Here is a 70,548-nt window from a genome sequence, read left to right as displayed (position 1 = left end):
TCTGGCAGCTCGGTCTTTGTAGCAGTTTTGATGCAAATTTTTCTTAATCTGAGAGAGTGGAAGCCACTGGAGAATGTATTACCTGCATAGGTCAGGAGGACAGGAGTTGGAGAAACAGAAATCAGTGTGGTTTGTTTTTACAGAGTTGGAGGCTGGGCTAGCATAGTGACCATCGAGTTGTAAGTCCAGAAAGAAGAATACCTACCTCACTATAGAGAATTCTAGTCTCAAAACAGCACTGTCTTGACAATTTAAACTGTTCAGATCCTTGCTGTAATCCAGGTTTCTCTGTTGCAGCTGACACCTGGATTCATCAGATCCTGCAATGAGCTTGTTCAGCTTGCAACACCTGCAGAAATTGAATTCCACAAAAGAACAGAAGAGTTTCCTGCTGGTGTACCAGCTCACCAGTGGGTCTGTGTATGAGTGATGGGGAGTGGGTGGTACTGCATGCCACTGTAGGATTGCGTGGAGCTGGAGAGTAAAACTGTTGGCAGCAACAGGATTTAAGTCAAAATTGTCTTAGAACCACAACCTTATGTGAGTGCTTTCTCCAACATAGGAATTTATAAAGAGGTGCTCATTTCTTCCCCTTTCTTGCTTAGGTCTTCCAAGGTTCATAGTGTGCTGTTAAACCTTTTCCTTTCAGAGTTTTTAATCTTTTAAAGTTGTCAGAGTCTAGGAATGAATGTAAATTGCAATTTGGTAACTTAGAACAGATCAAGAGTGGCATTTGGTAATGAAATTCCGTGACTGTGTTCCTGTAAAATGGAGGAACTTGAAGAAAAATGTAATCTGCTAATATTTAAAGGCAATTCTTCAAATAATCTGTGGAAGATATAAATGAATTAAGGAGATTTATCATACCTGAAATGGTTGTTTCTCTCCTCTGCCATTGACTTGTTTGTGATGAGAAGTATAGCCCCTTAATGATTTTTATTTCTTTGTAAATTGGACGGGTGATTATTTCAGAAAAGACAAGAGAGCTTTAGAACTTGTAGTGTAAATGAAATGTTTATAAAGATACTTACCAGCTTGTAGGGATTGGCAGGCACAGAATTACCCTTACAGTCTAGAGATTAGTGGTAAATTGGCTGATCTCTTAAATGTGTTGCCTTCAAAGGTCAAAACAAGCTGACAGTGGGGTGTCTGTGAGTACAGTACTACCACTGCATGATGTTTTTATTTGAGTGGACTGGTTGGAAGGACTGTGTAATAATGAGGAACATTTTCTTTCAAGAAGAAAGTTATAGATTGTATGGAGTGTATTAATTAGGGAGCATATTAAGTATCTTAATTAGTTAACATGTTTTTGTGACTAGGTGGAAGCTTCTGCATCCAGATCACATGCAAAATAATACTGTGGTGTTATATCTGTATTTTCACTACATTATGGGCATGGAGCATGTGTACAGCTACTGCAGTGTAGTTTTAACCCTCTAAAACCAGAAAGAGGAGACAAGCTCAGCGAGCTTGCTTACAGAGGTGCGGGAAAAATGGAATTCTTCCTTCTCTACTTTTGGTTTGTGTATGGTTTTATGTTAATGTCTGTCAAAACTAAGAAATTTTGGGTTATAGCTTTTGCTCTAGAATGACTTTTAGGGGACTGAAGGTGTTTGTGTAGGAAAACACTGTACTCATGACACTTGAAACTGTTTTATACTATATGTCTAAGTAAAAGTTTTTCCTCTCACACATTAAAAAACCCCCATAAAACCACAGACTCTCTCAGTTGATCAGAATTGATATTATATCTGCAAGCTTTAGAGACAGTTTTATTGCAATTTTTTTCCCAAAAATACCACAGCTAAATTCCTTCTTTTAAGAAGAATGCAGTTGTTTCCAAAATCAGTGCTTCCAGTTCATAAATTTAATGCAGTTTTGACTAGGAAGGCATTAGAGTGCAGTGACAGGTCAAAACAATAAATTGAGGGGAAATCTTTCCAGTCTTCAGAATTCAGGCTTGGCTAAATATGTTTAGGAAAAATTGGAAAAGAGAGGAAGTTGGATAGAATTTATTAAAAGTTTCTGAGAGTGTAGGCATTCTAGGTATCTTTTCTGTTATGGAAGACAGATATGAAGGATCTGTGTCTTCATTACAAATTGAAAACTTGTGTTGGATGCTTCTCCACTTTGCTTCAGCACTTTGCTTTAGTAAATAATACCTTCTTACATCTCCTGGTGTAAGAAGGTATTGTTTGGTAGCAGAGAGATGAGGTGCATTATGTTAGGCATTTTAAATGTTTTTAGTATGTTTTGATATTACAGGAAAAAAAATTAGCTTCATCTCAGATGGAAGGAGACCATATTATGGGTTGCTTGAAATCTTCCTTGGGATTTCTCTCTGCTTTTGGAAAGACCTTTCCAATCACCCTTTTATTTTTCAGATGTGTCCTTAACTTTTTTCCTTCACCTGATATTCAGAATGAGCAGAAACAGCACATGTAAAACATGGGAAGGAATGATTGAGTGTTAAGAGTGGAGTTAGTTTACAGTAAGGCTCACATATATTTAGCAATATGCGTAAACAAATATATATGCAAAATTTGTATGCAAAATATGTAGTTTACATACATTTAGCAATTTTAGGTTAATGGTTGGACTTGATTTTAGATGTTCTTTACAGCCTTAATGATTTTATGATTCTGTTCTTGTTCTGAAACACTGAATTAGGATGAGATTGTTTAGTGTTTATAACTTTCTGCATTTGAGTTGGGGAGGGGATTCCAGAACTTGTTATTTCTAAGGCTCTCAGTGTTGGTAGGCTCTGGATAGATGATACAGGACAGATACCTGCCACAAGTGGGTGTTCTCCCAGTTGAGGATGCTTTAGACTTTTGAAACATCGTCAGTTATGCTTAATTGGCCCAGGAATGTCCTGAGATCACCTTGTGGAACTATTGTACAAAAATCCTAATGAAATACAAGAGGCTCCACCTAAACTACATATAAACTAAAATATCATGTCTGGATTATAAACAGATGTCTCCTTTTGAAGTGTGGTCTGTGCTGAGCAGTGGGTTTAGGTAAAGGTTTCATCATAAGACCTTGCTAAATATACAGCTCCTGGTTTCCAAAATGCTTTTTTTTTTTTCAGAATACAGTGGCATAGTACTGTTCTAGAGAGATCAGTTTTGTTTCTGCTCAGTGTGATTTCCTTGGCACTGCTGAGCTATGGAAGTGTATCTTGATGGGAAGGCCTTTCTGGTTAAGTTTTTGTAGAGAAGGAAGGTCAGGTCATATTGAACACATAGTGTTGAATGTTAGCACTTGTTAATTTGGTTTGCAAAATAGTGAGCAGGAGAGGAAGGGAGAGAATATAAACTTAAAACACCCAGCATGGAACTATTGTAGAAATCTGTTTCTGTGGATACTAGGGTAAAAAATAGCTTGGTAATACTAGATACCAAAGAGGCTTTTACATTGGAGTGAAATTTTGGAGGAATTGTGACAACTTAATGTTCAGACTAATAAACTGTGTCTGTCCGGTGATAAGTGATATAGAGAAAATTCCTGTGAGACTTCAAAGGGGAAGTTCAGTTTGGTGTTAATAAACTGGTGGTTCTCTGAAATTTCAGTGCTTAGCTGCCTTTCAGAGGTTAAGTTCTGGTTCAAATAAAATTGCATTTAAAAAGTGATCTAGTTTTATCTAGCATACAGCTGCCACAAGCAGCCACTTCTCAGAAGAGGAATTTAACTTCAGTGACTGCCTCTTTCTTTGGCAAAAACCCCAGGAATTGCCAATTGCACCAAAAGACTTATATATTTCAATGAAGTTATGTTTTTCAAACAAGAGTTGAAAAAATTTGGAAAAATAAAATGTTTATCACCCAATTTCTGGGAATTTTATATTGTTTATAGTTAGGTTATAACATAGATATATAAAGTTAAATCAATATAGCAGTAGGCTTTTGAGGTATAGAGTAGTATTTCATTAATGTTAATTCTACTTCTGTTAATTATTCCTAAATTCTGACACAGTCTTGGCAGAATGTATGTTTGAAGTATTCTGAGTTTTGAAAATTTTAGAGATTTAGTTGTGGTTGAGTTTAGTGAGGAAATGTGTAACTTGTTATCGCAGTAATCTGCTATTAAAGTTTGGGATATCTCCCTTCTGAGCTTTAAGCTTGCTTTAATATTGCAATTAGGGTGAAACACATTTAATTCCCTGCAAGTAAACTGTAAGTAATTATTAAACACTTTATAATGATTTAATGCAAATATTATGCAGTGTCTTGTGGGTGACAGATATTGGGAGGACAAATGAACCAGAAATAGGAATGCACTGATTTGAGGGCAGGGGTGAGTCCAGGCTTGTAGAAAAATCCAGTGATGTCTGTGAGAACAACTGATGAATTGTGAAGAGCAAGTAACAGGACGTAATATCATCAAAATAGGAGGAAAGGTTTGTGTGATAGAAGGCTTGCCTGTTTCTCCCAGCTGACTGAGTTGAATTCATTATAGCCTGCTTGCTGAGTGATTGTTCATTTGGGAAACGTTAGCAACTCCATGGATGGGTGGATGAATAAATTTGTGTAACAAAGTTCTGAGAGCTGGAGATTTTCAGGGTAGCATACAGATCTCTGAGGAAAAATCTGGGTAATGTATCTGGAAGTTCCCAGACCTTGCTAGCTCCTGTTGGGAATGTAGTGGGAGTTGGTATATGTTTTGTGCTAGTGACATTCTTCAGATTTTGTTTTTTGTAATGCAGCATGCATGATGACCAACCATTAATCCACTTATATGCTGGTATGCCTGTTAGAAGAAGTACTCCACATACTGTAGCTGTCTGAATACTGAAACATTTTTTTTCCTGCTTCGTTTTACTTCCATATTTAAGAAAGCTGGTGTTTACTGGGGGTTTTGCTAAAGACAGAAGTAATCACTGAAGTTAAAATGGCAGCCTGTGGCAGCTGAGGCCATACAGTGAGGATTCTTTGCATAGTTACCCATGTTGTACATGGAATAATTAACTTTGTTGTCACATTTGGGCACTTCTCATAGCCACACAATTCTCAGACAAATTCTGTGAAATTATACGTTTGGAAGTCAGTTTGAAAGAAGTGACTAGAATGTTTTATGTTGCTGCATTCATGGAAGCACTGCATAGGGAGCTTTGGCAAACCCGCATTTTGTGCATCATTCCTGCTCTTTTAATCTGTTTGGTCAGAAATGGATTTGAAAGGTCGTGAGCATTCATGGGTAGCAAGGCAGTGTACCAGCTGTCTCCAGGCACAGTGAAAAGCTTGGTCTTTTATAAATTTATTTACTATTACTAAAGTTTAATCTTTTGTTAAAAGTGCCTGATGTTTGCTAAATCAAGATATATAAAGCATCTGAAATTATTTTTGATGTCCTTGCAATCTTCAAGTTCTTAGATTTACCTTCGGAAACTACGTTCTCTCTGTGAACACATTTGCATTGTTTCAGCTAAAAGTACAATTGTTTGTAACATGCAAACTGGACATGAGATACTGCTTTACAGTAGTTACTAATCTGCTGATGAATGATTCTTGTAGAGATTGAAAGGGATTTGTGTAGGCTACAAAAGGAATATAATGAGTTTCAAAAATGTTAGCAATTTAAAATACTGCTTGGATGTGAATTAAAATGTTCAGAAGTCACACAGTTACTTGAAATCTTGATCCTTTTTAGCCATCCAAAATGCCATCATTGTGTTTTCTTTCCCAGGGCATGTTTGTCCTCCCTAAAATTGCTTTAAATCAGGTTTCTGAGAGACAGCTGTCATCCCGAGTGTCTTACTATGCGAATAGGCTCTGCCATGCTGTAGGTTACTGCCTCAGCAGCTTCATAAGGGTGTAGACTTATATCTTCTGATCTCACAGGTAACAGCAGTAGTCATCTCTGCCTCTTTCTTCTGTCTTTAGTACAGTTTAATGCTGTGTCTGTTTTCTGTGGTATTCACAGGTTCATGTGATGACTTCTACCTTTTGGGTCGAAATAACCCTTTTTAGCAGAGACCAGCTGCTTTGCATTTTAAGCTTGCCTGCTGTTCTTTGGGAGTGAAAAGCAGGAGGACTGGTTGGGCCAACTGATGAATAATCATGCATTTACCCACTCAGCTGTTTTTGAGAGAAACTTGAGGCTCTGACTTTGGGGGATATAGTGTAACTGGTCAAGTTTATTCTCAGGTGATTACAGTTCACATTGCAAAAATTTCTTTTGTACTTTGTCTGAATACTGTGATGATTGGTGTATAATGTTATAGGTGTACCATTATCCATTTTGGAGAATATTGTCTTGCAGAGGAAGAGCAAAGACAGGTGGAACTGAGTGAAAGAATAGGTCTTATTCAAGAGCAGGGTTTACATCTGTTTTTATTGTGTGATATTTCAACTCAGGAGTCTTTCCATCATAGAGCCAAAGAATACCCAAATATTTTACGATAACCTAAAAAATTGTTCCTCAGGCACTGGTAAAATGGTTGTTATATGATAAGAAAGTTCATAGTATTGGATAAGCTTGAAATCTCCCTTTCCTTGCTTATAGTATTGGTACTTCAAAGGACCGTATAGCTGTCTCTTTGCTGTGTCTGCAATGTCATGGGCATCCACTGAAAAAGTCAACAAATGGATCAACTTGTTATTTGTCAAGGTATTTCTGTATGATCTTAGTGTCTGCCTTTTGTGTGTTTGTGAGGTCAGTTCATTGTCCACAGGCAACAGTGAGTCTGGCCTGCTATTACTGTTTTGAGATCAGGATGGCTCTATAACTGCAAAGAAAAGAGGGTTCATATTAGCTGTGTGCAGTTGTGTGCCACACTGTGAAAAAGGTCACTTGGTTTGTTAAGCCTGGAGAAGAGGAGGCTGAGGGAAGACCTTGAGTGGTCTGTAGCTTCCTCACGAGGGGAAGCAGAGGGGCAGAAACCGATCTCTTCTATGTGGTGACCACTGACAGGACTCGAGGGAATGGCCTGGAGCTGAATCAGGGGAGGTTTAGGTTGGATATCAGGAGAGGTTCTTACACAGAGAGTGGTTGGGGACTGAACAGGCCCTCCAGGAAAGTCATCACTGCACCAAGCCTGACAGAGTTCAAAAAGTGTTTGGAGAATGCTCACAAGCACAGGGTGTGGTTATTGGGGCTGTTCTGTGCAGTGCTAGGAGTTGGGCATGATGACCCTTGTCGGTCCCTTTCATCTTAGCAAAACCTATGATTTAAAAAAAAAAATTACCTCTTAACAACTAAGACTACATCTCTGTAGTCTTATTTTCCCTTATTCCTCTTTGCATTCATGAATCTTTATTTTTAAAAAAAAAAATCCATACATATTAATATCTTCTGTGTTACTGCTTTCGGCACATCATAGTGAATAAATATTATTTTATCAGCCCACTTGGCAATAATGACCATTAACCTGATTGTTAGCTGGTGGGTCTCAGATGGAATGCTGCATGCATGCTTGTTTCAAAATGGCAGAATCTGCCTCTCCTTTTTACTGTAATAAAGCTGCTTCTGTTTGCAGCACTGTGTTGCTGGGAAACTGCAGCTAATTTTTATGGCGCATGTCAGTAGTAGTGATTCAAATTATACATTTCATTGAGTAGCTCTTCTTTTTGTTTGCAAACTGCCTTCTATAAGGGGTGAGAAATTTTTTTCTGGGGAGAACAGTATTCAGACCAGAGAATATGACTCAATCTGAAACAAAAACTCAGAGTATTGATAACATCACTGTACTTCCAAAATCACTTTGGGGGGGATGGTGGCCTGGCTAAATTTACACTAGTCTGATAGTCAAGTCTAACACAGGTATTCAGGAGAGTTCCAGGTGAGAGAAACACATCTCCTCAAACTGCTGTTTTTCTTTTTCAGACTCCATGGTGCAAAACTTCAGCGTGTGGCGTGACTTTAAAGCAAAACAACAAAATAGACTGAGAGATTATGAATTGGAAAACTGTGTCGTTTTGGTTCACAACACAGATAACGGTGGCAATTCTGGGGCTGTGTAGAAAATGCAGTCCTTTTTAAAATGATTGTTGCACAGCTTGCATGTGGATCAGGACATGCATGCAATTACATTGGTAAAATGTGGGTGTAATTGGGCATGCACCTAAATGGAAGAATACATGTGTAAGGTGGAATCTGAATAATAAGTAAAAAGTATTCTGCTTGCTGAATCTGTACTTCTTTTCTGGCTAAAGGAGATGGTAGTCCATTTTGTGCTGTTCACGGTCTGCTTAGGTTTGTAGCAGTGTCTTGTTTTTAATCTTGCTTGAGATGCCTCTCTAAAATGGGGGGTGTGTGTGTGTCTGAAGCCTGCTTGCTTAAACACGCGAGTCATGTCAGCTGCAATGCGGCAGTGCTTGGTGCTAATGAGGTGAGCAGCCAGAGCACCCGTCTGCTTATGTTTGCTCATCTCTGTGCAATTATGGCTGTGGGGATTGGAAAAAGGGATTTGTATTGGATGTGGCTCTGTTTTGGCCTTTCCAGAGTGTGGTTCTGTGTTCTCCTGAGGACTGGGCAGCACATTTCAACTTCCATTTTGGGAGTTAGGTGGTTGCTTCATTGTATTTAATGCAAGGTCTAAAATACATCCTGATTGGAAGAAGAAAAGGAAAAAGGGAAGTACAGAGAGGGGAACACCCCTCCCCCTGCCCCTTCTTCTCTTCTCCCTTCCTCCCAATTCCCCTCCAATTAATTCTAATGCACCTTGAAATGAAATCTATAGCCTGGCAATTGGTGCCTTAATGTAGAGTAGATACAAGTCTGTATGTGTAATGTAGCATCTTTGGAATACAGTAATCAGGTAATAAAATTTGGTTAGATCTCACTAGTTACAGGTGGCTTTTGGTAGGCACAACATGCAGATGCACTGTGATTTCTCAGCTCACTTTTTTTGTTGTTGTGTTTTCTTTTGTTTTGTTTTTTAACCCTTAAGGTGCTGACAGCAGTGTGAACTGAGTATTTTTTGCTGAAGTAATAAAGTTTTGCTTTCAACATAAGGCAGATAAAGTGAATATCAAACCTTGTTTGTCTTTTCCCATCCTCAGATGCCAGACTGTCTCCATCGAGCTTGATGCCTTTCTGTCCAATCCTGTTGTATTCAGATTCCTGCAGCTTGTCTTTCAGTGTTTCTTTTTCAGAGAATTACTATAAAACTATAGGTTATGATTAAGTAATATATTGATCTTGGTGGCAAAGTTGGCTTTCCTTCTAGTTCCTGCCTTTGTCACAGGCTGTTCCCTGTTAGCTGATAAAGCTTTTTCTGAGTACTTAATTTAATTGTTGAAATGACTTGTTAAAAGTACTGCTGGTTTTTTGCATTTTTTTAAGGCTCGTATCTAGTCTCTGTTACTTTGGCAGCATGTTGTGTAACCTGGTACCACAAAGAGAGGGATCAATACAGCTGGGACTGGGAAAGGTATGAACTGCATCCTGTAGGCAAGAACCAGCAGTGGGAGGCAGGAACTTCCTGAGCTGTTGATACAGCTGATGTAAGTGTAGTGTTCAGCTTATACCCATAGAAAGGACAGAGTGTCAACCTATAAACAAATGTCCTTCACCCTGGGAAGGAGCCCAAGACTGTGTGCCCTAATTACATCTGGTTTTTGCTTGGTCCTAGTTTTAAGTGAGTTAAGAGAGACATGAATGAAAGCACAACTGATGAGATGCGTGCTAGGGAGAGTTGTGCTGTTTTAACACTCATTGTTGAAGTCTGGTATCTCTGTGATCACTGATACTGCAGTATTTCTGTGCCTGTTTACCTTTACCTGGAGACCTTATGACTTAAGATTGGGATGTTTTTCCTCTCTTCCTTCTTTAGGTCTCCGGGTGAAAGGGGAGCTCATTACTGCTTACCCGCAAGTGGTGGTTGTGCGTGTGCCAACACCTTGGGTCCAGAGTGACAGCGACATCACAGTCCTTCGCCACCTAGAGAAGATGGGCTGCCGATTGATGAATCGCCCTCAAGCCATCCTCAACTGTGTCAACAAGTTCTGGACATTTCAGGAACTTGCTGGCCATGGTGTGCCTCTTCCAGACACTTTTTCATATGGTAAGGCTGTTGGATCAAAAAGGTAGCATAGTTGCCTGGACAACTTAGGCTTTTGCAATGCAAAAGATCCAAGTTTTGGAAATCCATAGCAATTTAGTAGCCAGTTCCACAGCTGGAAGTGTTCAGTAACCAGAAAGGAAGTTAAAGTCATGACAGCCAGATTCTGGTTTTGTCTTGGTTATTACCTTTTGATGCTTTGAAAAGAGTACTTGAACTGTACTTCAGCCTTCCAAGCAACTGACTTTGGCTATTAGTGCTATAATACTTTCTGTTCTTTTCCAGTTGCACAAAACAACAGGCAAGAGCTTGTACATAAGTACTACAGAAAACTAGACTTTGGTACAACCTGAAAGTAGATTAAACTCCTGTATGAATAACAGTGTCCGCAAATACATTAGTTTTTGTGAAAGGACAAGAGTAGCAAAGAATATGAGCCCTTTTAACAATAGTTTGGGCTTTGTTTCCCATCAAAACAGTTAATTATTGTTTATTGTGCCTGCCTTTGGAATCTCTGGTATCTCTGGTTCCTGACAGAGTGCTAGATTAGAGGAACCATTAGCCTGAGCTACCCTCATCCTATTTCTGCTTTTAATTACAATCTATTAAAGAACTGCAGACACCTCTCAACCTTCTGTTCCTTCTGGGAATACCAGTGCTTTCCTCTGCTTTGTGTGATTGCATCAATAGGCTTTTGAAATGGGAACTTGACAAAATGAGAAAAAAAATTGACATGGCTTTCTATCAATTACTGTGAATTACTGTTTCCATCAATTACCATGAAAACACATTTGAGAACAAACTTACCCTTTCTTTATACATGTGGTGGCTCTAAATTGTTGAGAAAGGAGTGAGTTTTTAATTTTTGTGGGGAAGGGGAGACAATGAATGATGCTTAAAAATGGAAGAACATACCTGTTTGATCATAACTCCCACTTCTGTTAGTGCCTGCCTCTGGAATTTGACAGAAGCATGACTTTCTTTTTTTCTTTTTTCTTTCTGTTTTATTAAACCACAAATATCAAGTTATCAGTGAGAGCTGACTTTGCCAAGTAAAGCAGGTTGTGCTGAATGACATGTTACTCCATGACATGTGTTCAACTCCATGGCAGGGTCTTGATGGCTGCTGCTGGCTTTACGACTTTGTGTCTTGTCTTGATTTCTCCGCTTTACTGCACAATGTGTTAGAGGAGGCTTGTCCCTTTGTCTGCTGAATTTACTCTTTATTTCTTTATTTCTTGTGGTCAACCTTCTTTAAATTGAACTCAAGTAACCTTGAAGTATCAACCATAATTGTGTGAATGGCCATTAGAAGCTACTTTCTAAGGTCCTTACAGATGCAACAAGATTAAAAGGTTGAAGTACTACTTCAGGATATAGGGAGAATGAGATACAGGAGACTTAAGTGTTCAGAAGGGAGGAGGTGGACTGACAAGGTCTGGGTTGTTGCTGCTCTGTGGATTATGCCTTGTCATTGTGTTCTGTGTTGCTTTCTTGGTTAATAGTTTGGATGGAACTGTTACTAGTGTTATGTGTCCTGTTTTCCTGTTAGACATTTGAAAAGATGGGAGTTGATAAAGTAAAAGGGATAAACTGGAACAAGGTGGTAGAATTGGGGCATTCAGATTTGGAAGATTAGATTGAGTCTTTTGGGATTGTGATCAAGAGGCCTTTGACAGCTTGTGTCTTCAATTCCAAGGAAGTAGGTCTTAGTATCCCACATGTAATAAACAGCTTCAAAGTCTGATCATGCTCCATGACCAAGGTCTTCCTAAGTGATAATTTTTTCTGCATTATCTAAGCTGTAAGGGTGGGAGGAATGTATGGCAATTACATCCCAAATTTGGCCACAACAGACTGGTGGCACATAATGTTGTTGGTTTTCTTTTTGCCAGGTGGTCATGAGAATTTTTCCAAAATGATTGATGAGGCGGAAGTGCTGGAGTTCCCTATGGTGGTGAAGAACACGCGGGGTCATCGAGGTGGGTGTGAGGTCAGGGGTGAGAGCAAGGAGTATTCTGAGCAGCACTCCAAGATTTTGTCTCATCAAGGAATGATAGCTAAGAAGATCTGTTAGATGTTGGACTTCTTACCAATACATCTAAATTCTACCACCCTTGAATGCTGAATGTTGAATAGTGCAGCACTGGGAAACAGTTTTAGTAGAACCCAGTCTTGCAAGGGCAGGATGGAAAGCATTCAAAATTATGGTGCATTGGTGACTTCTATGAGGAAAGCTTTGAACTGGAATAATGGGAGGTCTGGCCTTTGTGAAGTCGAAAGAAGCCTGCATGGATTTTAGGGATGTTTTTAAATAGGCCTAAGAAATGAAATCTCAGTTCATTCAATGACTTTTTTCCTTCTTGACTGTCTATAATTAGGGTTCTGATTTAAATAAAATCTTCCATATTGTTTGTAAAACTGGATCTCTATTTTTCAGAAAAATACCTCTGACAGTGTCAGTGGTATTACCACAGTTTCAAATTAAATTGCTCTGGTATTAGTCTTTTGTTTTAAGTGTTGAATATAAAACAAACATCAACTTAATTTAGTGTTAGATAGTGGTTACTAAAGGAAACCATGTTTAAATCAATTTCAGAGGTTATTTGCACAGGAAGTTGCTCTGTTTTTAATATACTTTAAAACAAATTTAATAAATACTAGATCTAAAAAGAGACTAAAAATGAAGTTAAAGTACAAAACCAGGAATTACTTCAAGCAAAATCATAACTAGGAGACACCATTTCTTTCTTTTTTTCTGTCTATCAGTTTGCCCTCACTCTGCTGCTCTGATGCTTCTCTTGTGCTGGCATGAGTGCTTCTGTAGCCATATAGTAAATGGGTTCAGGAACTGATGTTGAATGGATCTAGATGGGTTATTTTGACTCAGATTAATTCCTTACATGACTTAGCACTTACTTGCACAAATGCTGGTGTTGATGTAATGGAAGAGAGCAAAACGCTGGGGCAGAGGAAGATCTGACCAGCTGCTGTTGGCAGCAATACCTGTTAGTGTGGTTTTAAAGTGAGGGTGGAGCTCTAAAGCCAAGGTGGAGTTTGATGTTGCAGGAAGGTGAACTTGACAGTGGAATATCTGAGACAGTGGGTTTGACTTAACACTGCTTCTTGTGAAGATCTACTAAATAATTTTAGAGTTTCAGCTATTGATTTTCTTCTCCCTTTTTTAGCCAGGATTCCTGTAAATTTGTTTACAAGTTTTGCTTTAAAGCACTTTAAATTCCAGGTATTTTAAAGCAAATTTATGCAAAGTACATATATTTTCACACTAAGAGAGTTGGGGAAACTTTTTCAAATTAATTGAAGAGCACCCATTTGCAAATTATATTTAAAATAAATAGGCAAACATGGTCATTGGTACTGGCTTATGAATAAAAGTCATACTCTTCTAGGCCAATTTTCTGCACAGGTTGCTGCTCCAGCAAATGGGCCAATCCTGGTTTTGCCAAGATGTCATGCTGCTGCATAATTCACAAGAGCTAAGCAGTTCCTCTCCAAGGCATCATTCTTCCTATTCCATTTCAGGAATACAGTAGGATTATTAATTGCCCTTAGATAAAGTTTGGAGTGGGAGAAAGGCCATGGAGGTTTTTTTCTTTTGTGAATTTTAAGCTTACATTCTCATGTCTCTGTCATGAGAAATTCCATGTTCCTCAAACAGTGTCCTGTATTATGGAGATTTTAAATCCTATCTAAACAGAGGCTGCTCTAGTTGGGCATAAGAGCACTTGGTGGAATGCTACTGCTGCATTTCTGTTCTCTTACTTAAGGAAGGCAGTTTATCAGTTTATGTTTGTACTCTGTTAAACACTGTAGCAGAATTGAATGACAGTTCTGCTACAAGAGAAAGTGTGCAGCTTTATTGCAAAACATAAATCTAGTATGACATAGAGCCCTTAAGGAAGGGGAAAAGAAGTTGGGAAATGTAGATAAAGATGGAAAGGGATGCAGTCTTGTGAGACTGGAAATTGGATAGAAAGTAGTAGAGTCTGTTTTAGGGATGGCTTTAACCAGTATGAATATAACTGGAAAAGAACTAAGAAGTCTGGTGTGCTCTAAAAATGAAAGGGAATGAAATTACTGATTTTGGTTAAAAAATCCAGGTCCTAGAGATGTTTGCTTGCAGAAAAGCTAGTGATTTGTCAAAGAGGTTTTTTTTCAGTTGTAGGATAATCCATTCATTTTATGTTTCGTGGAATCTTCTGGTAAATTATCTTGGATACTGGGGAGTGGAATGTTTTCCTCTGAATGGAGTTCTTCAATTGCAAACTTCATTCTGGACTTGTGAGCCCTTTTGAGTATTGGGAAGAGCAGCTCTCAGGAACTTCCTAACAGAGAAGGAAGTGGGTGATTCTGCAGGGACACTAGGGACTTCAGAGTTCTTAGATGCCCAGTGTTTAACAGTTTCATGTTGTTGGTTCCCGTGTGTCAAAGCTGTAGGCTGTGGGTCCTGTCCTCTTGGATGAACAGAATTGTTACTAATTACATGTTGGCTGCTCTTTAAGTATTTCTTCCTTTTTTTTCTCTCACTAAGGACTTGTACCAAAAGAAGTTGAAACTGCAAGACTACCTCCTTAATCTAAAGCTTTTTTCTTTTTCCTTGCTTCTTTTTCTTTTTTTTTAAACTCACGTCTCCTTAGCTCTGTCAGTACTTTAACACTTAAAAGCACTGAATCAGTGGAACTCTGTTGTCCATGGAAGAATTGGTAGCGGATGATGTATAACCCAGAGATGGGGCCTCTGAGAATGGGCACTGTGCTGGTCAGAGGTTTTACTTTCATGTGCTGAATCATTGATGCAGCTCAGATGACTAAGTGCTTTCAACATCCCGATGTTCTTTCCTCCATACAGGTAAAGCTGTGTTCCTGGCACGAGACAAGCACCATTTGGCAGACCTAAGCCATTTGATCCGTCACGATGCCCCTTACTTATTTCAAAAATACGTTAAGGAGTCCCATGGCAAGGATGTGCGCGTCATCGTAGTGGGAGGCCGTGTGGTGGGCACCATGCTCCGCTGCTCGACAGATGGGAGGATGCAGAGTAACTGCTCACTTGGTAGGAAAAGCATTGCTCATAGTTTTGATCAGGATATTTCAACCCAGTTGAAAAACCATGAAACTGACTGAAATAAGCTGCAGTTGTTATTTTGTGTTAATTTTGCTTGCTGCTGGGGGTTTAAAGGGGAAACACAAGAAAAAGGATTAAGTAAGAACCACGTTGAGCAAACACAGAAGGAGAGATGATTTTTACTCAAAGTATTTGGTAGATGGGATGATGACAAGCAGGGGAAAGTTCTGGAACACAAATGGAGCAACTTGATGTGGTAATGGCAGTTTGATGCTAATGTCATATTATCAGTTGTTTCATCCTGCTGAGAGGAACAGAAAATGAAGGAAGACAGAAACAACACTTAAGGGGGGTGGAGGAGTCAGTCAGTTGGCAAGAGAGTAGAAGAATATGTTAAGTGAGGAAAGTGTTGAAGGCAATAAGCAATTGGATTGCACTGTGCATCTTCTGTGCTACCTTAAGTCTGTCAGATTCCTCCCTGTTACCTCTTCCCCCAGAGTCCATATCTGGGAGAAAGAGGAGGTTACTGCATTGATTGTAGCATACTCAGAACTAAGATTCTGCAGAGCTTTGGGTGTTGGGCATGGGGGTTTCTGAGGGTAAAACGAGGAAGGATGTTTGAGGCTGCCTGGCTGAAACTGTACAGAACCTGAGCAGGGATGGGACAAAGTGTGTTCATGTGTAGTGCAGTTCTGGTTAGTCAAAATGTCTAAGAGATTTTAGTTACTGCTTCATGCATAGGAAGCATAGCCTGAAAGGTTTTTCTAAATATTTGGGTTTTTTTGTTTTTTTTCTTATTGTTTGGTTTAGTTTTAAATTTAAGTATTGTGATAGATGAAGCTTGAGTCAGTTAATACCTAGGTGATGGACTGTGAACTTGACCAGCTGAAGTTCAGACACAAATGTTCCCTAATTCTTGCTTTAGAGACCGTTATCTGTGATAGCAAGTTGAGAGGGATGATAATGTCTTAATCCCTATTCCCCTCAATTATATCTACAGTTAGAGTTGTAGTCTTAGCAATAGCTCTAGGTTTAATTTTGCTGAAATATTTCTTGTGATCACTTACAAATATGTAAGGAAAACCTCTGTCTTAGAAGGAACAAGGGTGGTTTGTTAGTTCATTTTTTTCATATCCTGGGATCATAAAAATGTGTATTTTTTCCTGACAAAAAAGTCATCGCTTAACTGTTTTTAAACAAATCATAATCTTGACCTGCCAAAGGCAGGTCAGAATCTTTAAAAATCCTGGTGTGGAATCAAGTTCATTAGTAGTCACAGTGGGAAAGAGGTCACTTTCTAAGTCATCGGCAGTGTGCTTGCAGGCTCACTTTGAAGCTTCCCAGCCGAAAAGCACCGCCCAATTGAGAAGGATGTCAGTCACCTGTGACCTGCGTGCAGACAGCAAGTGTTTTTCACTTTTTCCAGGTGGTGTAGGAATGATGTGCACGCTGAGCGAACAAGGCAAGCAGTTGGCAGTCCAAGTGTCAAACATCCTGGGGATGGATGTGTGCGGCATTGACCTGCTGATGAAGGACGACGGCTCATTCTACGTCTGCGAGGCCAATGCAAATGTAGGTTTCATTGCCTTTGACAAGGCTTGTAATTTAGATGTAGCTGGTATCATAGCGGACTATGCCGCTTCCCTGCTGGCCCCCGGCCGCTTGACGCGGCGCATGTCCTTGCTCTCCGTGGTGTCCACGGCCAGCGAGACTAGCGAGCCAGAGCTGGGCCCTCCAGCTGGGGCCGCTGTCGACAACATGAGTGCTAGCTCCAGCTCTGTCGACAGCGACCCTGAGACCACGGAGAGAGAGTTGCTCACCAAGCTCCCGGGGGCTCTCTTCAACATGAACCAGCTATTAGCCAATGAGATCAAGCTCCTTGTGGAGTGATGCCACATGTAAATAGGTGACCAACAGAACTCTCTCTTGTAAATTTTTTTTTTTAAACCAACTTGCAATGCTGTTTATCAGAGATGCTGAGAGGAATGAGGAAAGGGGGGTGGGTGTGTCAGTCAAGAGAGCAAAAGTAAAAGTCACACGTGCTGTGATTGCTGTCCCTACTTATTTGCGGAACATTAAATTGTCTTCATTCTTCACCAGTTTTACTGTGGAGATGCTCAGTCCATAACCAAGCGGCAATTTTATTTGGATGCTGCTTTGGTCCCCAGATGTATTGCAGTTCCTGTGTTTTCACGGGCAAGCATTGAAGTGTGATTCACACTTGAAGATTTTCAGAAAGTTGCCTGGCAGCTCTCTAGAAACTTTTGAGAATTACCGCACCAGTTAAGTCTCTTCTACCTCTGTAAGGCTTGATCCTGTAAATTTCTGAGTGCCTCAAATTCTTTATGTGTGTTGAAGGTGTTAAATACCAAGTATTTCAAAATTCCTGGACACCTACTGTTCCTACTCTTGTAGATGGGAGCTGTAAGTTCAGGATTCTTTTAAAGTCATCACTTTCTGACCTTGCAGGATACAGCCTTTCAAATGATGAGGCTGAGAGAAGTGTCAGTTGACTTAATGTGAACTTTCTGTAAAAATCTGTAAATTGTGCCATCTTGGTATTAAGTAGCAGCTTTGTGTCTAAATTTCTTTATAAAGCTTTTAAAGGAGGATGCTTCTGTTTTTCTCATTTCAAATATTGATTTTGGAAGGTATATAGGGGAATTGGTCATATTCTATTTGTGGGCAGAAGTGGCATGTTTTTAGCTATTTTTTGCATGGTTGGAGGAGATAAACAGCACTGTAATGTTTGGTATACAAAATGATGTTTAATCTAATGTGAAAAAGAATTACACTAGTTTAAAGCAAACGTGCATCGACTTGTATTTGTTAGTGTTTTAGTCTTTCTGAGAGAGATCTGCAATGTTAATGTTCCTTTTTCTTTAATACATGCTAGTCCAACACTCCCTTCTCTATGCCTGCATCTTTAACAGTGGCCAAAGTGAAAACACCGCAGACTGTTTGTTAAGAAAACACTGAGTTATAGCCTGTACATTGGTGGGGGGGGTTGTTGTTTGTTTTCATTTTTTGCTTTTTTTTTTGGAGGGAGAAATGTGGTAAGGTGTGGAGGAGGGAAGAGCTGGTTAAAAGTGATTAGTCATCCAGAGGAACTTTAGAATAAAGCTGCAGTTCATACAATACTTACCAGGCTTACTTTTTCCCCACTGGACATAAAAAAACCAATGCTGGCATAAATCCAAAGAGCATAACTGGGGAGAAATATTCAGTTCTTAGTTTTGGAAAACATGTGGCAGATCTGAAAAAGAAAAAAAAAAAAAAAAGAAGGAAAAAGGAGAAAAAAAGAAAAAAAAGAGAGCTCAGCCAGAGTTAAAAAAAGAAAAAAAAATAACCTAGGTCCACAAACAATTAAGGGATTAATCCTGGACCCTTACATGTGTGTGGTGTGAGTGCACACACTTGTGTGTGTTTGTGTGTGCACAATTGTTTTGCTTTATTTTTTTGAGGGTGTAGGCTGTTTAGCTCCTAATTTTTTTCCAGACTTCCTGATTTTCCTTAATCCTTCTGGCTGTGCATTTTATCATTAGCCTTGAGCTGGTTTGGAAAACAGATAACCAAAACAGATACTGAGTCCATTTTTCAGTCCCTGTCTTCCTCCTCCTTTTCCTCTTCCTTCTCCCTTTTCATTCCCCTCTTATTCTCGGGGTTCATAAAGCCCTGGAACTATATATATATATAAATATATATATAAAGATAAGCCTCTTTTTTAAAAACGAAAAGTAAAACGTTTACAATTGAAAAATCATCTTGTGAAAACAGGTTTGTTTGGAGGGGGGTTGTGTGTGTGCAATGCTGCTGTTTTCTGGATACTTTAATGGAGCATGTCCCATGTACCCTCTGAGGTTCTGCACTGCCCACCTCTGTGGCCCTTCCTCACCTCTCTGCTGCTCTGCTGTTTTACCTTCACTTGGACCTTAAACACAACTCACGGACACTATGCAGAGAGTCTTCAAGAGGCAATAAACAGAACAGTATTAACCTACTTTATGGAGGTTTGATCATGCTTCTTTGTACAGTTTGGTTTTTTTATTTTAAAAGGAATGTAATAAAATGGCTTTTTTTTTTTTTTTTTAGAATTAAATATTATTATTAAAATCAAGTGAAAGGTTGACTGTTGGTGTTAAGCAGGAGGGTGGACCAACTGGTCCAGCAAAAAAAGGATCTTCAGCAGTAAAGGTATTTTCAAATCCTTACTGAGTCTTCAAGTGCACAGGTTATACCTGAAGAATATAAAGGTCTTCAACTTCCATGAACAGTTACAGAATGACAGAACATGAAGTAATCTAATTCTCTAGTCACTGAGCAGTAAACTGTCTCTTCCAAGAGCTCTACTTCCCTTGCTTGTTTATCTGAGAGGAATTTGGGGTGGAGGGTGGCTCTTTTAATTTTTTTTCTTTTTCTTTTTTTTTTTTTTTCTTTTTTTGGTGTGTGTTTTTTGTTTTGCTTTGTTTTGTTTTCCTTTTTTTGTCTCTTCCTTTTTACTGGTAGGTGCCTGCACTCCTTGAGAGGTTGGTAGGATCAACCCTTCCCTTTCTAGCTGTGACATACATTGAGCACTGTGGAATAACAGCAGGGAGTAAACATGCTAGTTGGTATACTGGGGCCTTTGTGTTTCTATCACAGGAAACATCTTTTAGAGGAAAGAGCTGTTAACTGAATATTCTGGATTGTTTTTTTGAGTCCCCATAGTATCTTGTAGCTCACAGGAACCTTGCATTTCTAGCACCCTTTCAGAATGTCTAGGTTACACCTCACAGTTGTAAAATTTGTGAAGTAAACATAAGATTTTAAGAAGACCAAGCGGGTTGAGAGATTTGCAGTTTGACTCCCTTCTGATAAGTTGCTTCTCTGGTTGGTGCTTCCATTACTAGTTTGGAGATAAGTCTATGCATAGTGGTCACAGAAGGAGACAGGATTTGAAATATCATGTACACGTGTTTGGACGTTGCATATCGATGCTATGTGAAAACCTTGCTCGAGGGTTCATTTATACAAATGGGCACACTTGTCTCATGTTTTCACTTCCCACTTACCCTGTGCTCCTGAAATAGTGAAACACAAAGAATGGCCTGGGGATGCAAGGGGGGTCTCTTGTTTTTACTTAAAGGAAAAAACACCAACAAAGCTAGCCCGTGGTAACCAGGCAGTGTTTCCCATTGAAGGTGAACTTCACAGATGTCAGCTTTATACACATTATTTTCTTCAGTTCCGTGTGCTGAAAATCACATGCTAAACTTCCATACAGTTGCACAAACACTACCTCCATCTGTGGGTTTGGAAGCATGTACTGAAAAAATGGTCAACATAGTGGTGGATTACAGTAGTGCCAATACAGCTGATGATGATACAACTATTTTTGTATATTTTAGTGTTTGAAAGAGCCAGTTAGAAACTCTTGTTTGCAAGAATAAGTTTCTTAACTACATCTGATGAAATTTTGTTCTTTGTAACACTGGAGATTTTCTTCTGTTCAACTTACTGTGTTTGTAATTGATGTCTTGCTGTCAATGTATGGATTGTATCTTAATCCTTGTATTTAATACTTTAATGTGTTTTATAAAATCTTTTTTTTTGTAATGTTACAACACCTTATCTGTAAAACAGTGTCAATGCTTGATGTTTACATTGACTGTTACATTTTTTGTTCTGAGCTGATGGTCAATCTCGAAGCCTTTTCTCCCACTTCATGTGCTATCTTTGCCGTGTGATATTTACTCAGGAAATAACCTCTGGAACAACTGGGTATGTCAGACGCAAAGGAGATACTTCTTCAGATGTTATACCAGACTACAAAATCCAACAAATGAAACCAGTGACGCTTGCTAAATTCCCTCATTGCAAAAATCTGTCTGTTAATTACATAAGGGACCACAAGGGCTTAGAGAGACTTTGAAAACAGATTGTACAGTATCTTTCTCATGGCTCACTCTTTTTGAGAAGGTTTATGGGCTTTATGGCTGGTGTGAGACACACGACCCACTCCTGTTCTCTCTATGGAATAGTAGGTGCTCGGACAGGTAACTTCTGTTGCTACTGTCTTTTTTAATTTTAATTTTTTCACTGTTCTAGGAATTGTTTTAAACTGAATACTGCAGGATTTATAACCAGGTGTTTGCTGCCTTTTCCTTTGTTTTATTTCTTTAAATCTTTCTTAACCTTTGAGGGTGACTTTTGGAGTATTCTGATGGTGGATCTGCTGTTGGAAGTCTCCAAGCCTCTCATGTTTCTAATTTGAGTTGAAAAGCTTTTGTTTTGTTTATTTGTTTAAAACAATGACACAATTTAGCTGCGCGGATTTTGGGTGGGATTTGTTGTTGCACTGTTTTGGGTGACTTATTCTCCCTTTTTCTACAGAAATGTGTTCTAACAGTTCACACTTTGTTACTGTTCTTTGCAAAACTTTTCAGGAGCCAAAAAAGTCAAACAATCCAGAGAAAACCCCTTCTCCCCTTTCCGATGGCAAGAGTGAGAACTTATGAAAAGTCCTTGCGAATGTTCCTTCCTAAACTTTTCCCCCCAGTAATGCAAGCCGGTAAAATGGTAAACGCAGCAGTTTGGTGACATCCAAAACCGACCTGTTGTCAGGTAAATTGACACTTTTTCTGCTCTTACTCTAACCTTCATAAGTTTGCTAACTTGTCTGCCTTACTTTCTTCCCATCAGTTCATTTTGGTGATACTTGTTGAATGATTTCTTTAACAGGATTTAGAGAAAACCCTGCTTTACTTCCTTATTTCCCCTCCTTATACTTGTTGACTTTTAAGAAAACTGTCATTGTGACTTGCTTTACTCAGGTGAGAAAAGAGTGAGTCCCTCATGCAAATGTATGAGGGATACTTTTGTAGTACATTAATTCCACTTCCTCTTCATCAGTTCTAGATAGTTTGTCTTCAAGTGTACTATTTTAGCTTAGATATTAGAAAGATACATTGCTTTCCATTTGCTAAGTGAACATAAAATATAACTGCAGAAGTAAGTAGTTGATAGGAACAAAAAACTAGTACTAAGAATGTTAATTCTATTAAAATTCAATAGAACAGGATGCTGTAAAGAGGACAGATGGACGAATATGTGTGTTGCAGAAAAAGATTTGAGCTGATGTGGAGGATGGGGTGACACATTTTATCTTGCCCTTACTGCTATATCAAAGCACTTGTATATTTTGTCCTTCTCTGGTAACTCTCTCCTTTAATCTCAAACAATGTAAAAGTACCGGTTATTTAATATTTTTTACTTAATTTAAGGGGGAGAATCTTGTATTTTGCTCAGAAGTAAAATATCAGACAATTGCAATACCATTCCAAGTTGAAGAATGTTAGCCTACAGATAGGCTTCCAAGTTTCCTGATGCAGTATTATATTTCCCATGACATCTGTAAAGAATTAGCACTTGTTTCAGATTATTTTTCTGTGTACATTAATTACTCCTCTATACCATCATAAAATAGTCTATTTTTCATAGTCTCAGTTTATATTTTCCTGAAAGAAAGCAAACTTACCAGCAATATAATAAATTGCAACTTCAAATTAAGGTGGGAGGGAATAATTTTAGAGCCAAATTTTGCTCTCAATTACACTGAGATAAACCTGGAATCACTCTGTGGAAGTCAGTGGAGTGATACCCGATTTCAATGGTATAATTGAGTGTATAATTTGTGTCTTTAATTTTACTTGCAAGGTAATTTTACAAACCTGTTATACTTATGTTTCCAATGCTTTTTCCTTTCAGACACACCCACTTCTTGCGTCTCAGCATTGGGCAGGCCTATTCCTTTATTTGTGTATATTTTTGTGCATCAGCTGCTATAGGACACGGGTGTAACACTTTCAGGCATGTGGTTGGGTGTCTTTTTGGGGTTTGTAATAATGTCTAAAAATAAGAATTTCTTTTCCTCAGATTTATTAGTTAATTCATGTTGGATCACAGTTTTGCATCTCTAACCTGATTTTATGATACATACTATTTTTGAAAGAAATACAGTACTAGTTCTTTGCAGAGTCTGCAATTGATCTTTGGTGGGGAGAGTTGACCAAAATGTACTGCATTCTGCAATAGTTGAAGTTTTAATATTTAACGTAGCTTGAAAGGTGGTTTTACAGATCATGCTCCTTCCTCTTTATGGAATGGCTTTCAAAGCCTTGTATTGATCTTGGTTGTGCCCAGTGCTGTGCCTAGGAAATGTAGAACTTGAATAGGCCATGACTTCTTAGACAAGGGATGATGATTATGTGCATGCTGAACAAGAACTTCTTCTATATGCCCTTCTGCTGCAACAGAATAATAAAACTGGTAGGTGGCAGCAGCAGCAGCAGCAGAAGACACTCATGACTGTGACCTGAAAAACCTCCAGTACTGGGAGAAATGGATTGCAAAATACTAACTGGAGTAAGGGGAATGGAGAAGAGAGGCAGAGTCCCTGAACTGTCCCTTTGAATGGTGAGTCTGATTTACAGAATTCTGACCATCAAAAGACTGCCTGTAATACAAGAGGCACATTGATCTCTCTCAGTTTTTGGTTACCTGGTGTCCTAATTCTCATCTTTGATTCAACATTCCAGTTTCCCCTCTGCCTTTATAAGGCACAGTACTTGCCATAAAAAACTAAATTTTGCCAAAATTGCCACATATTTAGAGTACTGGAAAGCAAGGCTGAAAGGAATTTGTCTAGCCCAGTCATTTTCTGCTCCACAGAAGACTGATCATATTTGTGCCATTGGTGAGATGTTTATTGTAACCTAGTTTAAAAACCAAGGAATACATGAGGAAGATTTAGCAATCCTATGGAATTTTTTTTATGAAGGTGAAAAACATCCCTGCTGTCAGCCAGTGATCAGCCTCATAGGCTGAGAGCCCAACTGCTTCTTTTTTGCTACTTAAGAGCAGCATATATATATTTATTTATACACACACACACACACACACACACACACACACACACACACACACACATACACATAGACACACACACACATATATGCCTTAGAAATGCCTTGATCATAAAGAACAGTGTTTTTTATGGAGATTTCCTAAATCTCAAGGTAGCAAAAAAAGGTTCGGATCACCAACAGTTAAAATTCTTTTTGGAAGTGGGAAATACAAATTATATAATGTTTCTGAATTAGTGGCTAAGAGTTGGTAGGTTCAGCCACCTCTTCAGTTCTGAATGGCTCTAAAACTTCTTTGATTGTACATTCCTATCATAAAAAACATTTTTGAGAATGCACCCAATAAATTGTTTTTACAAGTTATATATGTGTATTACTAAATACATTGTAAAACTTACATAAAACCAAGAAGTTAAAAAAGGATGAGATAAAGATTAAATGAAGACTATTTTTGAAACATTTACTTGACTGTAGTTATTAATGGTGAAAAAACCATTTTCACCCTGCAGCCTTACAGATTGTCTTGCAAAGCTCCCTGGGGAGCGTGGGCTCCTCTTTGGAGACCACTGTTGTAGACACCATAAATACTTACTGTTGCAGATGTCACCAGGATGTTCCACTGTAACAAAACCTCCACGCTAAGTAATTCTCCTACTAGAGATTAAAATGCTGACTCTCTAGTAGGATGACTGCACCTTCTGAACAGAAAATAAGAGGAGAGAACAACACTGGAAGCACTGACAAACTGCTTGACATAGGAGAAGTTTGAATCTGTATCAGCTGAAAATATAGAGAAACATGTCTAAGTGGATTGGGAAAAAGGAATTGTATCAGAATATTTACTAATAAGCAGAATACAGCAGTAGCTTTTGTATTTTTATAAATGTTTCTACTTCATTTACAGCTAAGTGTTAGTTGATAAATTCCAAATTCTGTTTTCTCTTGCTGCCTAGGGTAGTCACACTAAAATCAGGAACAAGACTTACATACAAGAACTAAGCTGGATCTGAATTTTGATATCCAGGCAACTAAATAGTCTCCAGTACACATCAGGTACCACTTAGGACTGTGGTCAACTGGTGTTCTTATCTCATTATTTTCTTAATTATCATTTAGCCTTTGAAAGTATTCTGTGGAGCATAGGCTGGAAATCCCAGAACTGAGTTTTTACAGAGTGAAACCAGATTGCATGTGCAAAGTGGAAAATATTTTGGATAGAGAATTGATTAGAATCTAGTAAAATATAATAATGAGCAAAGTCTGTATGTGAGATGAAGCTTGTAGAGAAAGGGTTTTAAATCTAGTCAGGCTGGATATGTGATGAAGAGAAATAGTTCCTTGTAGTAGAGGCAATGAGTCTGAAGCCTATGTCAGTCTGTCACCAGAGATAGAAGTGAGGCCTGAAATCAGCTTTTGCTCATCTTGAGCATTTCCAGCTGTTGCTGTAAGGACGAATCTCACCAGACTTTCTGTACATAACATATGCTAGGCATACTGGTCTTTGGGAACTGGATCTTGGGGAGATGAGCTGAAAGTTCCATTGATGCACAAACTAATTGTAGCACCTGCCTACTTGAATGGGTGGTCATGTGGGTTAAAGACATTACTACAGTGAGTTTACATGACAGTAACATTTGGGACGAAGGGTGTTTCTCTGGCCCTGGACAGGGACTTGTTTGACCCAATACGCCTGTAACTGCTGCTTCTCAGCATAGTAGGAGATAGAGGCACATAAATGTATGTGAGCTTTTTTTAATGAGCAGAAAGCAAGATGACTTAGTCAACTGGTCAGGAAATAATTTTTTGTTTTGTTTTTTGGTTGTAAACAGGAAGGCATTTAGAACACTTTCAGATACTCTGTGGTTCTCCATGTAGCTGTCAGTACAAAAGAGTTTTGGTTTTGTTTGTTTTCTTTTAGATGTGACATACCAAAGCATCCTGTTTTCTGCAGCTTTGATGTGGTAGAGATTTGAAGAAGACAGATTATTTTCCATTTTTGTTATTGACTTTCATAGGCAGGCAAGGAGTGATATTTGCGAAAGGAGGGAATGGATAGGTTCCTCATGCAGACTGAATAGTAGGTGATGAATTTGGCTGATAAAAAAGTTAACATTCACATTGCACCCATGCAAGGCATTTTCAAGGTATTTCTGCATCCTTTGTTCCCTTTAGAAACAGTACAAGTGTTACTAGAATATACAGAGTCTGCATAGTAATATGTCAGTGTATTAAGCTCTGAAAAGTCTGTGCATGAGTGGCTTATAAAAGATTTATGTGAATTTCTTCATGTCTGCTTTTTTATTTGGAGGCAGGTTGCTGTATGTAGCTATGTACAGTGTTCTGTCTTAGGGTAATAGATATTTTTTGCTTATTTGGAAGGAGGGAAGTGTGTTTGGGCAGCTAAATCTATAATACTGTTATCCATTTCTATAGGAAACAGAACATCTAAGAAAAAGCATTTTTGTGTTAGAAAAATTACAATATAATTGAGGTTTTTAATACAAGAATGAAAAAGAAATGTTACATTAGAGGTCATTGGAATTTTTTTCAATAATGTGTTCTAATAGCAAGAAACTAATTTCACAGAATCACAGTATCAGTTAGGTTGGAACAGACAACTGAGACCATCAAGTCCCAGCCTTTGAACAAACACCATCTTGTCAGGTAGACCATGGCACTAAGTGCCACATCCAGTCTTTTCAAACACTTCCAGGAATGGTTACTCCACTGCTTCAGTGGTTCCAATGCTTGACAACCCTTCTGTGAACAAATTCCTCCTCATGTCCAACGTGAACCTCATTCACTGTTATAATATATAAAACTAAATAAAAAATTAATTAATTTATCACATTTGTACATTTCCAGGCTATGTGCTAATTTCCAGAATTTATTAGGGCAATCCCTCTTGTACACATTAGCATTTGTTTTTAGAGAGGGAGGGAAGATCCATATTACATAAGCCAGTAACGCAGTCCTTGTTAACTCTTTGTCCAGTCATGCATTTCTTCTATACAGATTTCCTGGAAACAGTGACACTGCTGAGCTTCCTTGATGCTTAGTTTATCTTTGTTGCAAAATAGTTACATTTTGGGGAGAAAGAAACTGAGTTTCCTCTCCTGGCTTCTACTGTGCTAAGCACTGCCTGGTCTTTATTCTTTGTGTTCTTTCTGTTCAGTGGTATTGTGCACTAAGCCTGAAACTTGCATTTTTTGAGTTTTAGGAGGAAACTTGGTGTGCTTGTGTATATATTTCTCCATGCATCTAACAAACACAAGGCGACAGAAACGACACAAATGCTACGGTTACCCTGCCCACCGAGCTTTACATTGTATGGGAGGGGTAGTGCAGTTGTAATGTTATGTAGGAGTGCTTGTCCGTGCCTAGGTAGAAATGGTTGTTTACTGGATGGCAAATGCTGAAGCTTTCTCAGTGGGAGAACTGGGCAGGAAAAGTCTGCAGTTTGACTTTGCTAAACTTTTACACAATTTTTCCTCCACATGAAATATTTCCACAGGAATCTAATGCTTGTGAAAGATGCTGGATCACCAGGTGCAGAGATTGAACTCTACCCACTGGAAAGGTAACAGGAACTAGATTTTATCTTCAGAACACAATCTTCACTGCATCTCACTCCTTGACCTGGAAAGGCCTTTTCCAAGGTCAGAAGAGGAGTTTGGTACCCATGGCTTAGTCCTTTGTGTGTCTGTGATGCAGCTACCAGGGAGGCCACATAGGTGCTGGATACAGAGATTTTTTTTTTTGTGATGTCTGCTTGCATTTCTGATGTTCATATTTTGGACCAAAGACTAACTTCTTCAATGATTTATTTCTTTAGGTTTTTCTTCAGCGACAGGAGGTCTTCCCTTGCATCTCATGGGAACACTTAGCGTTTTGATAATGCCTCCTTCACAATGAAGGGAAGAAAGGATGGATCAGCAGGGATGTGCAATGGAGTGATGTCCACACATGGCATTAACGGTCATGATCCCTGTCCTCACTTGGAGAATTGAATAAAAGAGTTGAATTGTAATTCATGAGAGTGTGAGATTCTTTTTGGTACTTTTTGCACCATCTCCCCTTTCTTGAAGGGCTTAACTTCAGAAATTTGTTGATATTGTATCAAAGCTGCAGATAAGCCAGAAGAGTAAAACCTAACCTCACTTTATTAACCTTTTCTTTAACTCCAGGAATTTCATTCCTAAGAGTTCTAAATGCTTTATATTTACATGAATAATTTTCCCAAATGCCTTAGAAACTTTAGCCTTAGGTTTTATAAGTCATGTTCCAAATTCAACTAAGTCACTGAGGATACAAGTCTCTCCTGAATTGTAAAAGTGAAGTCACCACACTGATCAAGCTATACTTCATGGTCACTTTGGTGACTGCTAGAGAAAAAGAGAAGCAACTTGGTTAACCTACCAGAGATAATATATGTGCCTTTAGATTTTGAAGCTGTAGTGGCAGGGCTTGTTACAGACATGGGCATATACATTCTTACTATCTATAGTTTCTGAAGACAGCTAATCTTTAAACTCATGGGTTATAGATCTTGCACATGGCTCTCTTGGTTTGTTGTTAATGAAGCACTGTAAAGAATTAGGTGCATACTGATGGCATTTTCATAATGTGCATATTTGAAATTTGTACAAAATTTACAAAAGTGAAGCAAAAAAGCGGGAAGCAAGATGCTGAGTTGGTACCTTACCAGTTAACACCTCTTATCCTTAACATTCTTCCCATTCGTTTCATGGATATTCATTTCATGCCAATTTTAATTCCTGTTTTCTGTGTGCTTGTTCTAGTAATTTACATGTGAATGTAACCTAGGAATGTGGCTGGTAGCCTGTTTGCAGCTACGCCTTTGCTCCAGTAGCTGCAGTTTATGGTTGGCTTTTTTGCAAATCTGTCACACTGTTCCTCTGGCATCTCTCTGAGCACGTGGAATGGCTGCTCCCACATAGTGGCCATTTCATCTCTTGTTGTTCAGTGCCTGTTCATGTGCTGATGCATATGCTGATGCTTCCTTAAGTGCTTTCCTGCCTTAATGTTTCATGTTTAAAAAGTAGAACAGCTGAGAACTTTCTAAATTCCTTCTTAGTTTCATATATCTAAGTTGCTTCCAGGCCCTGTCTGTATTTCAGTTCTCTTATTTTTTTGTGGGTGTTCAGCAGTGTTCTCTGTTCTGCTGCCTCAAGTTTTCTCCTCCTGCCTTGAGAGTCTTTTTTTTTTCTTTCTTTTTTCCCCTGGGCTTTTTTCTGCTCTTAACTGCTCCCATATATTCTTATCCTTGTCCCAAGCACACACACATACAGTAGCCTAAGAATATTTCTTATTCAGTGTCTATCACAGATAGCCATTCTTTGTATTACTCTAAAAGTGTGCTTTCCTTTTTTCAGAGTGAGAAATGCTCTGTTACTACACATTTCCTTTTGGTATTTTACAGCCCTAAAGGTGTTAGAAGTAAAATAGAAATTAGAAGAAGTTTATCACTGTGCAATGTCTTAAGAGTGAGTGAGAGCAAACTGCAATACTGAGGAGATAGTTCCTGGCTTTTGCATCTGTTTGTCTGTCTTTGTTGAGAGGGATTGGTCCTGCAATCTGTCTCTTCATATACCTCACTTAAAAGCTCAAATTCAAGAGCTGGGGTCAAGAATCTGTTGGTGTTATGTAAAGTTTTGCTTTCCTTTGTTTTTCCTATCTTACTTTGAATTTAAATACTGGGTATCAACAATTAAGTAGTAATTGGATTTTCATGATACGATATTTTGATATGACTTGTACAGTATAGTGAAAACACAGTAATTATAGCTCTGTAGTGATAATACTGACCTGTACTGTGATGATCAAGTTATAAACAGTTCCTTTTGCATGACTGCATTTGCTATTAATTGGAATTGCGCTGTTGTGCCAGCTACAGAAATGGAGTACTTGGAAAACTCTGCTTTGCTTAGTGTGATGAGATCTTGGGGTGGGGTATATTTGTATTGAGGCCAGACTTGGAGAGAGGTTGTAATTTTGTTTACCATTAGATATGGAAAATCTCTGTAACTTGTCTGGCCTACATTCCCAGTTGTGCATGATGTAAACAGACAGCTATGTCTTGACCACTGTCTTCTTTATTTTTCTGGGTCATTTTCCTTATCACCTTGGTTGCTTCTCCAATCCACTCTTTCCCCGTCTAGACAACTTGGTTTACCAGTGTGCATTTATGTCTAGGTGCTCTGCAAAATCTAGGTTTGGAATCAGACATTGCATCATCATCTCTGTGACTCTCTCATCCCATGTTGTCATCACTTCAGTATTTTTCCAGACGCAGTGCTTTGGAGGCTGCTCTGCTGCAGTGGTAATGTTGAGAAGGGAGAACATGCAGTGCAACAAGCAGGGTGGAATTCTTGGGATAAAAGCTGCCACTGTGTGCTTCTTTCCCCTGCACTGCCCTCGTTAATTTAGCTGGTGGTGCACAAGCCAGTCTGATAAGCACAGGCTTACAAGATCACCCCTACACTACTTCCTGGCTTGGGCACTTCAACCTAGACATGGGCCAGTCAGGGAGATCAGTGATCACCAGGTCACTGCTGCTGGGCTTTTCTGTGCCTTGCATGTGCCTGGTGTTGAGATTTGGGCAAGCTCCTTGGGCTCCTGAATGTTTTCTCTGATCTACTTTGGATCTACTATCCCAGTTGGTGGAAGGGAGTTGAGTAAGTTGTCCAAACTCATGTTAAACATGTTAGGAAGTTTCTGTCAGAGAGGGGTACACCTCCATATTTTTCTCAGTGTTTTAATAAAATGAATTATTTGTATTTTTTATAACAACACTTGTGAAGATTTCTAATGAAGGCAAAAGTCTTCTGGTTCTGCTCATCTTTTCCTTTCTAGAGAGCATATATAGCAGCTGCCAGAGCTGTCTCTAGGGAAGAACTCGCTACTTCTTCCTACAGCCCTCGAGATTCAGGAGAAAAATATAAGGGTATAGTGATGTTCTTCCAAGGGAAAAGATTGGGATACTGCTCTCTAGCATTCCTGATAACCATCCATGTTCAGCAGCTTAGCAGTAACAACAATTGTCTCTAACGGTATGAAATAGGAAGCAGGCAAGGAAGCGACAGTGTCCCTTACAGTTGTATTGTCACTAATGGACCAGAAGTCACATTTCTGTGGGGATTGAAGCAGGGTGAAGAAATTGGGCTTTTGGAAAAATAAAAAACAACCTCCACAGTTTTCTAGTCCCTTCTTTCCAGACTTGTGGACAGTGCTGTGTTACAGGGAAGATCTTCCTAATCTTCCTTGTAACACCCCTTTGCACAGCTTTCTGTGGGCCTATATGCAAGGTAAGACTGAGGGAAGAAGTACTCTCAAAATCATTCAAAGTGCTCTCTGCAGCCTGAATACTTTTGTGGCTTGGATTGGGGATCTCTTGTCTTAGCCCAGTTGCAGTAACAGCTCATGTATTTTGAAAACAGCTGAATTTGTGAGCAGTGAATGGAAATGAAGAATTGCAGCCCAGTTATGAGACTTCACTCTGGAACAAGCAATCCCTGAAACAGGAGAGGAGGCCCAGTAGAGGGAAGGAAAGAAAGTGTTTTCAGTATCTAAATTTCCAGATTTAGTTAGGGGGGTTGTGTGTAACTTTCTGCTATAACACTTCTGGTTCTGATACCGTCAGTTGTCATGTGGAGTCACTTTGAGTGGGAGATGTTAAAGGAGTACAGCCTTGGTTAGATGCAGGTGACTGGTGTAGAAGAGAAAGGATAAGAGGGGTTCCTGTTCTTCCCATTACTCTACTGAGATACCCTTTTTTATTGTGATTTGTTAGGAGGCTTTTTTTGCTTTAATTTCCAAGGTTGACAGTTTTTAACTGTTGCAGATTTCTCTCCTGCAACCAATTTAAGGTCTTGAGACTGGCCATTGTTTAACAGATAGCTGTGTATCTGTTACCTTGCCTGAAAGGATGGGGTTGGGGCACAGAATTGCATTTTTCTGCTCAGTTTTGTGGGCTGTGGTTAATGTCCCTTTGTGCAAGGCAGTTTTGCATCACTGGTGTGGAGCCCCTGCTGGTTTTTACACCGCCTGAGTCAGCTGTGTTTCCTTGGAAGTTTAGTTGCTCATTGAGATGAAGCTGGCATTGAGCATGTGTTACTATAGACTGTACCAAAGATGAGCCTGCTCTGGAAGGTAAATAGCCAAAGCAGATGACAAAGGTGACAGAACACAGGAAAAGAGCATGTCAGTATCTACAAGTTGTAACTCATCTGTGGAGCAGTGACAGCTCCCCATTATACCGTAGAGTCCATTGGATGGAAAGATGAAAAATGACCAAGATTTTGTCTGTTGGCTGGCCACTATTCTGTGCATGCATCCTGTTTTTCACCTTCCTATAGGGAATTGCCGCCAGAGTCACACCACATTTGCAGGTAGAAATGTTTGTTCTTGAGCAACTGTGCACTGACAGGAAGGGCAGCAGGGACCCACCTGCTCAGGCTTAGGTGCAGTTTTCTTTGTCACAAGGGGAGCACTTGCAACATGCAGCTGGAGATGCCAGCAACAAAATCAAGGATGCAGCAAGGAATTTAGCATTGAGGACACTGTGCAGACCCATTTTCAAACATGTTTTTAAGGCATCCAAGTGTTGCAAAATTACTGGTCATAGCCATCAACTTTTGATTAAATTTCCGTCTCTTTCCTTTAGCCCACATGATTGGTGTTTAATGTCACTGCATGTAGTATCCCTTGGAGCAGAGCACACTGTGGCACATTGTTTTGTTGGTGTAGAGTTATCATAATGTGTTGGTTTGGTTGCCCGGAGGAGTTCAGCATCTTTTAATTACATGTTTTTAGAAGTGTCCTTTAACAGATGTAACCCTTAGGAGCTGGAACAGTGAGTGAGAAGCAAGCTGGTTCAGAGGGATTTGGAAGCAGCTGTTGTGAGCCCAGAATAGTGAAGCGCTCTCAGAGAGGCGAAACTCACGTTCATGTGCAATCCTCTTCTTGGAAGCTTTTTCTACCATTCCTGTCTTCCCCATTGGTTTTGGAGACCCTCCCAGATACACGTCCTCAGAGCAGCAAGGCTCCCCTGTCACTGAACTTCTGATAAAACCTCTCCTAACCCTGTGCTTGTCTTTTGCATGGAGAGGGTGTGGGCCAGCAGCGTTTGTTTTTCTCACTGATGGGTCAGAAGAGCTGCCAGTCGTGTCTGTTTCCAGATGTGGTTTTGTCACAGGTCCCTACCAATGACTGGTGCTTGAATGACATCTTCCAAGGTGAAAGAGGTGAATTCCAACATCCGTAAATAATTTCTAACTTTGTTGGATTTGGATCTTATTTTGCCAAGTGCACTTTGGGCCCATTAATTTAACGCAGAGTAGGGAACACAAACATGGAAAAAATCAAGCCTAAGACGTCTGAATCACATATTAACAGATATATCTTAAAGCAGAGATCTCTTTTGCTTATTTTTGTTGGTGTACATACTAAATATAGGAAAAAAGATGGCATATCCTACTCCATCACAATGGTCTAAATTATCCCTGGCTAAATCAGTCCATTTCAGTGGATGTGATGGGTGGAAAACATCTCCCAAGAGGGCGAGTTAGTTTTCTTGAGGCTGTGTTTCCCTCTGCTGGTTTGGAGTTAATACTGCTGATGTTTTTTTCCTCAAAACCAACCTTCTGAAGCTACTGCTTTCTCATAATCCCAAGAAACATTTAAACTTTTCCCATATGAAGATTTTATTCCTTATATCCAATCTAAATCTACCCTCTTTCAGTTTAAAACTTTGACCCTTGTCCTGTTCCAGTGTCCTACCACCCTCACAGTAAATAATTTCTTCCTAATATCTGATCTAAACCTAGTCTCTTTCAGTTTAAAGCCATTCCCCCTCATGAGATCAGTGCATGCTATCACTTGTGTAAAGTCCCTTTCCAGCTCTCTTGTAGCACCACTAGGTGCTGGAGAGGGCTCTAAGGTCTCTCTGGAGCCTTCTCCAGGCTGAACAATCCAAACTCTCCAGGCCTGTCTTCACAGCAGAGGCTCTCAAGTCCCCTGATCAGCTTTGTGGCCTTCTCTGGACTCTGAACAACAGGTTCTTGTGCTGGGGGTACCAGAGATGGATGCAGCACTCCAGGTGGGGTTTCATAAGAGTAGAGTAGAAGGGGAGAATCTACTCCCTCAACCTGCTGCCCACACTGCTTTTGGTGCAGCCCAGAATACAGTTGGCTCTCTGAAAAAAAAAAAAAACCACCCACAAAAAAACACCCCTGTTTGTAAGAGCCTGGACTATCAGACAACATTAAGCAAGCGCAGGGAATGAAACTATTTAAGTTAGAGAGCTAACGTGTTTTGAGATCTGAATGTCATAGATCCAGTAAATTCACTGGCTATGCATTTCTGCAGGGAGGGAAAGCTGTTGGCAGATCATCTAAGCAAGACAGCCTGTGTATTCCACAAATGATCTCTGCAGGTGCATTTTGATGCTAAAGCACCTATAGTACCCGGGAGGTAGACACTTAGCTCCTCCAAGTGGGCTTCCTTCTGACCAAAGACAAAGATTGTCTTCCTTTTGTTCTTAACAGAATAGCTCAATATCAATAGCAGGTACTTCAGAGATTTCCTTAGCTGTTACACAGCACCTCTCAGCATAAGTGGGGTTCAGGGAAAGAGTAGAGAAGACAGTGCTCAAGGGTATCAAGTTCAGTTTAACCCTGAGAGCTCTGGGTTTTATGTTCTCTGTCCACACAATCACCAGATGTCATTACTGCTACTCAAAATGATAGTGTGCTGCAGAATTTAGAATTACTGTTCCATCAAGATTGATATTTCTCTGCTCATACTGTGGAGTATTTCTGAGGGACATCTATGAAAACAAGGTTGTTTAATAGATACCTAGACAATGCTACAGCAAAGCTCTTCTGTGCCAGAACTGTTAAGTGGAAATATTTTTCCAAGCTGAAAAAAAAGTGCTTTAGACAATCTCCACATTCAGTTGCTCCAGAGTGTTTGTCATTGTTAGAACTTACTTTACAGTAGGAGAGAGTTGCATTCAATAGCAATATCTGCGTGCTACTTATCAGAGCAATAAAAATCCAGTGTCTCAGACCAAGCCAGGAAGATTTCATCCCTGTAGCACTTCAGGTCTTTCAACCTTTCACAAAACCGTTGTTTGAACTGCTATTTTCTCCTTCAGTCTATTGTTTATAACAAAGATGACTTTTTAGTGGCTATTACTTCAGTTTGCAAAGACAAACTGTATGTCAAAAACAAAATTTCCAAAGTATTCTATTCAGAACCATGAAACATAATCCCACATTTATCTAAAAATTGGTGCCAGACTTTTATGATGATCAAGACATAGGAATGCCTTTGCTTTTACGTTTGTTTTGTGTAGTTGAGTTTTTTTTCCAATGAGCCTAACGATTCTGAAATGAAGCAAAACTGTCACACCATTGTGAATTTGCATTCTAAGGCCAAAGACTCAAACAAAATGAGATCCCTTTAGCTGGTTCTTTGATTATACCTTCTTTTGACAGCACAGAAAATTTGGATCAAAGGCCAGCATACAACCTCCAGTTGGAATAGATTATGCTATAAAGAAGCAAAATCTTCCACTGCATGGTCCCCTGAGCAGTTTGCAGAGCTGCTGCAAGCATTACCTACTAGTTGTAGGGAGGATAGCACTCAGGTGAACTCCCAGCTCACTGCACTGCCAAGACCAGGCTCTAGCTCATTACCGTAAGTGGGATCCACAAAAAAAAAAGGTTTGTTTTTGAATTCCAAGACTTACTGATCTATTACTGGTTTTCAGCAAGTAAAAATCCCATGAGACATCTTGTACTTTGCCTGTGACTTTAATATTCTATAAAAATAAGAAATTAAGTAAAGACAGAAGGGGTTATTCTACTCCTTACTGCTTGGGAGTGAGACATAAAAGTATGTTTGGTACACATTATCCTTGATGCAGAAATATTTCTAAGCTGCTGTGTGTGCAGCTCCTGTGTATCTGCTGGTGCTTGAGAAGTTGTAGCTGAACATGAAGTGGTTAAGCACAATTATTTCCCTGTTCCCACTGGTTTCTAGGCTGAGAGCTCCTTGTCCCTCACCTTTGAATGGTTTTCTCTTTCTTGGCTTCTGGCTGTATATATAAACTTCGCAGTAATTTATTTCCCTGCTTTCCCCGTAGTCTCAGTCCTGCTGGTTCTGATGCCTAGAGAGTTCTGTAGCCAAGTCTGGCAGTTCACAGTCACTGCTTGCAGGCTGTCCTGCAGTCATCCACCCCTTTTGTGAGCCTTTGGGTGCTGCTTTTGACACTTCTGCAGCTGAGCATCATTTACCTTTCACTCACTGAATGATAATGCAGAGAAGGAAGTGAAGGTTTTGAGCAGACAAGGCCAACACCTTGTCTCAACACAGGCATTTGCTTCTTCCTGTTGAAGCTACATCTGTCCTCACTTTTGGAGTGCTAAAAAGGAATTTGCCAAGTTGCTGTGTGGGGATGGTACATGTGGTGGGTTAGTCAGCACTAGCAGAGGGGCTTCAGCAACCTCTTAAATTCCAGCACGTCTGAATGAGCCTGTGCTTGTTTCCAAGCTGCAGTTCCAACGTGAACCAGGTACAACAAAGGACCACCAGGAAATTTTGACGATGAAATTCAACGTTACAGTTCCCTATCTTCATACTTGGGAAAGCATGCACTTTGTGGCAGAAGTTTCCAAAGTATTTGGTGCAAGGAAAATGCAGCCCTGGAGAATGTGAACCAGGACCAGTAACTGCAGCTGAAACCAGCTGGCTACAGTGGAGAGAAGGACACATAATGAGGGCTACAGTTTTGCTTAGAGCTAACCTTGATTCTCAAGTAATTTGTGACCTGTGTAAGAAACAGGTTTTGTATGGTCTACATGTGTAAACACACCCTATGGCTATTGCACATGTGGAATGAACCTCAAGTTTGCTCAGAAGTAAAAGTTGCAGCCACAATCATGGAATCTCCTCAGGTAATCCCCTCTGAAACAGAAACTGCTCAGCTCTTGTGTAAAGCGGGCATGTTTGCCTGCAAGGCACAACTATATTAGTGACATTCCTTTACTCAGGAAAGCAGATGTTTCCTAGGGAGCAAACAGTTCCTGGTTATCCACATTTCAGAATTTGAGTGGAGCCAGCTCTGGGCAGAAATCCCAAGTGCCAGGTATTTTGCTTAGGCCATAGATGAGGATTAAGAGGATTCTAAAAGCCCAGTAAAGATTTCTATAGGAAAATGCTCCCTTGATTTTTATTATCTGATGTTGTTGTCTGACTTCAGAAACATCTTTTGTTCTTGTTAATTGATTCAACATCTCATTATTTGTCTGCAGCTGATCTCATTTTGCTTTGAGGCAGAGAAGTGCTTTGCCTTCAGAGTTGTCTGTCTTCCAAGTCTGTTGTGTCTGCAATTTCTGAGCATGCCTTTGTAGTTTCTAAGTCCCAACTGAAATTAAACTGTAAAATTATCAATAGTTAGTTCCAGGCAAAGTCTTGAATGAAAAGCAATGAACTTAGGTTCTCTGAATTAAGGAAAACTACTCAAGAAATTACCTGTCCTGAATTACCTGAATATGCAGCTTTTAGACATCACAGGGGAAGACAGTGATGCCAGTACAAGTAGCATGACAGCAATGAAACTCCATCTTGTACCTATGACTGATGGCAGGTAAGTGGATATGAATGCTCTCTTGGAAGGGCTTGGTGTCCTTTTTTTCCTCTCCCTTTAGGGTGTCTTACTTTGTGGAGACAAGGTGTTAAATGCAAATAACCAATAATTTAAGCACTTTCCAGTCTGTCCTATGGCCATTACAGTGGCTGTGAACAGAGTTTCAGAGCAAAGACCACCTGGAGGTGCTGGGGACTGGACATCTAAGACAAGATGGTCACAGTTCCCTGCATGTGCTGGAAAAGCCCTGGGAAACTGATATCAAATTCCCAGAGTTTATTTGCAGTCATTGTGGGAATCATGCCTTAAAATATGAGGTTAAGTGCTCAAGTGGAGGTTTCTTGGAATCCCAGTTTGTCAGAAACTTTATTCCACGTGTTGCCTGCCGGTTTGTCTCCTAAGGAGATCTGGAGGCAGAGAAGGCAAAGGATAAAACCTTAGATAATGAGAAAAGGCAGATCAGGGAAAAAGATGTGGAAAGAACAGAGTGTATAGGGTACTCTGTAAGCAAAACATCCCAACTATTGCTCCTGGCATGTGGTCTTGGGGACCTGCCATAAAACACATGGATTTGAGTGGATCACACTTTGACTCAAATGTTTTCAAAAAAACGCCAGGATAGGGTCTCCTTCTCAAATAACAAGGGGGCAGTTTTCTTAATGGCTTTTATTGCTCTTACCAGTATTGCTGAGAAGCCCTGTTGCTAAATAGATTTCTTGACATTGAACCTGAATTTGCCATCATCCTTCAGCTTTACCTATTCTGCCTGTACAGCTTTACTCTAAACATTTTTCTGCTGCCTTGATCTTTACAACTTTCATATAGTTTCTAAATTGTGATTCTGCTTCCCTGTCTTGAAATTCATGTGCTTTTTATGAAGGTAAAATCATGTCAAGGCAAACAAAATACAAATATACAAATAGCTAAAATCTTTGCCTTCCTCTCTCTGGCCTTTCTGACTTTTATCTGTGTTTTTCACTGTCCTGCCTCACTTTAAATGGGAAATCCCCGAGCAGCTCTGCCAGAGCTGCTTGCATGTAAAAATAGGTGAAATATAAGTTATTATTATTATTAATAATAATAAGTATTAATATTATAAATTAATTATAGTGAAATGTGGCTTCATGGAAACTCTAATGTCTTAAGGGCCTGAATGCCATGTCCCTGTACATAAGTTGAAACAAAAGAGATGATTTAGACTGGACAGACATTCTTGGTATTTTACAAAATGCCTGGAAACACGTGGAAACACAGTATGGAATTAGGGTGCCAGTGAGAAGAGTAGAACCATTTTCAGAGTATCCAGTTTTGTTTAGCTGAGAGAATCAGGTAGGTGGAGTTAAAAAGTGAAGAGAAAGTCTCATGTAGCTATTTGCAAGCTTTTTTTTTTTTTTTTTTAACCCCAGCATCCAACAGCTGGTGGGGACTGTGTCTGTCAGCCTTGCAATGGGGTTAAGAACTTTATTGAACTCTTCCCATGGTTCTTGGGATACTTCCCAGAAATCACTCTACCTATATGCAAAGACAGGAAAATGCAGAATATGCTGCTGTGGGCTTGTCAATACATTGAAATATACGTTATTTCTGAAACTTGTGTTCTTTGGTTCATTAGCATTGGCCAAAGTGTGTTGAAAGAGGAGCTTCCCTGTTATTAACTCCAACAACATCTTGATTTCTAAGTATTTCTGACTGGAAAATTGCGGTAGTGGTAGTTCAAGGTTACAGTGCAGTGCAAATATGCAAGACTTAAGAAAAGCCACAAAGGAAATCATAGGTCTGGGCATATGTGTACATTCAGCATGCAAAAAGAGGGACATAAGCAACTTTTGTTGGAATCCTGGAGCTTCCAGGCTTCTGTAACACCTACTAGAAGGCATATGAATAGAAAATAACCTGCATGCATCAATAAAACAGAATTTTACAATCTGAATCTCAGCAAGCAGTAGACCCTCCAAAATTTAAATCTGTAGATAATCTTCAGAAAAGGCTCATTCTGAGCAGTGAAGAATTGTTTCCATTGTTCTCTCTCAACTTTTTCCAGCCTCCCCTTTGAACAGCCTCATTCCGTAACTGCTTTCCTATGGCTAAACGAGCTCTTCATCCAGCTGCTAAACTGTTTACTCTTTTCTTCCCCTCTTGCTGTCTTCGTGGGAGTGATTAGCATCTGGAAAGGTTTCAGTCTCTCTCACCAGCCCAATTTGGGGGCCTAACAGTGAAAAAAACTCAGACTGTGCCCTGGCTTCTCCAGGATCAAACTGGCATACTTGAAAAGCGGGAGCTGTAAGGCCAGATCAAATTGACTCCTGGTGACAAATCCGATTTCCCTAAAATCAAGGTATCTGGGAGAGATCCCAGGACATTGTGTTGTGTGTGTCTTGTAACCAAGTTTTCTAGGTGAGGCCATCAGTACCTTTGAGCTGTCTGCTCAGTCTCACACAGATGAGCTATCAAACCCCGTATCTGTGATCTTCTGCCACTTCAGGCTCACTGGGAATAGCAGTCACAGAACAGAAGCTGTTCTACTGTGCTGGTGAGTTTTAGACAGAGCTTGGGCTGCTGAGGGCACCTACCTGGTAATATTCAGGAATTTTTCCTACCTCAAGTACTTTACAGCTTTGGCTGGATGTTGGATGAAAGGTTTGATGGCAAAAGCAGAGCAAAGGCATAGGGAATACCATGGGAAGAGGAAGGGAAGGAGGCTGGCAGCTTGGTTTAAGTGTTCATGTATTATTCTTCACTTAGGGGGCTGAGGATAGGGTAGGTTCCCAGTGGGTGTAGGGAGTTGGATGTAATGTGATATGGGAACCACAAAGAGCAGTTATGAGATTTTTTTTTTTCCCCCATGGGTGGTGCAACTAAAAGGACTAAAGGAGGGAGAAGCTGGACATTTTTGTGATTTAGTATAACTTTTTGGGCAGGACTGTAGTAGGGGCTTTGAAAAGCCATCAGCAGTTTTGTGCTGAGAACCTTTTGATAGAACTATTTGAGTAGATACAATTTTCTTTCTCCAGTTTCACCCTCTCTTTTCTGTTCTTTGTAAGGCAGAAATAGAGGAGAGGGATAGTGAAAGCCTCCTCCCCTGGTTCCACTTGCCACAGGTTTTTCCCTGCAAGGAATAGCTAATCTCTGCCATAGTGTCACAGAAAGCCTAAAGAATTAGTTCAGATGTACATGCTTAAAGATGGCCAAGATCAATCTCACTCTCAGTAAGTCATGCTCTGTCTGCATAGCTGGGTGTCTGTATTTCTTTTTCTCTGTTTTCTTTTCAGGAGGTGTTTGCACATAGGAATCATGTGTATGAGCTGGGGACATACTATCAGAGGGGCTATTTACACCTGCAGCCATGGTGCAGCACCCCAGGAGACACCTCAAAGCCAGAGGCATGCCTTGGCTGCTGGTCTGTGCTGGAATAGGAGGTCTGGGTGGATTGTTATGCTGGCCCTGTGGATCACTTCTTTGCGAGAAAGGGAACTTGTGAGGGGAGGGGGACTTGTGCATGAGGCAGTGGTGCCCAAAGCCAAGATGCTCTAGGCAATGGCAAAAGTGGTCTTGACTGCAGCTTTTGTGCTCTGTGCTTAGCTCAGACTGCCCTGGAGGTGGTTGTTGAATACAGTCAGCTGTCTTCCTACTCCACAGCATCTCTCCACCCCTTCATGCTGTTGGCTCTCCTTGTCTTCCAGGCATAGTAACTAGCTATGACCTTTGCAGTCATTTCTTAGATATTCCCAGGTGCATTTCTCTGCTGCTTCGCTTCTTGCTGTCTGATCTCATTGTATTTTTCATGGCATTAATAGAGGATGAAGGAATGGGAAAGACTTTCAGAGAGGGGAGTTTTCAACGGGACATGCACGACACTTCTTTTGCAGGTAGTGGGAATGACAGGCTTGTTGTGGATCTTCAGAAACTCCTTGACCTCCAGGAGGATGTTGGAGGTATGGAAAGTTGCTTCTGAAGTGAAGGGCACTGCATCCTTTGGAATGCAGGAACATCTCTGAATTAGATGGCATAACAGAGGAAAGCATGTCTTGGTGGGCTGGGGAAGGACTCTAGGAGGGAATAGTGTTAGATCTGGCTAATTAGATTCTGACTTCCTCCTGTCTTTGTCCTAGCTCTGAAGTTCTCTCTCTCTCCATCCTGCTTTCCTCTTCTTACTCTGTTCCCAGCCCCTCACATAGACAGCAGGCCTCAGTGCTGGGAAAGGAGCTGGAGTCACAACTGCAGTGTTTCCGAGGTCAGCTGATGCCAATTGAAATGCTATAAATTATTTGATTAAATACATTTCAATGAACAAATAAGAAGCTTTTATTTAATCAATTTCGTCTTCTTTTGAGCTGGCAACCAGTACACACTGAGCAAATATTGCCAGCGTTGCCTTTTAAACCTAGTTTTGCTACCCAAAAGCGTGCGCTGTGGCTGTGCATGTTTGATCAGCCCTGCTAGGTTAATGTTTTAGAGTATTCACTTTTTGTAGTTTTTCATGACAAGAATATAATGAGATAAATATAATTTTTTTTCATTCCACAATTCATTTCTGTACAGCGTAATGGAATCTAGACTTCAATTACTGCACAAATCCCTCAGCACCTAAAATTTGTCATTAAATAAAGCTACCTTAGATGTTTTGGATTCACTGAAAGTAAGCTTACCTAAATATATTTGACATTTACATGGATTCAATTTAAACAAGGCAAGATTTATCTCTCAAAAAATAATTAACTGATTGATTTTTTTCCCCCTCTCTTTTTCTGGTCAATGTGTTCCTCAGTGTTTCAGAATTCATAGAGCTTAGCTCCTCACAATTAGTTCCTATTTGCAGATACAGAGGGCAAGAGCAATTTCCATGTTTTTGCAGTTCCCAAAGGCTTTTTCAGTTTGAATAAGCTAGTCAGTACTTTGAACCAGGTGAATAAACAGGAAAAAAAGGAAATATTCTGTGGAGGCATGGACAGACCTCTCTTGTTAAAAACTGGCTGAACACTTTTGTAAAGTGTTTTCTGGACATTCACCACTGACTTTTACTTACTCAATAGTCCGCCTTTAAGACATGGTAGTAAATGTGTAGGGCTTTATTAACTTTTTTACTGTAATTAATTAATTAATTACTTGACTGTATTCTAAAACAAAACAGTGTCTCACCACCCTCGTGGTAAATAATTTATTCCTTATATCCAAATGAAATCTACCCTCTTTCTGTCTAAAATTTTGCTCCTTGTGCTGTCACTCCAGGCCCTGCTAAAAAGTCTCTCTCCACTTTTCTTACAAACTCCAGTTAGGAACTGGGAGGCTGCTCTAAGGTCTCTCTGGAGCCTTCTCTTCTCCAGGCTGAACAACCATAACTCTCTCAGCCTGTCTCCATAGGAGAGGAGCTCTAGCCCTCTGATCATCTTGGTGGCCTCCTCTGGGCTTGCACCAGGAGGTGAATGCCATTCTTGAACTAATGTTCCCAGAACTGGATGGAGCACTCCAGGTGGGGTGTCACTCGAGCAGGGTAGTGAATAATGCACGTGAACATGGAAAACTGGTTCTAAGGTCTGAATCTGAGCCTGTAAAATTGCATGCTTTTTTGTTTTTTCTTTGGTCCTGTAGACCTTTATCCTGGGGTCTGGTTTCTTCTCTGCAATGTCTCAGGTCAGTTTGCTAGAACTATTGCCATAGAAGATGGGTTTTGTTAGGTTTTTCCACTGAGAAGTTCCTTGGTTGTAATCAAAGTTGCCAGTTAACTAAGAAAGTAAGTTACTTGGTCAAAATTAAGAATCTAGCCTAAGACCCAACAAATGTTCCCACAAATACATTACAGGTAGTTAAATCTTCACCACAGTTTTTCAAGGTAGAACTTGCTTTATGTAGGACTCCAAACTTTACCACTAGGATCCAGTTTGGGTTTTGATTCTTTGTAAGACTAGAGATGATTCCTAAGCCACTGTGTTAAGATCTGGAAATTGTTGTGGGTTTGGCTGAGACAGTTGATCAATTTGTAAATACTGGGCTTATCTACTTGATGACCAGATTTGAATTAACAAGTCAGGATGTTGTGGTTAAGAGAAGTCATTCTGCCTGGAGTTCTGCTGGGATTTCTTTCCTGTTTGGTGGGGTGAGTAAGAGAGGTGAAGCAAGAGCCAGGGGTTTGGTACTGGGCCAAGAAGGATCAGAAGGGAATAGACTCTTTCAGTTGCATGTGTGGATTGTCTGAGTGCTAGCTGGTGTGCTAGTTACTGTTCCCTTTTGTGAGAAGAATGCAAAGTTGCAGGGTTCACATTCAACTCTTGAAGAGATCCATGCCTTGCCTGTGGTTTGAGCACATTCTTATGACAGTTTCCAAAATTCCTTGGGCATCATTTTGAAATTTCCCCAAACTGAATTCCAACTAAAGAAATTGAAGCCTACAGTCTAAAAGCTGGGCAAAAAATAAAATAAAAAAAAATTAGTAAGATTTGAAGCTCATTGAATGATCTTCCTGTAGGGGCCAAGCATTGAGAGAGGCACAGAACAGTTTAAACTATGTTGCCTTCAAACTTTCTGACCCAGTCAGTTCCTGCTCCTTTTGCTATGTTTGTCCAGGTGTGTTCTCAGTTCCTTGCTTGATTTTGGTGCAATGGACAAATCTGCTGTCAAGGCAGCAGAAAGAGGGTGCAGCAGCCTACTTTGCCATTGTGGAGAGATTCTTTAAAGGGATTCCATTATGTTATGGATGCTAGTCAGGTTGCAGAAACACTAAAGCCTGATAGATTTTTATGAACCTTACACAAACTATGAAATATCCTTAATGCAAAAGTTTACTTTATTTTCAGAACACAAGGATAGCAAATCTCATTGTCTTTGAAAATGCTACACAGCTGTTGTGGAAATGAGCTTGTGTGTGTTTAAGAGGTGAGTTGGAAATGTCAGTGATTAGGATCATGGAGTTTGAGATTGGAAAGGAAAGAAGGCAACAGAAGAAAAGGCCTGTATGATGTTGGTGATAAGTATCTAGAGCAGGTTGAAGAGTGGTTCAGTTGCTTTGATGAATTACTCTGCACTACAGGCTCTCCCACAAATGCAATTCTTGAAAGAAAGTGAAGACTTCCTCCTCTCCTGTCAAAGTGCTCTGCAGACAGCAATACTTCTCTGGTACTCTTCTCATGCAGTTCATTGAGACCACTGCCTTTTTATTTTCTTCAAAGATATTAAAACACAGGAGTGATTTCCAAGGTCATTTTCTTCATTCTGAACCATGGAGAATGTTATCCATTTATTGTGTGTATGACCTTTACTCCTCCTCCTTTTCAGTTTTTGATTCAGGTTTTAACTGTGGAGAGGTGTCTATATGGTTTTGCATTGCCAGCATGGACTGTGTCCTTTGCTCCAGCTGAAGTGTGTTTTCTAGAGGAGTAGATCCCTTACTCCCCATGGGAATCTTGGCTCAACACTTCTATCACAAAGGCCTTCTTGGAGTCCATTTGGAGAAAAAAAATGAACTAGAAAGGCGGCTTTTCTTTCTCTGTTGCAGAGACTTTGTCTGGGTTTGTGACACCTGTGTCAGTCACTGCCTTCGATGCAGATCCTTCAAATGTACGTTCATGTGACCAAAAGCCAGGTTTGCCAAAGCTAAACAAGGAATAGAGAGCACACCTGGGCAAACATGGTAGGAGGGCATGGTGGGACAGGGTCAGAGAGATCTCCCCAGCGCTGGCCCTAGTGGGTGCAGCTCCTGCCAGAAATCTGCCAGCATCTGGACCTCTTTGGCTGTGATTTGTGATAGATCTGACTCATACCTTTTGCAGGAAAATCTGATTTTAGACAAAAAATTTGTAAGTTTGCCTGGCAGACTCTTTTCAGTAATGCTAAGCAATAGGAAAAGAGGAATGGGCACAAACTGATGCTCTGGAAGTTCCACCTGAATATGAGGAAAGAACTTTGCTGTGTGGGTGACTGAGCACTGGAGATTGCCCAAACAGGCTGTGGATTCTCCCTCACTGGAGATATATGAAAACTGACCAGATGAAATCTGGTGCAATGTGCTCTGGGAGGAATCAGCTTCAGCAGGGAGTTTGGACCAGATGACCCGCTGTGGTCCCTTCCAACCTGACCCATTCTGTGATTCTGTGACTGTCATTCTCAGTAATGTGATCTCTTTCTTTGAGAAAGACACAAAGAGACAAGAATGGGGAGAATGTGTTCATCAAAATAAAAAGTGTCTAGTCTCCCTTGCTTAGGAGCCTAACAGTGATTTAGACCAACTCAGAGTTGACTTTATCAGGCTCTGGCCAGTTATCTCAATCAACTGAACAGTGAAATGTCCACTTGAGACAAAGGCAATACTAGCTAGCAGTAACATCCTGTACATAATGTGCAGCCCTCATGATGCATTTCAGTCTTCCCAAATCCATCTGGGAACAGACTATGGAGAGCCTTGAGAACAGGGCTCCTGAGTTAGCTGAACATTTCTGTGCATCCTGCTCTTTTTGCCAGCTGAAGAGATCTCAGCTGCCTGCTTGAATAACATCATGTTGGAATGTAGGTACGGAAAGCTTAGGCTGTATTGGCACTATTAAACAGCACTGGGAAATATTTCCAGGCACAGAACTGTCTGTATTATTAGGACAGTCCCTTGTACACTTCAGCTCAGGCTAACTAAAGCTCACAATGCTCACAAAAGCCTAGTTTGCAGACTGCTCACAGCAGGCAGTTTATGTGGTGACTGCGCTTTTCTGGAAGTCAAACTGGACAATTATCACCAGGACAATTATCTATCTACTTTACAGGCTGCCATCAGTACTTACAAAATGTCCCACATATTTAATTTGTGAGTTTTAAGCTGACCCACTGGACCAAAAGCAGAACCAAAAGGCTGTATCCCTGGATTCCAGACCTTTAGACCCAGACACAAATAATGCAGAACTGGAAGGCATTCCTGCCCTCCTTGCAGATAGTGCCATGACTAATGGGTGTTGCAGGGCCCTGGTGGAGACCTCTGTGGGCCAGTATTTGTTTCCATTTTCCTCATGGTACACAGGGAAGGAAAAGACAAAGTCATTAGCTCATTAGCGGTTGCTGGCTGGTGGCAGTGTTGCTGCAGCACTTCCTTAGGCACATGGAAGGTTTCACTCCATTCTCAAGCCAGGCAGCCTAAGGAGATTCACATCCCCCTAATCTGATGCAGAGCTCCTGAGCTCTGTCCTGAATGAGGACACTGCTGTGTGCAGGAGGCAGCTCTTGCTGCAGGCTGCATAATGGCAATCCATCTCCAGCTGAAACAAAGGGATGCAAGTGCCAAGTGATCAGGACCTGGCCTGGGTCACTGATCAGCAAAGTTCTCACTGTTTTTTTGCCGTGAGAAGTCCATTTGGTCAGGTGTCTCCACAGGAGCCTTGCAGGAGGGGATGTTCTGAACTGGTGGATGGCAGCCAAAGTTGCTGCTATTGGCCAAGGGGCACTTGGCACAGTACACTTATCCTTACAGCTGCCTGTGTGGAATCTCAGGAGAGAGGGAGAGGCTGGCTCCTCCCCACATCCCACCTCTTCATTTAGGGTGTGCTAGAAAGAAATTACCCCCCTATAAACAGCCTCAGAGATTTCAGAGGAAGAGAGCCATTTGAGATTGGACAGCAAGAACCCCCAGGATGAGGATAACCATCCTCCTGAGCCTTCTACTCCATGCTGCAGCTGCTTCTCACCAACCGTGAGTGATGCTGAACTCTTGTTTCAGTCTCTTTCATGAAGGCGTCAGTCTAGCTAGATGGACCACATCCCGTGCCATCAGCTCTCCTGCTTCCTGCTCTATCAGATCACCCCAAAGGGTAGCTGAGTCCTATACCTTGCCTACCAAGCCTTTGACTCTTGCAGGTCAATACAAGCCAACTTTCTGGGGGTCTTCTGGGTCAGACCTTAGGCCCAGAGATGTTTGCTCTGCAGTGCAATGCTAGATCAAATCACTGGTGTCTAGACTGCAAGGTTATGAAACCATTTCTTTTGAAGACTGCATGGGGTGTTTTTGGAGAGTTCAGGAGATTACTGGAATAAGGGGTTTGAAAAAGATTGTAGGCCTATACTTAACCTAATAAAGCAGAAACTATTTCTCACATTTCAGTGAAGCAATCACTTTGCTGGGCTCACTGTTGCTTTTGAATGTTGATGGCACATTGCTGAGGGATTCTGCAGTAGTGGGCCACAGCAGGGAAGCTTTCTTGCATCTCTTGAGTCCTCAAACTGATACCACCTCTGCTGTCTTTCCCCACCACAGACATTACCTGGTGGTGATTCCTGAAGCTCTCTGGTACCCGTCCACCCAGGTTGCCTGCCTCCATATCACCTGTCATGATGCAAAAATTCAAGTGAATCTGGCCTTGGAGCGCTCTGCAGGACGGCAGGTCTTAATGCAAGAAACCATCCAGAAGAAGAAGACTTTCCTGTGCACTAAGTTCTGGGTGAGCCACCCAAGGCAAATTCCATCACTGATTCTCCTTTCAGGAAAATGCTTGTGTTACTCCCTTACCAGGGGTGACATAGATTGTGTCCACTTTGTCTTGGTGTGAGCCTTTCAGGAAGGGGAATGGATGGTGCCTAGGGATGCACAGCCCAACACAGTCTGTTGGTTAGCACTGAATTTCCTTTCTGAATCTGATTTTTAAATGCAATTTTCATCTGTTAAAATTTGCCAGGGTTCCAGATACCACCTGTGTCCTTGTCCATTACGGACCAGATGAAGTAGCTTTAGCTCTTTCTGAAGGATTTGTGCAGGTTCACAGCTAAAGCTTGGGGAAATGGTGTCATGCAGGACACACTGAAGTCTCTGTAGTACCTGAAGTCAGGCAGCAACTCAGCTCTTGGGAGCTACTGAGAACTAGTTGGATGGAAATGGATATGCTGCTTGTTTATAAACAGCATCTTAGAGGTTATTAATTGGTGAGAGGTTAATAAGTTGGTGAGAACTTAGCAAAGATCTGGGATAACGCAGACATGTCTAAGCAATATCCTTTTTGTTATACTGTATATTCTGTGCTAAGGCTGCTGGGGTCTTTGGCATCTTTCTCATTGTGTTTTCTACTTTGGATTTCTTGTTTGTAAGTGCTGGGTAGTTCTGAAAGCCTAACATTTGAGGCTGTGCAACTGCTCAATCTCTCTTTCGATTCTCTGCTACCATCTCCCACCTTCCTGTCATCTGCCCATCTTCCTGAACAAGTCTGAAGACTCAAAAGTCAGGTGCTTGCTTGTCAACAGTGGGAAAAAGGACAGATTCCAGAGGTTGGCTGGTGATTGTTCCCTCCTGGAACAGTGTGAAGGAACCAGTTAGTTGTTCCACTTCACTCTCAGAAGATTACCTGGGGCATATGTGCTCTTCTCTCTCTGTGTTACAGGTTGCCCCTCCAGCTAATGGCACGGAGGAGGTTGCCACTGTAAAACTGACCATCACAGGAGAAGGGGTCAATGTTGAGGAACAGAAAAAGGTCCTGATCTGCAAGGCGAGGAATGGCACCATCATCCAAACTGAAAAGCCCATCTATGAACCAGGGCAGACAGGTGAGATGCAAATGGGAGCAGCTGAGGGTCCCAGGATTTTTGCTGGTTGCACCATATGGGAAGACTGTGATGCCCTGAAATGCATGAACAACCTTAGCACAAGGCTTTGAGACCATGTGTCTTGCTGAATAGGGTTTCAGTGTTTGTAATGTCTGGCTTGTGATAACTGTGGAGCTGCAGGAGGCAGTAGATAATGATAACCATGTCCATGGTACCTTACATGTGGAAATGTTAGTGTCAGATGTTACCACAAGTGTGTCTAGACTGGAGATAGAAGCTAGGGTAGCACATGGAGCAGGGGTCTGTAGGGAAAAACTGAGATCTGATAATATATTCCCTGATTTCCTTGCCTTCAGTGAAATTTCGCATTGTGACTCTGGATGAGGAATTCCTTGCACTCAATGATTCGGTAAGCAAGTCCTGGGGGCTGTGGAAGAGGCTGCCTTGTACCATGCATGGATCCTACCTCCTTTCCACCCTGCTCACTGCCAAAACTCCAGCTTTTCCACATTTATCCCTGGCAGGTTTTATGAGTATGCAGAGGGCAATAGTAACTGCCAGGAAGGTGGCAGAGGTGTGCGTGTCTCTTGCTCATCTTGGTAGAACAGTCATGCAACTGTATGTATGGGACATATTGGTTCCTGATGTGAAGGTGTCATGGGGGGAGTGAATAGATTGTAAAACAGGTTTTCCTTCTTGGGGGGAAGGGTGCTTTTAATCTGCACCCTACAAGATGGAATGTGGGAAATGCTGCTTAGACATTAGGACAAACTTTTTGATGGCAACAATGTGGAAATGTGTCCAGAAAAGGCATTTTCATCATTGGAGATGTTCAGAACATAGCTGGAGAAGGCTATGAACAATCTGCTCAGGAAGACATGTTTCAGCAGGACGTTGGATAAGGTGGCCTCCAGAGGTTCTTTCCAAATTATGTGATCCTATACCTCTGTAACCCTCTTAAGACTGGACCTGAACCAGAGCTACATTTGTTTGGGTGGTGACTTGTGAGTTTTTCTGTCAGGAAGTCATTAGCAAGTGTTGTGTGACCCCCAGATTGGTTTTTCCTTTCCCTTTCTTCAGACCTTACTGTAATAAACCCACCTGGTATTTCTCCTTTTTGGTGGCATTTGTTTTACTTTACTCTTCCAACCTAGTCATTCTGTTGAATTGAATATTGTTGAATTCTGTTGAATTGTATTGTTGTCAGTGCTCTTAAGTTTCCAAATCACCAGTTGCACATCCTTCAGAGAGGGCTCTGAGTCTGAAGTACTTTGTGTGTGGTGCTGGCATGTGTTTCTCTTTTCTAATGTTTTTGCATTTTTTCCTCCCCAGATTTCCCTGTTTCTTCTGGTGAGTGATGCTGAAACCTCATGTTAGAGTAATGGTGATGGCAGTCATTTCACAGTGCTGTTCATATTCACTTTCTGATAGATTTTAAAGACCTCTGAGTGGAATAGTAGACCTTCTTTTTTTTGTTGTTGGATGTTAAATTCTTAAACTAACATACTCCTTTCAGCTTTTTTTTATGTACTCCTTTGAGGTTATGCTCCCAGGGACTTCAGTAGAAATCTGCTGTTCTAGATTTGCAAAAGAATAAATAGAAAACTTAGATGGTTATGAAAGAAAGTAAGAACAGCGAAGAAGCTTTGCTTAAGATCAGAATTTAAATAAGTGTAGAAGGAGGGTCAGATGCTGGGAGCAGAATCTGAACATTATCATGTCTTCAAAATTTCCTGATCAGTCTATACCAAACCTCATTTCCTTAGCTGTAGAATCTGGTAGTCTACCACACTGAAATCCTGAAGCTCAGTTTCTATGGGATGTGGATCAGCGAGATGCTGGAACAACTCTTTCTTTCTTGTGGGTGCAGGACCCTAAGAACAACCAGATAGAGCAGTGGCAGAACGTGGTCCCTAGGGATGGCATTGCAGACCTGTCTTTCCAGCTGAGTGATGAGCCCCTGCTGGGGACGTACGTCATCAACGTCACCAGCTCCAGAGCCTACGGCAGCTTCTCTGTTAAAGAGCATGGTAAGAGCATGTGGGGGTTTGTCTGAGCTGCTGAGAGGACTTTGTGCTCCTGGTCCAGGAAGCAGGGTGTTTATTCCTTGATAACCATCCTAGGAGCACATGGGAAAAGTATTAGCATCATAGGAAAGAGTCTGAGCTGAGGCTTAGGAGAGGAGATGACTTCAGGACCTTAGTGTGTGGGAGGAGTGTTGTGCATGGCCCCAGACCTTTGACACAGCTGATTCCTATGGATCCCGGAGTCAGATAAAACAAGGCAATTTAGGATGGACTTTTCCAGAGCATATGAAGTCCAGCGCCCTCTCACTTCACTTTCATTCCCTAATCAACTGTATTGGGAGGCCAGTCTTCTCTCAATGAAAATAGCTGTCAGAAGTGGAGGGACACGGGGATGTTTGGTTTTAGTTTGGGAAGGAGCAAATCATCCAGGGCCTACACACAAATGTGTTAAAGATACATGGAAAATCTTTCCTTTCCCTTCCCCTTCTCACCACCTTCCTTCCCCATTTCCTGTCCCTTATTCCACCACAGTCTGCCTTTACGTTAATTCTTTGTGAAGGCTGTCCCTGGCCTGTGTTTCCTACAGTTCCCTGGTTTTCCTTTCCAGTGCTGCCAAAATTTGAAGTGATCTTTGAGGCGCCAAGTCAGATTTATGCACTAGATACAACCTTCCTGCTCCGGGTATGTGGCAGGTGAGGATTCTGACTGGAGGGATGACCCTGTGTTAATTTCTGGCCTGACGTGCACAAGCTGAATGGGTTATCGTGAGGAGCTAAGGGCAAGACGACTACACTTCAGTCACAGGAAGCCAAAATCTTCCATGACAGCTGTTTGCACCCTGAGGCAACACAAAACATTCCTGTAACTATCATTCTGATACTCTAAATGCCTCTTTTCTAAAAACACTCCACAAATCTCTACACACAAAACCTGGGGGAGCAGCCTACCCTTTGACAAGCAACTGTTTGTGGGATAGATCGTGGCAGATATGTGGTGTTCATCTCCCTGAAGAACAAACTCATGGGAAATGATGGGAAGCTTTTCCAGATTATGCTCACGTAGAAACTAAAGGGAGGCAAAAAGGAATTTCCCCAGGTATGATCCAAGGACAATGCTAGTTAGCCCCTGTGAAGGTGATTTTTAAATAAAAGGCACTTTCTTAGTCACCCATGTTTATGGTCATAAGACGATAATGCCTTCAGCACATCCTGGGGTTATTGCAGTTAATGCTGACGTATAATGCGGTCAGCACTTACAACACTCTAGTTACCCAAAATAATTTAGTTTAGTGCTAATAATATCATAAAGCCCTTGATCTCCCATCGCTGCGCAGCCCTGGCCTGACCCTACTTGCTGGGTCAGGACTCCTGGGCCTGCTGTGTGGATGCCACTCTTGTGGTATATTGTGAATATCTGGCAGTGCATGGTCTCTGGGGCTATGCAAAGCAAGCCATGTGTTCTCCCACTGTGTGCGACTGTCTCTTCCTTTCTCTGCTCCCCACAAACAGATCCACTCGTGGGAAAAGCATCCAGGGGAAGGTTCATGTGAGCCTTTGTCAGAAGATAGCCCCGTTCCTGCCCAGTGCTTCCAAACCCGATCTCTGTCACAAATTCAGCAACCAGGTGAGATGCTTAGGAAGAGCTGAGCCGTATTCAGAGGCATTTGTGCTCAGCCTTAGGGTAAGACAAGGCTGCTGGGTCCTTTAGCTGAAGTAATCGCAATGTTAACCCACTATTTTGGCTGCTTGGCCACTGCTACTGGTGCTGCCTCTCAGCAGCTGTGCCTGACGATTGTGACTGAGCCTCATCATGTGCCTGCTTCACGTCCTGGGCTGCAATGCCAAAAGGCAAAGCACCCTGAGAACAGGGGTTTTGTGCCGCTGTTCCTCTGCCACTTCCATAACTTCTAATCCAAGTGCCTTGCTCAGACCTTTTTCCTTCTCTCTGAACTTTCAGACAGATGAGTCAGGTTGCTTCTTCACAAATGTGAGCCTGTCCTCCTTCAGCCGAGACTTTCGGTACTATCAGGACAGCATAGTTGCAGAGGCCTCACTGGTGGAGGATGCCACAGGTAACTTTAGAATTTCTGGTGCCTGGGAAGAGGCAAGTTGTGCTAATCTGACCAAAAGATCTGAAGGTGTGGTAATCTGACCAAATGCACTGGAGACTTTCCAGCTAGCAAGGGATCTGAGCCTTCTGAGCCCATCGGGGCCTGCTATCCAACCTCGCATATAGAGACAGGGACAGCAGCTCTTGACAGTGTGGCACACTCACTCTGAGTGTGGTGTCAGATGAGGCTCTCTAAAAGCTAGAAGTTAAGTGGGAGGAAGACTAGATACCCAGAATCTTGGGAAGATCACCATTGGGATGTGAAATATGTGTGCAGCTGAACGTGTCCATCTGTATTACCAGTGGGTCACTCTGCAGGGAAATTGCTGAGAAGTGCTTGTCTTTCTTGCTCCTTCTCTCATGTTTTTGTCTTGCTGCTTCCATTCAGAGATACAGGTCAATGCTTCCCACAAATTACTTATCTCCAGGATTGGCGGGTTGGCTTTGTTTGATGATGTGAATTCTTACTACCACCCTGGACAGATGTTCAGAGGAAAGGTAATTCCCAGTTTCAGTTCCTTGGAGGGGAGAGCATAAGCAATATTTCACAGTAACATTTACCTACCGCCTTTTCTGACCCCTTTTCTAGCCAGGGGCTTGGGAGGGCACAAATTACTCCCAGAGACAAAACTCTTGAGTTGTCCAATGTCAGAGTAAGTCCCAAGACTGCCATTTACCAAATAACCCATGAAGGGGAGCAGCTATAGGCTTAAATATCTGGGGTGCAAACCCAAACATTTGGAATTTCATCAGCCAGGAAGTCCTCTGCTGAGAAGTGGAGAATACTGGAGGTTGGACCAGATGACCCCCTGTGATCCCTTCTAACCTTACCCATTCTGTGATTCTGTAATTCTGTGAATGAACATGGTAGTGCAAGTGGTAATAGGAGCAGTAGCAGTATTGATAAAATTATTGGTGACTGAAAGAGTGATCTTGCTGTCTTTGGAAACACTGCTCCTGACTTGGGGAAGCCAGAGATTTTGCCTGCTGATTAGATTTTTCTGCACTTCTCTTGTTCCCCATGATGTTCTCAGATTAAAGTAATTGATTACCAAGGCAAGGCACTGAAGAACAAAGAAGTCCTTCTTGTAGTAAACTGTGCTGAGCAGCAATTTAGGCAGAAGTTCATCACTGGAGACTCTGGAACAGTTTCATTTACCCTGGACACCTCTGCCTGGAATAGCACCTTGGTCTCCCTGGAGGTAAGGAAGGAAGGGTGTGTCTTGTGGCAGGAGTATGTGTGCACGTCAGAGCTATTTACTGCCCCATAGACATCCTTTTTGTTCCTTCCTGATGGAGAGTAACTCAAACCTGAAGCACCTCAGCATGTTCTAGATCTTGGCTCTCCCTCTGAGAGCTTATTCTCCAGGTCTCAGTTCCCTTCCTCATGAACTCTCCACAGCAAGACCTGTCCTTTGTGATTTGCAAATCCAAGGTGATTTGCAGCTGACTTGATTAACTAGAGAAATTAACTGGTTTGGTTCTTTTGTCTCACCAGGCAAGTGTCCTGCATCAAGATTCGGACAGAAAGCCTGGGACAGTTGACTTGAGTTACCAGCGAGCCTCTTATTTCATACATCCGTTCTACAGCACCAGCAGGAGCTTCCTCTCTATCATCCGTGTGCCAGAGACAATACCCTGTGGTAAAATGCAGTCTGTCCAGGTGGACTTCAGAATTTATGAGGAAGACCTGGAACATGGGCCCAAGCGCATCATTTTCTCCTACTTTGTGAGTTTCTGGGAAAGCACTAGTGGGTGACAGCTGAAGGCCCAAGATCAGCATCTCTTAGAGGTTCAAGATATTTGAGACTACTTGATAGTCTTGGCTCAGGCCAGGACAGGGAGTTCCTCCAGTCATCATGGAATTGGATCCTGGTTTTGATTCTGGTACCACAGTAATAGCAACAAAGGCAGAACCTTTCTTGTAGGCTCTGCACAGGTGCCGGCCTTACCTGTTCTCTCCCCCATCACTTCATCCCTGAGCTCTCCTTACTAGCTGAGAGCAAATAAAGCTAAAATTCCTCCCCCAACCCCCATTTAATCTCCCAATTTAATTTCAGGGTTACTTTGATCTTCTTAGTGATCGCAAAGGCTATGTGACTATGTGACCATCCCTTTCTGTGTTCTTGTCTAGGTCACAGGGAAAAGAGGGATAGTCCATGCAGGTCAGCAGACTGTTTGGGTTGGGCTGCCAAGAAGTAAGTGCACTCCCCAGTGTCATGTCTAGCAAGCACTTAGTGGTCTGTGACATCCACTCTTATTTGGATAAGTGGCATAAGCCTCCCTGTAATGTAGGGATGTCTCACCACTTTTCTAAATTTCATGTTCCCTTTGCCCTCCTGCTTTGGACCAAGAGAGGAATACTCAGCATTTCCCAGCCCATAGGCACATCCTCTGTTGTCTTCTTTTGTTGTGTTGTTGTTGTGTTCTTTTTGTCTCCTTCTGCTGCTGCTCCTGAAGCATGAAACTGTAGCCTTACCCTCCATAGCAACTGCTTCTATAAATAATTCGGGTCATTAGGATGCCACAGTTTATAATTTTGATGTTTGTTGACCCACTGTTGCCTATTTCTCCAGCTCTGTTTTTTAAAACCTGAGTTATAAGTATTTTGGGACAAGGTCACCTCTTTGTTGGTGATGGGATGGGAGATGTTGGGTGAGAGGAGGCTTTAAAAGATATCTGAGACTCTTACTCTTTGTGGACCTAAGCTTGAACTCCAAAGTACTGTTTTGTGTCCCCAAGGCAATAAAAAAAAAGTCTTTCGCTTGTCTTGAATACCAGATCCAGAGATGTTCTGATTGTTTCAGTAGTCTCCAGAAATCAATTTGGTTTTGAAAGACCAAAGGAGGAAATGATTTAAACAGGCATATGCAGAATGGCAAAGCTGATCAGACTCTATTTTCACTACAAAATCTACTTCCTCTTATTCCTATTCCTGTTACAGAAGAAGATATACTACTTCTCTTATTTCTTATTCCTTACTTCTCTTATTCTTCTTCTCCATCTAGTGCTGGAAAGCTCCTTCTCCATCCCTCTTACATTCAGCTCGACCTATGCCCCAGCTCCAAGACTTGTTGTTTATGTCATCTTTCCTAATGGAAAAATCATTGCCGATTCTGCCATCTTCAGTGTCTCCACGTGTTTCAGAAACAAGGTAGGGTTTGTGTCTGAGATGTGGCTAGATGTGTGAGCGTGGATGTGTCTGCTGCAATGAAAGGAGAGCTGTGCCTCTGTGTGTGGCCCATAGGACGTGTGATGCAGTCACATGAAACTGCAGTTTGTGATTGGTGAGGTGTGCTGTGATGCTTGGAGCAAGTGTGTGCTCAGCATTGTGGGGGCTGCTGCGATGTTTGGGAAAGGCAGAGTTGCTGTCTGTCTCCATAGGCAACCGCAGCCTGGGAGGATCATAGATAATCCAGCCCAGCACAGGTCGTTTGTGTGGTTCTCAGGAGAGCTCAGGGCTGCTCTGCTGCTGCAGCAGATAATTAGGATTGCTATTATGTGGTACTGGGATGACATCTGAAAGTAGATGAGGGAAGAAGTGGATTTTACTGGCCGTCCAGAAAGGGCTGAGTGCATCTGGTCATTGTGACATCCTCGGGAATCTGCTTTCTTGGCTGTGTCTTGCGCTCCAAAAGTGAATTTCTGAGAGGGCATTACCCCTGCTCCTCAGCTGTTTGTCTGCCATAGACAGTCAGATTCAAACAAGAACAGGAAGACTTTCAGGAAACTGAGGCTCATCCCACAAAGAGCCTGGAGATAAGGACTAGGCTTATTTTTGATCTGGGGCCCCTGAAGAAGGCGCTTCATAAGACAGCTGTGAGGTGTGTGACCATAGCTGGCTGGCTTGCTGGGTAAAGAAGAGAGAACTGTGCTCTGACACGGGAATGTCACCGTATGCACACTGATGGCTCCCCCTCTGCCATCTTTCCTGTTAGAACTTCAATGTGGTGTTTTTTAAACACCTTCTGAACCTGGGAGGATCCTTGGGTTTCTGTCCAAGGCAGGTCTTTGGAAACTCTCTTCATGTAGGTCCCTTCCCTGCTTGGGAAATGGTAGGGTGGCACCTAGAAATGTCACTCAGGCATTGCCTGCATTCTTCCCATCCAGGTAGAGCTGGGCTTCTCAACACCAGAGACTCTCCCTGGCTCACAGGTTGGCCTCCACCTGCAGGCAGCTCCTGGCTCCACCTGTGCTGTCTGGGCTGTGGATCCAAGCTCCTTTTGGATGAAGCCAGGAAAAGAACTGAGCAGCCACTCGGTGAGTGAGCCTGCTCTGACGTTTTCCCTTCCCTGCTGACATGAGGCGGGAGGGAGGCGACTGAACTTCTGCAGAACTTAACTCCAGGAAACTGAAAGCACGGCCTGGAGGAATCAGCAGCGTTCCCAGTGTGGTGGGTAGGGATTAGGGACTAAGGAAGAGGTTGAGTACCACTCAGTCACTCATCTCACTGTCAGAGGAGAGCCCAGGAAGAGTGACAGAGATCCTGGGCTTTCTGGCACGCGTTCATACGCAGTAGCCAGAAGTATCTCAAACAGGCCTTGGAAGTGTTAGAGGAAGGGAATGCCAGGTTTAATTTGCACTGATTTTTTTTTTTTTTTCCTTGCTTTCTCAGATCTATGGGCTGTTCCCATCTTATAACTCCAGGTATCTTCACCAAGTGTCTGAAGATGATCGTTCATGCGGGTTCCCAAATTCTGATGGGCCTGATGTGTTTACGGCATTCAGGGTAAAAATGGTTGATTTGGTGGGTTGAGATAATTCATGGACTGAGGGAAATGTGGCCCCTGACTTCCAATATCCAAGGGATGCCACTGCAGGCAGGACAGTGAACAGGTGCACTTTAGGCCCTTGTAACTCATTATTTGAATAGGTGACTTGAAATGTATAAGGAAAAAATCATTGTGTGGTTGCCACATTTGGGTTGTGTGACTCAGGATGCCAAGGATTATTCATTACTTTAATTGGATTTCACACAATTTGTTTGATCTTCATAGCACGAACAATTGCACCCTGCAGGCAGAGAAGGCAGAGTACTCAAATGACCATGTGTTTGTAAAGGAATAAATTTGGCTGACTCAGGCCAGATGAATTACCTTATAGGACCTTGTTTGCCCATTGCTGGGGATCTGAATTATTCTTTCTTAAAATAAAGGAAGAGAATACAGAGGACAGCCAAGTCCCCACTGTATGAGGGGACAGGAAGGCACAAGGGCAGAGGGCAGAGAGGAGAGGACAATCTTCTGGTGATTAATCTTTTCCTACAGGAAATGGGGTTGAAAATTATGTCCAACACCAATATCAAGAAACCCAGAGTATGTCCAGCCACTCCACTGACAAGTACACAGCGGGGAACAGGAAAGATTATTTCCAGGCCCATGTTGATGTTTGCCCAGCCCCATAAAGTGTATAACAGTAAGCATCTGCCAGCTGTTTCTTCTTACATTGGAGGCTTAGTCTTTTATGTGAAAGCAGTCCTGGGTTTGAGCCAAGAGGCAGCACTAGCTGTAAGTACAAATGGAGGAGAAGGAGGGTTTCCTGTCCCTAACCTGTTGTGCTAATATGAGGGGTGTTAGTGGGATGTTTGGGTCACAGGTTTTAACTCTAGAGTGAGGGAAATGTTGGCTGTCCCATGGTGCCTCCACATGGAAGTAAAGCCCAAAGCACCTCTGACATTTGATATGAGGCAAAGGATTTTAAAAACTGGGACAGCACATTTTGTTCTGTTGCCATGCTGTCAAGAGCTGACTGAATTTGCTGCAGCCTGAGCTGTGCTGGAGCTCCTCTGCTCTTAACCAGGACCTGAGGACCCTGTGGTGACTATAGCTCTTTGTTGTTTCCAACAGAGCATCTGATAGCAACCTATCAGCCCACTATGTTTCCACCTTCTTCCTCAGCTGAAGAGAAAGTACACAAGCATTTCCACCAAACCTGGCTGTGGGATTTGTATTCTGTGGGGTGAGTAAACTGAGCAGCGGGGGTTTAGTCTGGGCCATTTTGTGTGGCTGGGAGTGGCAGCAGATGCAGCTGAGCTTAGGTCATAGGCAGCTGTGCAAGACACTTAGGAACATAGATCACAGGGCTCATTCCTGTAGGCTGTTCATTGTCGGAGCTGATGTATGCATTAAATGCATTTTCCTCTACTAGAAGTGCTGGTCATCCATGAAAGGTGGCTGGCATAGGAAGATAGAAAAGCACGAGGTGCAGCAAAACAGCTTAGCTCACTGCCTACACTCTGCTTTTGGTAGTCTTGTGGGCTTGCATTTCCCAAAACGTGCTCATGGATGTATCCTGGTATCCAGGGGAAGCTGATGTACATAGAAGTCCTTCACAGGACTGAAAACTGTGTCCTGTGAGAAAGGCTCAGTGTGCACACAGGGTCTGTTGAGAGAGCTTTTGGAGATTTTTCATCTGAGATTTCAAGATTTTCTTGTGTGTTCTCTGAAGACTGAAATATGCTCAGCACAGGTCCTGAACATATTTCCCATCAACATCTGTCCTCTCCCAGCTCCACTGTCCTTACAGATACATCCACCTCTTCCCCACTACCAGCAGATATTTCCTCTGTGACTTGTCCACCAACCTGATCTGAGCCACCAAAAGGTTTCTGTGCTGTGTGTGTTGCCTTCCTGCATGATGAAATTAGCTAAATAATATCAGTATCTTTAGCTATGTCTGCTTTTTTTGTCAGTTGTGGTGAAAGCTGCAGAACAATCTTCTCTCAAAAGCTGAGATGTGTGCACAGGACAAGTCTCTGCCGTGCCCTCCTGTTGGGCTTTAAGCTGTCAGTGTCTCACATGACAAAGAATGGCTGAATCAGCCTTGTTTGCTAAGGTCTGCTGCTGCTAATCCTGTTGCTCTGCTGGTTTCTGGTTTCTGGTTCTCCATTTCCTAGGCAAAGAAGAATAAGGCTGCTGATATCTGTAAGGGATTTTTAGATGCGCAAAGGGCAAGTCCTGCCTGTGATTGATGGCATCTTGCAGCCATGTAACCTACCTGACCCAAGTGTTCTGTGGATATAAGCTCCTGAGGTGGGGTCCCCACCTCTACAAGGACTCACTTAGAGCCCTGCAAGGGCTGCAAGTTCAGTAGGGGTTGGACTGAGGTGAGGGCATGGGGTGCTCTGCAGAGAAGGACACAGAGCACGTCACCTGGCGTGGCATATGGCACCATTCAACTGAATGCTTCTGTCGGTGTCTACTTCTCCCCAGCCCCAGTGGGAACAAGAGTATCACTGTCACTGTGCCTGAAGCCATCACAGAATGGAAAGCAGGAATGTTCTGCACAGGACGTCACGGCTTTGGGTTTGCTCCAGCCTCCCGGCTGACTGTTTCCAAGCCCTTTCTTGTGGAGCTGCCACTGCCATCCTCTGTGGTCCTGGGTGAGACCTTCAACTTGAAGGCCACAGTCTCCAACAACCTGCAGAAATGCATGAGGGTAGGTGAGCCCTGATAGCCTCTGCAAGAAAAGCGGGACATGGCTGACATCTGTGATCATAGAATCATAGGGGAAGGGATTTTAAAGATCATCCAGTTCCAAATCCCCTTTGAGAAGTCATGGCAATTCAGTGATGTTCCCTCTGACTGGAAAAGGGACAACATTACCCCCACTTTTAAAAAGAGAAATAAGGATGCATCCTTGACAGGCTTGAGAGCTGGGCCTGTGCAAACCCCATGAAGCTCAGCAAGGCCAAGTCCTGCACCTGGGCTGGGACAATCCCAAGCACAAACACAGACACACTTGTTGCCCTTGATAACCCTTGCCATGTTGCCAGGACTTCAGCTCTCCCAGCCTGATCCCTGGCTAATCAAACAATCTGTGTGTATTCCTCTCAGGCTGTGCCCCTCCTTCCACCCTCTGTAGGCTTCCTTTTTGTGTTGTTGATGTTTATTCATTGCCACCTGCCATCCCTGCTGCCCCTTCAGATCCAAGTGACCCTGGAGGAGTTTGCACACTTCCAGCTGAAGCCGTGCAAAGGCTGTGTCTACAGCAGCTGCTTATGTGCCGGGGAAGCCAAGACCTTTCAGTGGAGTGTCACAGCTGAGCAACTGGGTGAGAAGCACAGGGAGGTGGGGTGGTGGAATTGGGAAGGGATGGGACCAAGGTGGGGATGTTTTGTAAGAGCTGACACAGAGTGAGCAGCTGTTCGCTCTGTTACCCAGAGAGCACTTACTTGCATCTCTCCTATGGCCATGGTTACTCACAAGCCTGTGCTAGGAGGTACAAAAACATATAGGGCTCTGATCAATTTTTTTGTTGTCAACAGGTGATGTCTATTGTATTAACAGGAAGTGTTTCCTCAGAAGGTGTCTTATAGACCTAAATGTGTGTTATTTTCAGGGCTCGTGAACATCACCCTGAGCACAGAGGCTGTGGCCACCAAAGAGCTCTGTGGTGAGGAGATACCATTCGTCCCAAAACAAGGACAGAAAGACGTGATCACCAAACTCATTCAAGTTCGGGTCAGTCAAGTTGTTCTGTTACCTAAGCCTCAAAGCAGGCTTTGTGCAATTCACAGATTTTGTGTATGTTAATTTTGGGAGCTACCCCTTGCTATTCAAAATGTGTAATTATCATCTCAGGGCGTGAGAGCTGATGGATGTAGAAGGTAAAGGGACATCCTCCACTTCAAACCATGGAAAACTTTAAACACTATTTTCTGTCCTTGTCCCCTGAGTTCTCTGCTGAATCTTACAGCACCACTTTCACAGATATTCAGAATTTAGTATATTCTGAAAATGCACGCTGGTTTCTGATCAGAAGCAAAAATGATTGAAAGTAGTTTGCATTTTTGTGTGATAATGATGATACTCCAGCTGGCTGCCCACCCTGAACCAGGATTCTGAACATACCTTCTTCTAATCCACTTGTAATCCCATTTCTCTCCTGGGTGCGCATTAAAATGCTACTTTTATGTGCTCCAACAGCCAGAGGGAGTGTTGGTAGAAAAGGCTCACAGCTCCATCCTGTGTCCCGAAAAAGGTAGATGGATTGTTTTCTTCTTTCACCCTTTTTATCCCCCTCTTCCTGCCTAACCCCCTTCTGGGTTTTTCCACTTGTTGAACTATTTTCTCTGTCCGCATGATGAAGCTACACAAGTGTACTCTAGCTGTGCTGCCAGCTAGGGCTTTCTCCTAGGCAGGGATGTGGGTAGGTCTGGTCTTTTACCATCAACATTTCTTCCACTAATGTGACAGCTTGAGGCCTTTTCCTTTGTGGAAATAAAACCTCACTACTGAACATGGTGAGGCTGGAGGACATGGCTTAGGGTTGCTGTTCCTGTCTTGAATGTTATGGTGTATGATGGGGCCATCAGCTGACTTTGAGAGCATGTGGAGCATTGAGAAGACAGGTCTGCAACTGAAATCTTAAATGAGATGGAGTAACTTCTGTAGAGAAAAACAGGTAGCTTTGACCCCTGAGGGTTTCCAGGAGAAAATCCTCTCAATCTCTTTATAAAGAGGGGTGTTAGGACAGCAGTTACCATGAGGTGGACGGAGGAAGTTAAGGGTGCAATGGGACACGGACTTCTGAAGTGATTTACAGCCTCTGTGACAGGAATACGGGAAGTTATCACAGAACAGCCTTGAACAGTTTCTGGGGATTTTGAAGACTTTTTTTCACCAGAATCTCTTTCTTTTTTGTCTCCCCACACCTCACCTGACTGATGTCAGGGAATCCAGCAGAGGAGTCTGTGTCCCTGGTGTTGCCTCTAAATGTGGTTGAAGGTTCAGTCAGAGCCACTGTCTCGGTCACTGGTAAGGAATTAAGCTATGGCAGTGCCCTTGCAAATCCCATATGTCTGAGTTTAGCCCTAGGAAAATCTGAATTCCCCCACACAGCACTTCTGAGTTTCCAAAGCTCCACTGCCATGTTCTTCCCATGTGTGTGGCTGTGTTTCCTGATTACCGACAGCCTAAAACACGCAGCAAGGGAGACAGTGCTGTGTCAATGACCTTCCCTGCCAGGATGGGAATGTGTACAGCTCATATGAGGGGCACAGCAGAATGGAGAAAGTGGCTGGACAGAGGTGTCCCCACACTGCTGTGCTGGGCCTACCTTGCTTGGTGCACGGCTGGGAATGGTCACAGGTAGGAGGAGGTGGATCCTACTGCCCAGGAGGTGGTCAGGGTGCTTATGTTTTGTCTCAGGGGACCTCATGGGGACGGCACTGCAGAACCTGGACCACCTGGTGCAGCTGCCCCACGGCTGTGGGGAGCAGAACATGGTGCTGTTTGCCCCCATTGTCTATGTGCTGCAGTACCTGGAGAAGACGAGGCAGCTGAGCCCTGAGATCAAGGACAGGGCAACGGGATTCCTACGCAGTGGTGAGTACAACAGACCCACCTTGCCTTGCCCTGTGTCCAACAGTCCCAGGTTCCTACTCCCCTTCCACCTGGATCACTCAAGCACCCCGTTCCTTCACAGTGATTTCGTGGCAGATCCACTGTGAGCACTCATGTCCTGTCCTGCTTCCCAGGGTACCAGATACAGCTGCACTATCAGCACCCTGATGGCTCCTACAGTGAATTTGGTATCGAGGATCAGTATGGTAATACTTGGTAAGCCCTGGGCTCTCTCCCTGCTGTCTGACAGCCAGGAGGTGGGCAGTTTTCTGCTTCAAGCACAAAACCCTTGCTGTACTATAAGATCCAAAGTGTTCTAGAGGTTCTGTGTACTAGGTCGTCCCATGGGTAGGCATCCCGAATCCTGGGGATGAGCTGAGCTTGAACCAGAACATTAGAAATAACACAATAGTTAAAGAGATACACCAGTTTCAAACTCCCACTTTTTTCTGCTTAGATTCTTTCTTTCCACTCATTCTTCCTGCTCTTTCATGCATTCTACTTCTCTCTGATTCTCTCTTCCTTCTTTCATGTCTTTTTTTCTCTTCTCAATCAGGCTGACTGCATTTGTAGTTAAATGCTTTGTCCAAGCCAAGCCATACATTTACCTGGACAACCGGATTATCCAAGCTGCTCTCACCTGGCTGGAATTCCACCAGCTTCCCAGTGGTTGCTTCAAAAATGTGGGACAACTCTTCCACACATTCATGAAGGTAGGAGCCACAGTTGAAGGACAACACCAAGTAGTTCTTACCAAGTGTGATGGTAATTGTTTAAATTCACTTGCCTGTGTTTCTGTGCTTTCTTGAGGGGGAGCAAGCCAGGGATAGAGGAGGCCTCTCCTGAAAAGCTTCAGTATTTGCCTGTTAATTTTCCCAGCTTTTTGGATGTCTATACTTTTTTTAGGGAGGTGTAGATGGGGAAGTCCCCTTGGCTGCCTACATCACTGCTGCATACTTGGAGGCAGGAGCAACACCAGAGGTAAATACTGGGATTCTTTGCCATGCTCTTGCCTTAAGATCTGAATCTTAAAGATCTTAAGGGTAACACTGGGGTAGGCAACAGAGCACGTTGGAGGGACTTGTGGGCAAAGTAATAGAGTGGGTGTGGAAGATTTTACAGCTTCTTGGGGAAAACTCTCTCTTTGAGGAGGACATCCCTGGCATGGAAAAGGTGAGGTTAAACTACTGGGGACCACAAGACTTCATAGCTTGATACTGTGCTGGCCATTTCCCGGAATGAGCTGTTCATTCCCACTCCCCTCTGCCTCCCATCCCCTTGCTGGTCCTATGAAGCTGAAGGCTGATCATGAGGTGGGTGGAGCTGCTCCCACAGTCAAGTAAATAGACATAATGTAACTCTTAATAGGGTTTAGCTTGGCAAAAAAAGCAGAAGTCTGGGAAAGAGTGCTGTAGGGCAGCTTGAACTGCATGCTTAAGTAATAACGATAAGAGGGAGCTCTTACAAGGGCTAAGGATTGTAGCTAGTTACTAGAATGTGGTAGAGGGAAAAAAAACCCAACCAATTAACTTGATGGAGAAACACAATGGTAGACACTGAGAAGTGAAGTTCTCTGGAGATCAGAAAAATAAGTGAAAAAGCAATGCTTTTCAACAGAACAGAAAGCAGTAGACTTAGGCAAAAAAAAAGGAAGACAGGTGGAAATTAAACTTCTTTCTGGTAATAGATGTCCTTCAGGTCACCCTTTTTTCACCATAAATTCAATTATTCACTGTGAAGGTGAATTAAACACAGTTGGCCTGCTCAGCAGGCTATGTGTACACATTTGCAACTGTGTGGTTTTGCTGTTGTTGCGTTTGGAATGGGAAAGTAAGACACAGTGGTGTTATTCCCACAGGAAAGGTATTAATTTCATTGAGAGAGCACTGCTGAAGCCCAAACCCAGCTCAGGGGGGGAGCTCTGTCAAGCACCTTCCACCAAGGGCTGAAGACACTGCTACTGGTGCTGCACTGATACAGAGAGTGCAGGACCGAGCAGAGTCACCTGAGTGAATGAATGGGCTGCTTTCTGTGCCGGCATGTGCCACTGCATGCTTCTGCCTGTGTCCCAGGGTCTGCCTGGCTGGCAGGGGTTTGTGTGTGACCAGCACCGTTCTCCTCTCTCCTGCAGAGCACAGTGGTGCGCAGGGCTCTGGGCTGCATTGCTCCTGCCCTCCCCAAGGCTGCCAGCACCTACACCCAGGCCCTGCTGGCCTACACCTTTGCCCTGGCTAAGGACTCTCAGCGCACCCAGGAGCTCCTTGATGTGCTCGGCCGAAAGGCAATCAGAGCAGGTACGGGGCCCTCAGTGCCAGGGGAACACCAGAGAAGGGACAGGTGACCTTTCTGAGCCCTTGGTAATGTGTAGCCTGGGAGGAGCACAGCCTCACCCTCTAGGCCCATCACTAAGAAAGGTTTTAGACATCCCTTGAGTGAGCTCACAGCATGTGCTGCCAACACTGTGGTGTGGGTGCTGATTTCCTTCAGATCTCTCGCCCTTTTCTGGTACCTGAAGTGGAGGTCGGGGTTTGCGAGACTTGGGCATTCTTGTGCAGGACTGCAAAATGCCAGAGAGGAAAGCAAGCTGCCCCATGTCTTGCTAGTCCCTGACCCTCAGGGCTGGCCAGTGGACAGCTGGCTAGTATCAGACCTGGCAAACAAGGCAATACAGAATTTGGACAACTGGGAGGAAATTCATATGCAGATTATTGGCATTAGTTTTTGTATGTCACCTTAGTGTGGAATACGGAGTGTTAGGTATTGCAAAATACATAGGTTTTCAGCTGCCCTGGGGATGTGATTACCCAGACAAAAGGTGTTTACCCAATGGTCTCTGCAGACACAAGCCACTGTGTCTAGGAGGCTAGGCCACAGGAGTTCTTCCCTGACATCCTTCAAGGTTCCCTCTACTGCCTTCCTTTCCCAGATGGGCAGATCCACTGGAGTCAGACCTCATCCAAACCCAGAACCAGTACCAGCCCTTGGTCACAGCCAATATCCACAGATGTGGAGCTGACAGCCTACATCCTCTTGGCCCTGCTCTCCAAGCCAAATATCACAGAGTCTGACCTCACCACAGCCTCTGGCATCGTGGCCTGGCTCACCAGGCAGCAGAATGCCTATGGAGGCTTTGCCTCAACACAGGTAACTCATGGCCAGGGAAGGGGATGTTTCTTGAGAAAGAACCTCTGCAAGATATGCACGCAATGTGTGCAGGTGTAAATGCTTTGGGCAAAGGTGGTTGGATATGGAGGTCCTCAGGATCCTGATATCAAGTGTCTCTGGATGTCAGAGATGCAAATGTAATTGTGTTTTCCTTTTCAGGACACAGTAGTGGCCTTGCAGGCATTGGCTAAGTATGCAGCACTGACACACAGCACACAGGGGGATGCAGAAGTGAGGGTGAGGTCTCATGGAGGCTTTGGGAAGAAGTTCCAAGTCTCCTACCAGAACCGGCTGCTGGTGCAGGAGGCGGCACTGACAGAGGTCCCGGGCAAGTTCTTGGTGCAGGCCCACGGCAGCTGTTGTGTCTTTACTCGGGTAGGTTCCCACAGACCCTGCTCTGACCACCCTCATCTCCTCATCTTGTCTAAACCAAAACTCTGTTGCACCTCTGTGGAAGGAAATGTGCATTGACTGTGCTTTAATCCCAGCCTGGTGCCAATGCAATAAACCTGTGTGTGGGAGGAAACAGACAGAACCTGCCCAAATATGAGGACCATGATGCTTCCATGGCTCTCAAGAGTACTGGAAGACGAAAATGTTTTATAGTGGTCCCACTGCTGGGTGTCTGACTTGCACAGTCTCAATTGAAAGTTTGAGATGGAGCCCATGGAAGGTTTCCAATCTGAGTGACCTTTATTTTGGGTACTGGAATGAATGTGCTTACTGCATATCATTTATCTGTTCACTGTCTTGGTCCAATCTTGAGGAGTTGAGTAGCCAGTGAAAAAATAAAGGTGTCATAGATTATATCAAGCAAATTATCAATGTCTTAGTCTGTCTTTTTGTCTCTCCCTGCAGATGGTGCTGAGGTACAACACGCCCTCCCCACAAGACTCAACATCCTTTGCCTTGCAAGTGAAAACGGAGCCTGTCAACTGCACCGAGGACAATACACGCTCTGTTACTGTCCATGTCGATGTCAGGTGACTCTAAAGATCTTGTGCCACTTGAGAAGGAAAGCTGGGCATGGCTGGAGAGCTGAGAGGTGCTTCTTGGCTGCAGAGGAGGTACCAGGCAGTTTCAGCAGGAGGGCCAAATGGAGAGCCTTGGCTCTTGCTGAGGAAAGGTGTGCAGTAGTCAGCTCAGACTGGGGATGCTCAGAGCAGTGCAGCCATCCTCTGCATCCTGTGAGAGGGAGCAGTGACTGCCTCAGCCCCAGCCCTGGCTGGGCTGTCTGCCTCAGGGCACTGCACACAGGGTCTGGTGGTAAAGGGAAGGGAAAGCTAGGAGAGACTCTCTTTTTAATGCTCTCCCCCAGAGACTCTCTTTTTAATCTTCTCCCTCAGGTACAATGGAAAGAAATCGACTTCCAACATGGTGATTCTTGAGGTGTCATTACTGACTGGATTTGCCCTGGCTCCAGGATCTGGGATGTCTGTAAGAAGTGTGGAATCAGGGTGGGGATGTGGTGTCAGTGGGAACATCTGTGCCCAAGGAGAGGGGAAGGCTCATGGGAAGGCTGCATGGGAAGGTTGCATAGGAAGGTGTTGCCTGTCTCTTCCTTGAGCAATCTCACCATCCCTTCCCCTCTGCCACACAATGAACTTGAACACATACTGTTGGCTCTTTCTTTGAGTCTTGAGGATGGTGATACTTCTGGCCCGATCAGCTTAGCATATCCCTGTTAGCTAAGTAGCCCAGGCTCTTGTCCTTGGGGTTTGCAGGAGCTGGGTGGCCCTGCAGGGAGATCAGCCTGAAGACATGAGCCCAAAATACATTTGGAAGTGAGTGAATGAGAACCTGCCCACTCAAACTTAGATAAACCTTGTTGGGATGTCTGAGACTTTCCTTTCAAAAGGCAAAACTAAATTGCTTCCTCCTCTCCCATGTCCTAGCTGCAGCATGGGCACTCTGTGAGAAGAACTGAGAAAACACAAGAAGGTGTTGCCATTTACTTAGACAAGGTAATGTCTGTGCTGCTAGAGAAGCTGTAGGAGTGGAGGGCACTGCCAGAGTTGTTGGGAGAATCCAGGACTGGGGCTAGCAGAGCAGGATACTCAATATTCATCTTGAAATTCAGTGTTTGAATTTACAGAGTTGCTACTGTCAGTTAGTAGGATCAAGTTCAGATGAGGAATAAAAAGAACAGCTTGTAAGTAAACAGTCATTTACTTTCTTCCCCAGCTGAGCCATATCTCTGACACATACATCCTGCATCTGGAGCAGGAGATTGAGGTGACCAACCTGAAGCCAGGCCATGTCAGGGTCTATGACTACTACAACCCAGGTCAGTGTGGAACCATGGGGTGCCAGAGCTGCCTGGCTGTTTGCACATGGCTCTGTGCAAGGATAACTTATACCTCTCCTGTTCTGTTGCAGAGGAGCAGGCCCTGGCTGACTATAACATCTTCTGCATCTGAGGTAGGTGCAAATCCCCTCCTCAGCCACCTGTGCAGAACTAGCAGTCTTGTTGTGCTTCCTCTGCACCCCACCCACTTCTGTGTCCCACTGGAGCCCTGAGTATCTCTGATTCAGCATGTTCCCTTCATCTAGGACTGTATCTGAAATTCACTAAGCAGAATTCGTGGTACTGGTTTCAGCTTTTTATATTTGGGTGTGGAGAGTTTCTCTTTCTGGGGAGGAGCTGAAGTAAAACAAAGATACTGGATCAAACAAAAAAAACCCTTTCCTTTAGAGTTCTTAGTGAGAGCTTGTGCTCCCTAGCTGTTAGAATCCCAAAGTTAATAATTTTGGTCATATTATTTTCTCTCTAGGTTGCTCTCTTTTCTGCTCTCATTTCTCCAGGGACTTGGATTGCCTCCTTACTGTCCACTGCTTCAGCTCCCAGGGATCCCACTAGTGCAAGATACCTTAGGAGAGAGGGGCTGCTGCATTATTGCTCCTGGTGTAATGAGACCTCTGTCACCTGGAAAGTCACATCTCAGGCTTGGGATTTTGGTGCTGGGACACATCTCAGGCTGGATTTCAGGACTAACTTAAGCCTAACCTATGCTGCCCATCCTGACAGCCATTACCTGGTGATTTTTTTTGGGTGTCTGATTAATTCTGATTGTTTTAATCCAGCGATTTTCTTGCTTGTAAAAATAATGAAAATAAAATACAAATCACAAATCTGGGTACTGTGGTGTGTGTTTGGACTCTGTGACAGAGTTTACCTGGGAAGAGTGGGCAGAAGCAAATTCTGGCATTTATTTCCTGCAGCACTGGATTCTCCTCTAGCAGTGCTGTGCAGCCACCAGTGTGGGGTGAGGACTCCTAGTCCTGCATGGAGACTGAGCCCACTGAGCATCATCTACTGCACACAGATGTAGCTGAGCCATAAGGTCTTGGCTGCTGGGGCACTTTATGTGGGTGTAAATCTACCCTGCTGTGTACCTCACAGACTGACTCTGTCCTCCTGGCATAGAAAGCAGAAAGGGAGTGATTTTAGTTTCTACACCTCCTGTGGATCTTGCTCAGGACAAGTCAAACATGAGTTGTCAGGATGGGGTGGTGCCCTGGGGTTGAACTCGCTACTAATGAGTGAGGAAAGTGAGTAGGGTCTTTGCCACATTACAAGGAGCTGGACTGGCAATTCAGCAGCCAAAGAGTGTGTGAAAATTCAACATCTATCACTGCTTTTTTAAAATCAAACCTCACAATTAAATGCTGGTGATCACAGATCTTTTAGTTTGACAGTGGCATGTCTCTGTATAAACAGGCAGATCTCCAC

At 42.5% G+C, this 70,548-nt stretch overlaps 2 protein-coding genes and 2 long non-coding RNA genes across 6 annotated transcripts in view; all 4 read left to right on the top strand.

Annotated features, from left to right (window-relative positions):
- Positions 1-19,178, top strand: part of RIMKLB (ribosomal modification protein rimK like family member B) — a 40,554-nt gene extending 21,376 nt beyond the window's left edge. For all 3 annotated transcript variants that reach the window (XM_058859298.1, XM_058859279.1, XM_058859289.1), the window contains exons 4-7: positions 9,782-10,012; positions 11,905-11,991; positions 14,879-15,082; positions 16,521-19,178. In XM_058859298.1, coding sequence (XP_058715281.1) covers positions 9,782-10,012; positions 11,905-11,991; positions 14,879-15,082; positions 16,521-16,984 — 986 coding nt within the window. In that variant the 3' untranslated portion in view covers positions 16,985-19,178. The remainder of the gene's footprint in view (positions 1-9,781; positions 10,013-11,904; positions 11,992-14,878; positions 15,083-16,520) is intronic.
- Positions 6,517-8,141, top strand: LOC131589637 (uncharacterized). The gene is made up of 2 exons (XR_009279805.1): positions 6,517-6,615; positions 7,831-8,141. It is a non-coding gene; the product is annotated as an uncharacterized LOC131589637 (long non-coding RNA).
- A 4,893-nt stretch (positions 19,179-24,071) lies between the features above and the next one.
- Positions 24,072-28,027, top strand: LOC131589631 (uncharacterized). Its single transcript, XR_009279802.1, has 2 exons — positions 24,072-27,577; positions 27,833-28,027. It is a non-coding gene; the product is annotated as an uncharacterized LOC131589631 (long non-coding RNA).
- A 19,244-nt stretch (positions 28,028-47,271) lies between these two features.
- LOC131578450 (alpha-2-macroglobulin-like protein 1) lies at positions 47,272-69,847 on the top strand. Its single transcript, XM_058837167.1, has 36 exons — positions 47,272-47,330; positions 47,892-48,089; positions 48,924-49,168; positions 49,525-49,577; positions 50,501-50,518; positions 51,039-51,198; positions 51,803-51,887; positions 52,704-52,818; positions 53,152-53,266; positions 53,693-53,802; positions 54,339-54,506; positions 54,803-55,033; positions 55,439-55,502; positions 56,313-56,458; positions 57,415-57,564; positions 57,920-58,033; positions 58,572-58,736; positions 59,153-59,262; positions 60,516-60,741; positions 61,230-61,356; positions 61,645-61,766; positions 62,232-62,286; positions 62,979-63,062; positions 63,456-63,632; positions 63,785-63,866; positions 64,207-64,363; positions 64,557-64,631; positions 65,782-65,944; positions 66,577-66,794; positions 66,975-67,190; positions 67,674-67,798; positions 68,162-68,252; positions 68,711-68,779; positions 69,000-69,102; positions 69,195-69,236; positions 69,590-69,847. The coding sequence occupies exons 1-35, from the start codon at positions 47,272-47,274 to the stop codon at positions 69,233-69,235; spliced, it is 4,437 nt and encodes a 1,478-aa protein (XP_058693150.1). The 3' UTR covers position 69,236; positions 69,590-69,847.
- The last annotated feature ends 701 nt before the right edge of the window (positions 69,848-70,548 follow it).

The sequence above is a fragment of the Poecile atricapillus genome, chromosome 1 (genome assembly GCF_030490865.1).
Source record: "Poecile atricapillus isolate bPoeAtr1 chromosome 1, bPoeAtr1.hap1, whole genome shotgun sequence".
Lineage (NCBI taxonomy): Eukaryota > Metazoa > Chordata > Aves > Passeriformes > Paridae > Poecile > Poecile atricapillus.
The sequence above is the reverse complement of the archived record's forward strand: the minus strand, read 5'-3'. Positions and strand labels throughout refer to the sequence as shown.

Excerpts from the sequence above, each read along its gene's own strand:
- LOC131578450 (XM_058837167.1), top strand. The coding sequence starts at position 47,272 with ATGAGGATAACCATCCTCCTGAGCCTTCTACTCCATGCTGCAGCTGCT. Across the intron at positions 48,090-48,923 it reads TTCTGGGTGAGCCACCCAAG|TGTGAAGGAACCAGTTAGTT; the intron begins GCAAATTCCATC and ends CTCCTGGAACAG. Across the intron at positions 53,803-54,338 it reads GACAGATGTTCAGAGGAAAG|ATTAAAGTAATTGATTACCA; the intron begins GTAATTCCCAGT and ends TGATGTTCTCAG.